This window comes from Cucumis melo, chromosome 5 (assembly GCF_025177605.1).
Source record: "Cucumis melo cultivar AY chromosome 5, USDA_Cmelo_AY_1.0, whole genome shotgun sequence".
Lineage (NCBI taxonomy): Eukaryota > Viridiplantae > Streptophyta > Magnoliopsida > Cucurbitales > Cucurbitaceae > Cucumis > Cucumis melo.
Window position 1 is genome coordinate 15,140,093 of NC_066861.1, and position 72,089 is coordinate 15,212,181.

A 72,089-nucleotide genomic window follows, 5' to 3' on the forward strand; every position below is an offset into this window, starting at 1 on the left:
AATTTTAATCTAAAATTTATGAATGAAATAAGCCGTAAAAAATCTAATTAAACTTATAACAGAGTAGGTGGATCCCTAGCAGGCACCAGAACCACAAATATCTTTACTTGTAAGAGAAATAAGATAATGAAGGGTGAGCTATAAAGCCCCATGAGTGACAACTTTTAAAACAAAACATGTTAATAAAACCTTGAGCAAATAATAAATAATCTTAGCAAATTAATTTCTTTTTCTTAAACTTAGCCTTCAACTTTTATCTTTTCTTTCTAACTATACCTTGAATTTCATATGTCTACGTAACGAATCTCTAGGCATGGAAGTTTTATCCCTTGAACAATACCTACAAGATGGAACTCTAAGCACCAGTAGCACCTATCTTGTTATAGGTATCATGAGATGGAATAATTGTAGGCGCTCATGGAGGCCCTTATCTCTTATCTAGTCTATGTGATGGAAACTCTAGGCATCTACTGGATACCCTCATCACACGACTTCTGTGCATAGGACAATCTCCCGCTTAAGGTTGCTATCAAATCAGAATATCTAGGTATATAAACTAAAATGTATTTAGAAATCTCATGCTAAGACTTTAACTCACTTAAGTTAGCATGCTCATGTAAAACTCTTGCATTAAGTAAGTCTCAAATCTAGCTTTGCTTAAATAATTTTTTTGCTCAAACACTTTAAAAACTTAGCATCCAAACACATTCTCGTAAATCTCATGTTTAGAGAAACGTTTCTCAATTTGAATGCTTTAGAAATTTAGTTCTATCATGCTTTCTCATAAACCCATTTCTAAACTTGAAACTCATGCTTTGTAAATAAATCATAAATCTAGTATTCAAATACTTAGAAATACAAATTTGTAAATCAAGCTTAAAAAATCCATTTTAAATTCGTTTTTATCATTCATAACTTTTTGCTAGATTCTCGGTCTATAGATTTGTCCTATTTCCTCTTGTCCTGAAAATCACAAGAAAACTCAAGTTAATCTTGGGTTCTAATTAAAGGAAACATTTTCAACTTCTACACATTTTTTCCTTCTCTACTAAGGAGAACTCTTTTCTTATTAACCTCAATCTCTTTTGAACTCTTGGGTGGTCTTAGCTTGCTCAAGATCGTTTCTACAAGCTTGCCCTAACTCAACACGAGCTTCCAATATTTAAAGCCTAAAACAAAAAGTCCTAACTTAGCAAATTGGCTCTTAAGCTTTTTAAACAAAGAAAAGGAAGCTACCCTCATCTATGTAAATCTAAGGATAATTTCATGTGAACAAAAGTTCATAGTTAGCTTAGGATGAAGATTAAGTTACCTAGGTTATTAATAATCAAAATAGTCAGTTTTATATAGTAAACAATGTTATAACGTAAAAGTACTGACTATTTCATGGTTCTAATCTTATGTAAACTTTTTATATAGGATGTCCCTACTTTCATGCCTCCAGATGAACGATTCATGACTGATCCAACATGTTCGTGTAGGTATCATATGAGCATGGAGGTATCCTGTGTAATGAGTTTGCATAAGACTACTGGACCATGAAATAGTAACCATTATATGTAACTATATTGACTAGTTAAGTTTCTATTTTAATTGGACGACCTAAGCAACTTAGTTTTAATCATGAGTGTATTATGAACTATTGTTTGCGAAAAATTGTTCTTTGATTTGTACAGCTGAGAGTGGCAAGATTGCTAACTCAATAAGCCTATCATTTTAAGGACAAAACTGAGTGAGGAGCTGGAAACATAATCAGACAAGATGGAATTTACTCTTTCTCGACTTTATGGTAAGTAGGATGAGTTCCTTTAAACAGTGTCTCTAGGACTTGAACAAAGAGTCCTACCATCTATATAGCACGAGAGAGGTTCCTGTTTATTGATTGGACTATAAACAAGTTATTTATTAGAGGAGCGCTGGTATTTAAGGAATAAGAAGTGACTTAGGGCAAAACAATAATTTAACCCAACTGGTGTTACAAGCACTTGTAAGAAACTACCTTGTTGTTATTGATCTATACCTGTGGATACATAAATATATCTATAGTGAGAAAAATTTAGTTGTTAGTCTTTAGTGGAGTGTACACACAGTTAACAAATAAAATGTCCAACCTTATTCTTGTACTATAAACAATTTAGACTATATGTACTCAAACTTGATTCATTTATGTTACTACATAAAATTCAAGTGGTCACACTATAGTCAAGCAGGAACCTTGTTTATTGGATTCTACGTTTATAAAGAGCAAATCTATTATTTAGCAATTTGTTGAACAATACCTCAATAACAACTTTATTGAATATATGGAACAATTTAACATTCACAAATCACGAGTTTTATGATAAATACCTAACACAACCTTTATTGGTATACTATAGACTATTTAAACTATCTACTTGAACTTGATCGACATTTATGTCCATACATATAGTTCAAATACTCATATTATAGCCAAGAAACCTTAGTTTATTGGATTATGAGTTTATAACGAGTAAATCTCTCTTATTCAAGAACAGTTCAATGAAAAAGAACTCAACGACTTAATTATTGAATAATAGGACATTTTAACATTCACAAATCATGAGTTTTAGGACATAAAAACCCAACAAGCGACTTAGACTATTCTCACTCATATAAATCAAAGGATTGCCCTCTAGAAAAATTAAAAGTACTCCATAACTCACACAGAATTGAGATCGAGTCACAAGGTTATTATATAAAATATTAACCTCTTTAAGTTAACAATATTATAATGAGATTAATTATTTCACATTTCAATCTTACACAAACTTATTATATGAAGTTTCCATAGTTGCATGTTTTCACATGAACAATTAATTTTGATCAAATCGATTTGTAACACTTGTCATATCCACAGTGTTACCAAGATAAGACATCCAATATTAACCCATATATTGTTGACTTTTTAGGTTACTGGTTGAAACATGATCCACTTATACTATGTCCACTACATACTATTTTCAAGTCTCTTGAAATAATCTTGGATTATTTTTTTCATAATGGATAATTAGTTATTGCATATAAAAACAATCAAATATTATATCGAATAACTAACTAACTATAAGACTTTTAGGACATCCCGATCTCCAGGCTTACACTAACATTGATAAGCCAACAAGTAAGACATGTTTCCTGAGGTATATAAAATAATCGATCGATTTTAAATCACGGGTATAGAGAAGAAAAGTAGAGTTTATTTCTTTCTTTTGGAAAATCTCTCACAAAATGCTTCTTTTAAATCATTTGTTATAATTCATATCGTATTGTATGATCATCTCACTTCAACCTTTACCTGATCTCATGCATTCTTCAGAATACATCATTTCATCTCATCATTCTAGTACATAATAAATCTAATTCATGTATAAGTCATATGCATTTTAAGAATTTTAAAACATAAAGGAAATCGTATGGTTCATAGTCTCAATTAGAAATATATTTAAGGATTCAACACATTTTATCAATCCTTTTCATTTGGAAATATTTTATGAGAAGAACCACTCACAGTCGCAGTTAACTCATTCTTCAGCCTAGTTTCCTTGACCAAGAGTTTCATTTGCACTTTCTCGTAATCCTTGTGGGACTCAGGCTCATTTTGGATATCAGAAATCCTTAGAAATCTGTCTAATTCTCTTAAGTGAGCTTAGGGTAAAAGCAACTTCAAACTGATCTGAATTCCTCTATTTATAGGTCTCTCTTGGTGAGTTTTTTCATGACGAAATGATTACTCTTTTCGGCGGTAAGAAGTGGCCTAATCTTAAAACGTCATGTGTCTCTGTCCAACCTTATCTTGAATTCGGATTGACCGAACGAGTCCAATCAATCGTCAACCTACTGACATTAAGGTCACATCACTACTTTTAGGTGAGGTACCCCTGACTTGCCTAGTTGCTTGTTGTGTACTTCCTTTGTGTAGTGGTCCTTCCAGCGCATAATCTTTTTTGTGAAACATATGTCCCACTATCAACAGTCCCTTCGTAGTATATCTATCGCAACTTCAAAGAATCTTGTCGATAGGAGATAAACAAAAAATAAATCGTTTAAAAATAGAAGAAATAAAATTTGAAAGAAAAGAAATCACAAAGAAGAAAGAAGAAGAAAGAGAAGTGACGCAACCTGAAATTATGAAAATATTTTGCTCGATTTCATGGACTTTTGTTTTTTGTTACACGAACCGTAAATATTTTTTTGTTTTGTTAATTTATGTAAATTAATCAAATAATAAAAAGTAAACAAAAAGGGAAAAAGATGATGTTTCACTCTTCCACGTTGTTTCAAAAGGCACTCACATCTTTTTCTTGTACATAAAAAAGTATTTAAATCATATTTTGATCTCTAAATCTAAATCTTGTATCTTGTTTTAGTTTGGTCCTTAAACTTTTTAAAATATTTATTTTAGTCGTTACACTTTTAAAAGAGCATATTTTGGTCATGTTGCCAAATAAGATAATCACTCATAGAAATCTAAGGTTTGAATTTTTAATTAGAGGTCATATGGGAAATTGATGTTCTATCGAAAAAGTCACTTTGTCATTTAATATTTTGATCATTCCATTTTGGGGAATTGAAATTTTACTTCACTTTCTCAACTGTAATTTTATTGAGATAAAAAAAATGCCTCAAATTTGAGATATTTTTAATTTATTGAAGTTTTTTTTCTTCTTTTTCTGGGAGTTGTAAATTAGGGTGAAAATATTTATTTACAATTTTGTGAAGATTATTGTATAAATGGGTCGTACTTTTTTATTCTACTAATTGTTGTTTAAATTTGGTTAAAGAGTTTAATTTGAAGAAAAAAAACAGTAAATGGTGGGAGAGAATATGGAAAAGATTTGAATTTTGGAGGAAAGAGAAAACAAAATTAGGTTTTAGGGAATGGATTTTGTTAAGTTTGGAACTAAAATGATTCTCAAAAGATTATGGATTAAAATAAAACCCTAAAAAAGCAAAAATTTTCATTTATTTGAAGTCTCCAATGGCATCCAGTATCCACAACCAAGTCTTATCTCATCATAATCTCAGAACTTCAAGTGTTTCCGGCGATCCGTCTTTTAAGTTACTGCAGTCGAAGGTGTCGCCGCGTGGAAGAAGAATCGCCGTATGAGAGGGAGAGGGAGAGGGCTGTTGCTATTGCTACTCTATTCTTATTCCTTCTTCAATTTAATTAGGGTTTTATTCAATTAAGGGCAATCTGGACATTTTGCCTCCCGTCTCTCCCAAATATCCAATCCATTTTTGATCCTATTTTTGGAGCCGCCTCACCCTAAACTCCGAATCCCCTCTGTCTCCACAAATACCATTTTTCATTTTTTTTTTTTTGTTTCTTTCTTGCTATTTAATCGAAATTTATCTTTCTAGGTTGTTTGTTTTTGTATTCCCTTGCTTTGATCCAAAGTGAACTTCCTGCCTGCTGTTGGAAATAGTGGTGAACTCCATTTTTGAGAGCTTCGCAATTTTCATCCAGAGAACTGACTCACGTTTGAGATAATCGAGACCGCCATTACAGAATGTGGAGGTCGCTTGTGGCGGTGAGAGCTTCTCTATTCAGAGCTTCTCGTAGCGTAATCCGATGTTCAGACGTGCCCTTATCCGGCTCTGCAGCTCAATTGCAACCGTCGGTTGTGGTTCCTGGATCCTGTTTCTTCAGAAACCCTAGGTATTTTTCTCAACGTTATTCAAGTTCTTTTGATTCTGAGCCGTCCATAGAGGATCTTAATTCGATTTCAGTGGTTTCGGTGAATTTTGGTGAAGGTGGTGATGCGCAGCTTGAAAGCTGTGTAGGTAATGAGGAAGTTCATGAGTTTGATGGGGAGTCTGTGGGTGCTGATGTGGGAAATAGTGATCTCTTGGGGGAAAATGTTGTAGTTTCTGATGGGATTCGGGAGGAAGTGGAGAGTTATGGGGTCAATGTGGAGCAGTTAGAAAGTGTGTTGTCTCTACTTCAGAGTACTCTTGATGGGTCCTTTGAATCAAGTCTCGAAGAAATGAGATTGACTCTTCATGAGGATTTTGTTCTGAAAGTGATTGAAACCCCACATATTCTTGGTGAGAATTTGATTCGGTTTTTCCGCTGGGCTGTGAATAGTCATCCCGAGTTTGAAGTATCTACTCCTGTTGTAGATGTTCTTGTTCGTGTAGTTTGTGCAGATCTACGGCAAAGAGCCGCTTATTCTCTGTGGGAATTAATTAAAGAAATTGGTGGACAGCAGAATAGTTTGTTGAATGCCGAGATTCTTAATCAGTTGATAGCATTTTTTTCAAAGTTGGGAAAAGGAAAAGCTGCTTTGGAAGTGCTCGACAGTTTTGAAGTTTTGGGCTGTGTTCCTAATGCTGAATCTTACTATTTTACAGTAGAAGCGCTTTGCAGGCGCTCTTCTTACGATTTGGCTTGGCCAGTTTGCGAGAAAATGCTTGATTCTGGAAGCTTGCCAGAAAGTAATAGAGTTGGTAAGATAATATCATTGTTTTGCAGAGGAAACAAGGCAAAAAACGCCCATTCAGTTTACTTACTGGCAAAGGAAAAGCATCTGAACCTACCTCAGTGTTCTATGAATATCTTGATTTATTCTCTCTGTCGGGATGATGAAACTGTCAAATTGGCTCTGGAAATGTTGAATGATTTCTCAACAGGGGAACGGAAGCGTGCCATTAAGCCGTACATGGCGGTCATCCGTAGTTTGTGCAGGATCAAAGATACCAGCAAAGCTAAGACTTTACTTCAAAAGATGATTGCTGAAGGACCACCTCCAGGAAATGCAGCTTTCAATGATGTCATTAGTGGATATTCCAAAGCTGGTGATTTAGGGGAGGCAATGGAACTTATAAAACTGATGGAGAGTAGAGGGTTAAAGCCGGATGTTTATAGTTACACTGTTGTTATTAGCGGTTATGCAAATGGTGGTCAAATGAAGGAGGCTTACGAAGTCTTGGATGAGGCAAAGAAGAAACACGCTAAGTTATGTCGTGTAACCTACCACACCCTCATCCGAAGTCACTGCAAACTTGAAGAGTACGACTCGGCCTTGAAATTACTAAGTGAGATGAAAGACTTTGGATTACAACCAAATGCAGACGAGTACAACAAGTTGATCCAATCACTTTGCTTGAAGGCTCTTGATTGGAGAACATCAGAGAGATTGTTTGAAGAAATGAAGGAAAATGGTTTGCATCTTAACGGTCATACGAAGGGTCTTATACGAGCAGTCCGGGAACTGGAAGAAGAAGAATTGACTACTGAAGAATTGAGCATTGCAACTTAGGCGCAACTGAACGGAAGGCCTCTTCCAGTCTCTCACTCGTGAGTTGTACTTATTTTTTGGTGGGTGACATTAGATGTGGTTGCTAATAATGTTTGTTGTCTTGTTCTATTCTATTTCTGGTTATGTCAAAGAAATTTTGTTTTCAGAAGGAAAACCCAACCCCACAATTCTCTCCTTAGACATGAGATAGTTCTTGAGTTTGAAGCTAATTCTAGTTCTTGAATAATCTTCTTGTAAAGAGATGAAACCTCATTATGTTGAGCAAGGAATAGTTATTGAGAATGGCCAGGTTGATAGTAGAGTTAAAGAAAAGAGTCAAATGTTGGATTGTGTGATCAGCTGTGCTTTGATAAGAACTCCTCGACTAGGGGCAGCCGGACAGGGAGAGACTTTATTCTCATTTTGAAGACTTGAATTTAATAGTCAGGTTGTTAAATTTAATTTGTTGAAGTAAATCATATTTGTTTATTGATCATGAAAAATTAGTCTATTGCTGAAAACTAATGAACTGTTGGGTCTATAAATTGGAATGTCTTGTTATGGAACAAACAGAGGTGTACGCTAAAGAAAACTAACCAAATGGAACTAAACTATGCTCATATAATACTTTTGATTGGATTTACAAAAGAAATATCTATCATATTAATGGGATTAAATCTTGAGTTTTTGCGAGTGAAAAGTGAAATGATGGAATTGACCAGAATCTATGTCTAGGATTTTGCTCGATCGAACCCACAGTACGAGTATATTGCTTGAATTTGCTTTGGGAGTGCCTTGTTGAAGGATGTGGCTGGGTCATTCCTCGACCTTATTTTTGTTGAGTTGGGAGTGGACTCCAAATTTAAATAAATATTGAAATTTTAATTTCAAAATATTGATAAAATAACAATGGATATTTTTAGAAAAATTATAAAAACAAAAAGTTAAAAACATTCAAATTGTATATAAATATATTATTACTTAAAAATTAAGCTTAAAATTAGTATTTCTATCCGTTTATTTATTTGTTATGGTACCTTCTTCTTGTAAGTGTTTCTTAAAATCCAAACTTAGGGTACTTATGGTGCATTCCTGTGAAGGAAAAAGAATAAATATAGCAATTAGATTCATTAAGTGTATAGCAACATTTTAAAAAAAGAAATTGTAGATCTAGCAAAAATTTTATCAACGATAGAAGTCTATAAAAGCTATGTAACAAATATTGGTTTATCACTGATAAAGTATAAAGTAAAATCTATCATTGTTAGATTTTGCTATATTTGTAATTTTTTAAAATGTTGTTATATATTTAGTAATTATTTTTAAAATCGCTACCTAATTACCCTTGAGAAGGAAGGAAGGAAATAAACAAATGGAATTCATATATTTTCTAGAGTTTTTTAAATATAGAAAAAGAAAAGAAAATATTTACACCATATAGAACAATTACTAACAGGCCCTAAACCCACGATTTGAAATACAAAAAATATCCTAGTTCTTATAATTTTTTTTATTCTCAACCCACAATTATCCAAACTATAGATCTAGTTTTGTCTATTTGAGATAGATAGTGATAATGATCTACCGCTTTCTTATTCCAAGCTATCAAATTTTATATCAAATTTTTTAAAGTTCTTACTTTCCATCATATGCTTGCAGATAGATGAAGATTTGGAAAAATTGGAAGTGCAAATTTAGAAACACCAAAAACACAATTGTTGGTCGAGATTTGAATCTTTTCAAATTATATATCTATCACTATCTATTTGGGTTAGATAATGGTCTATCTCTGTCTAGAATATATGTTGATAGTCTTCTATTTCTATCTGTCTAGGACATACATAGATAGATCATTATCTTCGTCTATCTAGGTAGATAGAGATAGTGGTTTATAACTGTCTATCTCGGATAAGAAAAATAATAGTCCTCTATCACTTTCTTATCCCAAACTAATATACAATAATACAAGTTTTAAAAATTTTTACTTTCCAAACTAATATGCTTGCAGATAGAAGAAGTTGAAGTTCAAGAAGATGAAAAAGTTGAAATAGAAGAAGAAGAGGAAGAAGTTGAAATACAAGAAGAAAAGAAAAAGAAGATGAAGAAGATAGAACTTTACATTGCCTATTTGAGATAAAAGCAATAAAACTCTATTATTGTCTATTCACAAAGTAACCCAACTAGGAAAACAATAATAGTTTGGAGTAGATAGTGAAATAAACGTAGAAATAAATAGTGATAAAATACAATTTCAGAGAGATAGATAGAGAATAAAATAAATAAGAAAATTTTATTCATAAACTAAATGTCAATCCTTTTGTATATATATGTATTACAATGCAAAAAAAAAAAAAATGATTACATCTTTTGACTAATTGTTCCAACTTTGCAAGTCTTATTATTGTGACCTTTACGATTACGTTTAGAACATCTTGATGAACTTTTAAACTCACCTACAAATGAAATTCTTTGTTTTCTAGATCTTCTAGCGTGATGCTTGATAATAAGAGGTAATGTTTTCATGACATCATCTTCAACACTCAAATCCAAATGAACTCCAACAGGCCGAACATGTCATGCTCTGCCCCAAAGTCACTATGCGACCAAGTAGGGACGTGACCGTCTAGACATTCCACGCAAGTCTTTCTATGAGATGACACATAGAACGCCTAGTAAGCAAAAATAAATGCAACCAATAAGCTCAAGCGCAGAATGTGAACACAAATGAAATAAGAAGACTTCATTGATATTTTAAACAAGAGAGTACATTGAGTACTTAATACAAAGTTTCTTTCAAAATAACTATATACAACTCAAAACAACATTAGACTCTTCGCATCTAGCTTCTATATGCTATACGAGCTAACAACGGCCACTACCAAAATGATGCATTTCACAAATGGCACAGTAGGCGTTCAAGGCTGCAAGTTCAACACTGGATGTTCTTCGCTACTTGGAGGGATTAAAACAAAACATTTGAAAGATCAGACATAAATGTCTACTGAGTGGGGTCTTTTATTAATTTCTTTGATAAAATAAAATTTTCCTTACTCGCATTATACTCATTTCGCCAAACCGTGCAGTATAAATAATGTACAATTCAATCAATAAGACATTGAATTTAAATCAAATCATTTTATTGTGTTAGACGATTCATAACATCTCAATTTTATCAACAACTTTCATAAATCACAATTCATATGGAAATCACTTTCTTTTCAATTCTTTCATCGTAAATCATATTGCATGGTATGCATCTCGCTTATAATAGAATCACCTCATATAATTATTATGCAGGTTTAATCACATCTTTGTACCCCTTTCCTCAGCTCAAGCGTTTACCGCACTCTTTTGCCAAGTTGCAGATATGCAGAATAATCTCAACGCATTTAGCAGTTCCATTAATTCCACTACGCATAATGCATCTTTCAATACCATATCACACAACAATTAAATGACATCCATACCAGATCACACAGTAAATGATTTACACAGCATGAATAGACATTCTATTCTAGAACACACAACAAGAATATAGCATCTTATCCTAAATCACACAGCAAGTATAAGACATCTCATTGCATTAGGTACAAAAAGATCATCCAATTTCATCATTTCAATTTTTAACAAATTTTATGTATTCCTCGAACACACATTATCTCATCACATCATTCTCGTTCATAATAACTCCAGTTCATTTATAAATCATAAACATTTTAAGAATCGAAAAACATAAGAGAAATCATGCTATTCGTGGTCTCAATCGAATTATAGTAAGGCTTTAAACATATTTTATGAATCCCTTTTATTTTGGAAAGATTTTATAAGAAGAACCACCCACAATCAAAATCAGCTAGCTTCTTGGTTATGAGCTCCTTTGCACTTCCTTGCAATGCTTTCCAAATTCAAGCTCATTTTGGATCTCTAAAAACCTTGAAAATTCTCTCAATTATTTTTTTAGTAAGCTCGGGGTAGATACAACTTCAAATGACTAGATTTTTACCTATTATAAGCCTTTTCGATGACATTTTCCATGTAGAAAAGATGACCTCTGCTCGATGGTGATAATAGGTCCAATGTGATCAGAACGCCACGTGTTCCTACCATTTCCTTATTCTAAACTTGGATTGGGCAACAAGGGTAAATCAATTGCTGACTCGCTTACGCAAGGATGACATCACTACTTCTTAGTGAAGGAAGCTTAAAATGCATAATAGTTCATCGCGTGGCCTTCTCATTGCGTGGAGCTACGTAAGTTACTTTGCACTTTTCGTCTGCTGAATAATGGTCTCATCGGATAGTCCAATCTTGCCGCATGAATCTTATCTCATGCATAAAAAAGGACTCGATCAGGGTCTCACAGAACACAACCATCGTATGTTACTGACAATGTTTCTCTATAACAAAACCTAGCTATATAAGAATAGTATTTAAATTAAGCATTTGTAGGACAACAATGGCACATACACACCGATGTTAAACATTTTAAAGTAGAAAAATAACCTTAAAAATCTTTTTTTTTTCCTTCTTCCTTATTCCCTCCTCACTATTATTTCTCCTCCCCCTCCCTCCTCCCTATTCTTTCTCCTTCCTCCTCCCTCTCTTTTCTACTTCCAAACAGGTGGTTTGCATATAGACGATGTGGCATAGGAGATGAAGCTTTTGACGTCATTCTTTTATTAGTCTTTCATTTGATCGACGACACAGGTTCTAGACGATGTGAAGATGGAAAGAAGAAGAGATGAAAATGGAAAAGGTTCTTGGACACACAAACCAAGAAATAAACGTACATATTTATATATTGCGATGTATATAAAATAAACGATGATTGATTTCTGTATTTAGACTTCTTGCTTTATGATATATATACTTATTTATATATGTTATATGTTGAACATCTGTGATTTACAAACAATGATATATATATATTTTGTATACTTTCGACCACTTTGAATTTATGATATAAATGAAATATATGATATATATTGTTATTTATATTGTACTGTCGTATGGATATCGTTCTATAGGAACTTTCCATAATGGTACAACAATCTATTTGACTACATTTATATTTCATACATTGGTTATAATAGTTTAAATCCTCTAGTACAATTTTCTAATTCTAAGGTATATTGAAAAAATAACCATGAATTTGCTGAAAAATACAAAAAGTTTGTTATGAAACCAGTTGTTTTGAGTACACCTATCAAATATACTTAGCAATATATTTCATATATTTGATTGAACATTTTCAAATAAACAATGAAATATCTTATAGTATCAAAAATCAACATGAAAAACCAAATTGAAAATAAAATCATACTAAATCTCAATTTCTCCCTCCAGATGAAAATTGAAAAAAAATTTATATTAAATGAATTTTCACTCTCCAATTGAAAATAAGAAAATATTATATTAAATGCATTTTACTTTCCATAACAAATAAATATTTCCCTCTCATCGTTAAGAAAACTTTGAAAATAGGAAAATATATATTAATAAATGTATTAAGTAATTGGTAAACCAGCTGTATTTGAGTTAGGAGTGTAAGAATATCCCGACAACCCCAATAACCCAAACTACCCAACTCATATTATAGGGGTTAGATTGGGTTAGTTTAAAATTTGGGTTGAGTTTTCTTTTTTGGGTTGGATTGGGTCTCAGGTTGGGATTTTAAAAATCTGGTTTAACTAACTCAACTCGAATTAATTATATTAATAATATATATATTTATATTAAATTTTAAGTAAATAGAAATAGACAATGAAATTAAGTTTTAGGGTAAATATTTGACTCGTTTTGTAATTCTAGATGTTTTAAAACTTTGTTAAGTATTATTGTATTAATATTTGCACTTTATGAAACTTTTGGATATGTGGATTTCTGGAGATAGTGTTATAATGATTTAAATTTAACATAAATTAGAAATAAAAAAAAATTTGCAACTCAATAAGTGTTAGGTTGGGTTGAGTTTGGTGGGAAATCCTTGTTTGGGTAATTCGAGTCGCCAAAATACCCCAATTCAACCTATATACAATCTAGTACATATCAAATATACTTGTTAATATATGTTGTTTAAATATTTTAAATTTTTCGGTATCTCTCTACACGTCTTCTAGTTTGGAACCCTCGTTTTCTTTTCTTGTTCCGAGTTTTTCTCTATCATTCTTCTCCTCCATCTTTTTATCCCTTCTCCAACACTTATTCTTTTCCATTTTTTCAACTCTTCAATCTCAAACTTTTCTTCTTCGTAAAGGTGCCTCAAAATGGCAGAACATATGTTAATGAGTATCCAATACTGTGTCTTAGTCGTAACATTCTCACATGTCCGAAAATTTTAAATCTAAGAATAATAAGAACAAAACAATCGGCACAAAAAATGGTGACAAAAAACGTGTATACTGAAAGCATATGTCCAAGTGTGTTGGTGTCCAACACCGATATATGCCTAAATCCGACAGTTCGTCGCTATCCCACATGTTAGTGTTTAATAATTTAAAAGTAATTAATATGTATTCGTTCTAGTTCAGATCTAATACCTACTTGTACTTACAAACATGACAAGAAAACTTTAATATACTAGTTCTCATAAATAATATACATATGATATCATGGTAGGAACTGTGAGATCTTAAAACGACCATCGATGAGCAAGAATGATAAATGAATTTTAAAATAAAAAGAAAATGAGAAAGAAACTATGTAATTAGGCCAAAAATAACTTAGTATCTTATTTTGCAGCGACTAGAGATTACAAGAGAACTGAGATTGCACATAACACTAATTATATTGCTTTTCTAAGGGAAGATAATATATTCATCAATCTACCGAATGTTACATTGGCATTGTGCATTTCTTTTGAGAGTGTCCCAACAAATGGCAACGACCACATTGTACAATCCTCTTTGGGCGTTTCAAGTTTTCAACTCTGAGAACTTTCTTTTTCGGCCTTCCAGGTGGGCGACGAACTTTGGGAGGGCGTATTGTGATATCAACTTTCCCAACTCCACCCTCGGCCCCCTCACCCGGTTCCTTCCAAAGACTCTTGTCAAGGATTGGGTATATCATTTGTGAATAAGTTTCACGGTAACTAGTGACAGTGAAACAAGGCTCAGCAAATAGATGGGCATTCTGCCCACAGGACATTAGAGCCGCAGCTGCATGAGCACAAGGGAGACCATATAGTTGCCAACGACGACAAGAGCACACGCGACTATGTATCTCCACAATATTTGTCCTCTCAGTTGAGACAATTTCAAACTCAACTTCATTCGCACGAAGTACTTGATAACAACGAGCATCTGCAATTGCCTCAGCAATCCGCTTTTCAGCAGAGGGTACAAGAATGGAGGTCCATCTCATTCCCATTTCACGCCGCTCGTTAAACCAAGATGCCATCTCATTACGGATATGTTCCATCATCTGCACAATGGGGAGCTCGTGACACTCGAGTGCCCAATTATACAACAACTCAGTAACCCCTAATGTAAAATGGCCATATCGCACACCTTCAAAATATGCTACTGCCCACAACTGGGGAGGGAAGTGCTGAAACCACGTTATAACTTCTTGAGAGATCTCTACCATTTCAGCAATTTTGCTGTCAAATTCAGCTGCAGTGAGAGCATAAACAGCATTCCAAAAAATATTAACCAACTTCGTGTTTTTAAACGTATCACGGAAATTTTCGCTTACATAACGCAGACAGAATCCATGAAAGGCACTAGGAAAATGCGTCTCAACTGCCTCAACGATTCCTCTTTGTCTTTCAGATAATATTGTCAATCTTGGCATGTTATCAGTATTTACCCCAAGAAGCTTCCGCAATTCTGACATAAACCACATCCAATTTTCATCGCTCTCCACATCAACAACTGCAATGGCCAATGGGAACAATGAGTCATCTGCATCAACAACCGCAGCACAGAGTAAAGCTCCCAGGTATTTTCCTTTAAGATGTGCTCTGTCAAGTTCAAGAAGCGGCCTACAGGCATTTATAAACCCATATATCGAAGCACGATAAGAAATAAACAGGCGCTGGAAGCAATTTTCTTGTCCTGTTGCAAAAACTGAAGCAATGCTTCCAGGGTTTGTTTTGCTTATTTGTTCACAGTATGCAGGAAGAAGGCGATACCCTTCTTCAAAAGTTCCATGAAGTGCAGCCATGCTACGTTCTTTACCACGCCAAGCTTGCATGTAGGATACAGCAACTCCGTGCTGATCGCGGATATCCCGAAGGATTTCCTTGGGTTTATACTGTGGATTATCTCTTACTTGTGCTGCCACAGATCTGGCAACCCATCCCACGGAGGCTTGCTGATGATGAAGATTACGAACACCTTCACAAGTATGCTCACCATGTAAGGTTCTAACTGTAAAGGTTGGAACTCCAGGGCATTTTGCTACATGCACACGCCATGGACAACCCTCCTTGGAACACTTGGCTATAAACCGACTACGATCAGATTTAACAATTCGAATATCAAAATGCATAGCTATAGCAATATCTTTCAACATTCTTCGGCATGTTTCAACATCGGGAAATTCTTGTCCAATAACAAGAGTGTGATCTACCAGACTAAGTGCAGTCTCCGACACAATTAAAGAGTGATCAGCCATTTATTCATAAGAGTATTAAAGCATCAGCATCACATGATTCTGCACGTTTGAATTCGTAGTACTGGTGTGGTTCACTGCCATCAAAAGGGGGAAAGAAAGTCATGTTAGAGGGTAGAATACCAAGTATAAACAACCGAGTAAAACAACTATCAACCTTTTTTTTTTTATTTTAATAATTCACAATAAACTATAGGACCCAGGTTAATTTTGTTAATACAAACATCCGAACTCTAATTTAAAAGTCACCTCGTGAAAATCTGAAACTTGACTCACACTGCCAACTGCCAAGGGACAAGAGTCCCCTCCCCAACCCAAGAAAGAAAGAAAGAAACCTTCCAATTTATTTCACCCATTGACCCAAAAGAAGAATTAAAAATTTCTAAATTATTGCATTTAATTAATCACAATAGTGTGTCATTTCAGCCAGCAACATAATGTAAAGAGAAAATATAGTAGGTATAAAGTAGGTTAGAAAATCGGGTAGACTAACTTGAATAATAATAAGACAGCCACCATCAGAGATACATGAATTCCTCCACTTTTGAGGCACGTTTTCAATATTCTCTATATTAGAAGCCCAAAAGTAAACGGATACATGTTTTTTCATTATGACTATGAGGGAACCCCAAATGAGCGGGGTCGAGAGCCAATTTTACGATCACAGAGAGAAAAGTAAGAGCTTTAATTAGTGACTTTATCAACACCAGTCCCTATTCTTGATACATTCTGAGGGATCCTTTGAAATGAATATAGGAGCCCGCACTGATTCATAAAAATCAATTTCTGTGAGCTGAAAAGTCGCATCAAGATCTTCATCCTTCATAAATTGCTTGAAACAAAACAAATCAATCACATTTGAAAAATCACTTACTAATAAAAGAGCCTCAAGTATGTTTGGTAGATCCAAAGTTCTAATATCTCCAAAGTGTAGAAAGATATTTCCCCTGACATGATCTTTGTTGAAGGTAAAGTTCACAAAAATTCCAATTCACCTTTATCCAAGCTTCAATGTCAGTGCCGTCACTGGTGCTTTCCATGCCTTCAAAAAAATGTCCTCCAATGCCCAATGTCTTCAAAGATTTGACACCACCAGTAATTGAGAGGTAGGTTTTTTTAAATTGAAATCCAACCTCCATATCCTTCTATAAAACGTGGAAGGCTATGAATTCTGCTTTCCTAAGATTCAAATAGTAAATAAAAATAAGAGCGCTCATTCCCCTGGCTTTAGAAAATTAATTATTGACTCAATGAAAGCTCAAACTTTTTATTGGGTTGGAAAAGATTGATGTTTTTCAGCTTGATTTTGATTTCGATGAACTATGGGTAATCCAAGACCTTTTGCAATTTTGGAATATTACTTCAAAACTAAAGGGTTGATCAATCAGTTCTTCGATGATAAAGCTTTGATTGCAATTGTCAATGGAAACTTGGCCAATTTTATTAATTCTCCAGGAAAATGGATGGCTTTTGAGGACTTTCATCTGCATTTTGAAAAATTGAATAGCAAGATATATGAAGGGTTATGGAGGTTGGATTTCAATTAAAAATCTACTCTTAGACTACTGGTGTCGTGAGACTTCTCCATCTATTAGGACATATTTTGGTGGCCTTGTGAGCATAGCAGCTGACACTCTCGATATGATCAATTGTTTGTGGCTCAAATTCATGTCCAACATAATCTTTGGGGTTTAATGGTAGCAGCAATTGAAATTAGTAATAAAAACGAAGGAAATGTTTTCCTTCATTTCAGTGACATTTAAGTCTTGAACTTAGTAATATAGTTTGATACTTTATTCGTGAGCGATTTTCAAGCCGATTGATATTTTTCGTTTAAAGCAGGTAATGGAAGATGAAGGTATAGATCTGCAATGCCCCTAGCTATGCATCTAGTAGGATTATTAGTAGAAGAGTAGTATAATTATTTGAAGGGGCATATTAGTAATTAGATAGGTTAAATTATAATAAAATGCTCCAGTTTATAGTTTGTCTAAAAATGTCCCTAAACTTTCAAAGATTTTAAAAATACCCTTAAACTTCAAAAAAGGGTTCAAAATACTACTACAATTAAGCTTTGGATGAAATCCTTTAAAGTTTTGTTTCAAAAATACCCTAAACTATTGAAAAGTTTCATAAATACCCTTAGACATAAAAAAAGTTAAAAAATACTCTCATTAATCCAAATTTTACACCAATTTTCTCAACATACAAAATAAAAACTAAAATTTAAGTTAAAACATAAAATTCCATGGAATCTCATAAAAATTTAAAATATAAATTTCTTCTTAAACCATATTAAAACAATAACTACTTAAATAAATAAAATGTATTTGACTATTAATGCACACTTAACTTTGAAAGTTTTAACTTTTGAAAATACCCTTAAACTTTCAGAAGTTTAAAAAACACTCTTAAACTTACACAAAATAAAAGGAGTTAAAAAGATACCGTTTTTGTTGTAGCACAAGCCGTTAATTGATACCGTCTTACCCCACTGCCTTTTTGCAACAGCTGTTAGTCTTGGTTTTGGCAAAATTCAAATTAGGAGCTTGTTCAGATGCCTGTGTAATTAATTCCCCTTTAAACTGAATGTCGGCTGCTGTCTTCTTCTTCGGCGCCGACGGGATGGCCGGAAATTTCTTAAGGATTTCATATGGATTTCTACCTCGAGGAAGAACTGCAAACACTGATTTCGGGACTTTCGGTATTGATGGGAAGGAAGAAGGATCGATATCTTCATCAAGAAAAACATCTCTAACTCTCAAACAATCAATAGAGTTATTAAAATCATCCCATAAGGAAGGAACTTTGGAGGGACCGGTAGGATTTAGGAATTCAAAATCTCCAAAATGAAGGTAGATATTTTTCCTTTTTAGGTCAGTAATTTCAATCGTGGACGGCACAAAACCACATAAATTCTTCTTAACTTGAATCCAGGCTTCAGTAATGTTGGTTAAGTTTAGAGTTTCAGAGGCTCTATCCGTGAGACCTCCAAAGTGATTTTCAATAACCTCAAAGGTACTTCTACACCAGTAATCTAAAGGAAGGTTTTTAATCTTGAGCCAACCGCCGTAGTCTTTTTGAACAAGTGGCCGACTGTGTTTAAGGTTATCCCATCTTTCAATTTTGAGATGAAAGTTCCTTTACGCCTGCCATTTACCTTCCTCACAGATGAAGTCTAATATTGATCCTTGGTCAATGCTAACAAGGGCATTCTCATCATAAAGAGGATTTATAACAATTTTTTATTGGAAAAAAACTTCCAACCTCTTACGAATCAGTCTCTAGTCGTCTAAGACAAATAATTTTGATATAATCCATAGATTTTCAAAATTGACCTTCACAACTCCAGTTCTTAATCAACCACTGCTTCTGTTTTGAAGGGGAAGAATGGTTGGGCACTTGAAGCTTCCTGTTTTGACTAGGAATCTGACCGATTTCATTGGATTTGGACCTTGAAGTTGGGGAGTTAGAAAGACTAGATTTTGTCATTTCAACATAACTTAATTTTCTTCTCATATTCGAAGAAGTGGATCTTGGAGATATTATCAAAATACCATCTATCGTAATACAATTTTTCGACAAAATTTTCCAACATCATATAGAATAACTTCCAACCTTGCCGTTCTTTTCCTAAGCACACTCTAATATTGAAAAGACCCCTTGAATATGGGCAGTGATTGCAACTTAGAATCCATCTAGACTTAGCTTGAAACTTCGAAATTATCAATCTTCCTCTGTCGATGTCCCAGAATTTCCTAAAATGGTTGTTCACTTATCGGCTATTACTAACCGAGTCCATCTAAGTTGGCTATCAGAAAGAAAGATGCTTATGTCGGCTTCTACATCTTCGATAAAGCAAACATCTTCCTCTTCCAAATGCAATAGTGTGACTGATCGATTTTGCAAATAACAACCTCTATGTTGTGCTTTGAGAATTAACAGAGAGATCTGCTGAGAAACCCAGCTACCGGAGAAAGGAGGAAAGGAGGGAGAAGAGAGGAGAGAGGGGAGAGAACCTACCTATTAAAGCAGCTGTTGTTTAGAGGCATTCTTTTTATCCAATGAATTAACTAAAAAATTTCCATCGGGAGCCAATGACCACGACCTCCGTTCGTTTCCATCCCTTACTTTCCTGTGTGACAACAGCCCCATAAGATTCTAAAACTCCCTCATCTCTTCATCCTTCAAGTTTTTCCGAAACAATAATGTTCAACAAGCTACTTTCTGCTATCAACTACAAATCTTCTCATTCCTCTAGTCAATCTGCCTGCTGGGATTGTGTCCTAAGGCCATCTTGTCATAATAAAATCATCTCCAAAGCACCATGGCTCCAAAATGTACTCTGCTAGAGAAATAAGATCAGACCAAATATACAATCTCTCACTATAATCAGATGGTCATATTCATTTGTGATCCAATATTCTTTTTATATACAGTCCATAAACATCAACTTTGGTCCACCCTATCTCCTTTGAACTCCATAAGGATTTAAAAGATCAAGATAAAAATTTTCACTTTTTGTTTCTTGTAGCAAAACCAAATCCGAGTTTATCTTCTTTATCAGCTTCCTAATTACCATTTTCTTCGATTGGGGAAAGGCGCTAAGCCACTAGACCGGTTGGGCCATTGATTGAAGGCATTGATATGAGATCTTTTTGTTCAAGCTAGAGGTAGAGGTTATCATATGCTAACCAACTCGTGAGCAGGATAGATACAACGACAGGGTATGAAATATAACCTACTCATAATTGCATCTTGCTTCCGACTTATGGTTAGTTGCTTTCGACCTCAACTGAGAATAAAAAGGTGTTAAATCATCCGGTGCCAGAGTGCGCTGAAACAGGAAGTTCATCTACTCATAGGCGAGACGACTTCCTCAAGGTTGAAGAAGAAGGAAAAATGTGAGGATAATGGTAGCCCTTGTCCATCTTTGAATGGGAAGTTCCAAATCGAAGAGCCCACTATAGAAACATCTAATTCTCTTTCTAATCGAGAATGATCTACCAGATACCTTTCTCATTTGTAAACCCACTCTCACATTTCTCCGCCTTTGACCCTTGGGTTGATACAATATTTGGCTCTCACATGCCCAAAAAACAACCAGGTTCCAGCACCTCAAAGGAGCCATTTGCGAGGTTCTCAAAAAAGAGATGGAGTGAAAGGAGAGAAGAGTTACACTCGGTTAAGAAAGAACAATGGAAATATGCACAACCCTCTTGTATTCCATGTAAGAACTTTCATCGCAATACCAAATCCAAGACTACCTTAGCTGCCGGAAATAAAGTTTATAGAACTCAAAAGAAAGATAAACCACAAGCTTCAATGATGCCGTGCAAGTGCTATGGGATTTCTTCTCTGAACTTTTGGATAGGATGTTATTTTTCTTCCACACATTCCTCCACAAACAACTTATGAATAGTACTGATAATGTTCTCCAAAATCTCTGAATCTTTAGCCTCTTCCCCTGCTTCAACCTCTTCTAATTCCTCACTACTTACACTTACAACTGATTCAACATCTGAATCTTGAATTCCTTGAACATCAGGACTGCCAAATTCCTCTGGAGTACCATTTCCATATTGCCCCTTGCTTATATTTTGCTCGCACTCTTGTTGTGAGTTCAATGTACCTCACAAAGCCAGCTGGTTTGAATTTGGATAAAGAGAGAACGAAACTTAGATTTAGGATTGACTAACCTGGTATTGCAACTAGGAGCTTGGACTAAAGAGCTACAAACTTCTGGAAAATCCAAATAAACTTCAGTCCAAGCATGCATTGTTGAACGAAGGCCAGGATGAATGCTGCCCCTGGGAATGCTTCTTTTGAGCCTTGATTGAACAAACTCCAAAAGACTCAAATTTTAAAAGAGCAGTCCAAGCATTGTTGAAGGACGTCCTTTTCCTGATAAAATACTTCAAGAAGAACTTTGAAGAGCAGGAATTCTTTTTAGCTTTGTTAAACCGAGTTGACGAGGAGGGAGAAAGAATTTCTTCTTTATTAACTAATCTTTTAGGTAACACAGTGATCGAAAAAGAAACGGTGGTGTCAACTTTGGATATTCCATGAGGAGAGAGACCGTTAGAAATTGGATTTAATAATAGTGATCTGGCGACGTTATTCTTTATAGGAAAAACACCCGTGAATTTTAGATTCATTAAGATTATGACGAAAACGCAAATTCCAAGCCACAAAATCCTCAACCCACACCTCAGCCACCTTAATAACAAGAAAACTTTTAAGCCAAAACAAACGGGAGAAAGCCATAGAGAGAACACCGCAACTAAGCCAATGGTCCTTCCCAAAAGAAATAGTGGAACTTGTGCCAAGGCAACACTAGGTGCAAAAAGCAACCAAATCAATGGGTATGACAGACAAACCTCCACGGGGATTTAGCATAACCACAAACAATAAATGGCCATAAACAAGGAGAGTAATATTATGCCACAATAAGCTTCCTCCACAAAGCATCTTGTTCATGTAAAAACCTCCAAATCCATTTGGCCATAAAAGCATTGTTATGGTATCTAAAATCACCTATTCCAAGGCCACCCAGAAGCTTAGAACGTTGGGTAACTTCCCAATTCACGTTAGGCATACCATCATGACCGCAAGCGCCTTCCAAGAGACTCAAGAATCAATTTCTCCGAATTGTGTCGTTGTATTTTGACATTAGACTCTTTTCATTTAATCAATAAAAAGTCTTGTTTCTTTTTAAAATGGCAAATGAAAATCTCCATGACCATTCCACTTTCCGAAAGCTTCAATGATGCTAGATAAAATCACCCCAGCACATTTGAATAAGCCCTTGTCAACAAACATAGGGTTAAGCATTAGCTTGCATAGAAATTCCTCTTCTAGCACCTTCCCCGTTTTCAATCATTATGCACAAAGAGCTGAAGAAGCGGGAGACAACCCATAAATCATTAAAAGTCATCTACAATATTCTCTCTAATTGAACCCAGAAAGATTTTGTGTAGATCCTTAATCTTTGGGCATTATACACTCTGTCTTCCTTGGTCACTTTGCTTCCTTTGTCTTCTCCAAACTTATAACCTGCCTTGTTTTCTAAGTAAGAGGTTGGCTTTGCACATTGCTCCAAGGATTTTCCTTTTCAATGGTAATCTCTTGTTTGATTTAAAACCATTGCTAACCATATGCTTGAATGACCAACCCATCTGTTGAGAAAACCCAGATAATGAAGTTTCTCCCTCCATAAGAAGGCAAGACAACACACCTCGTATGCCAACTGATCCCAAAACTCTATGTTTCATGTATTTTTGCTCTTTTGTTTCATTGTAGTTCGAGCATTAGCCTCTTATCATTCCACCAACGAAAAGATATGCCATATTTATAAAAAATACGTCTTCCAAGTTGTAGCAGCCTCTCTATGCTAAAGAATGTATCGTTTGACTTACAACCACCAACCTCCATGATATGAGTAGGGCCAAGAAGAAGAGTTGGACGAAGAAGAAAAGAGGTCCAAAAGTGAACAGAAAAGAGCTCGAGGATGCTAGAGTCGGAGGGAGTAAGAGAGAGGAGAGATCATACTTCTTCATGTTTTTTATGTTTAGTAATCAACATCATTCTCCCTAATCCCAATCTCACTATAAATTATATTGATACAAAATGTTTTCTCAAATATGCTGATTCTTTTTATGAAACAACTGGTTTCATCGAGAAAAAATGAAGGAATACAAGGGATACAAAAAACCAAAGCCCACAAAAGACTCCACTAGAGAAAGGGTTCCCAATGAACTAAGATGTTGTCTAAAGAACGATTACGAAAGGTCTTTGAAACCGAAGTTCAAAGAGCAATTAAAGAGTGATAAAACACATTAAAAGTAGAAAAAATAATATTGTCAACAAGTTGAAGATGATTGATGAAGAAAAAGTTAACTCTCGAGGATTAAAACAACAATGTTGGTATACGTAAATGGTAGGGCTTGGCATCAATGTTTACAATTGATCAACATATGTTATATCTTTTATAAATACACACAAAACGTGAAAAATACCATCTATCAACCCCAATATGAATATGAATACTATTAAAAAGATATATGACTTAGTTTAGTGGTAAAATTAACTTAACTACGAAATTAAATAATTTATATAAATTTTTGTCCTTCTGTGTTTATAAAATATCAATCAATGGATATTTTGATACCAATATCGACATCAATATATAATCCTTACTCCCATGTTAAAGCCTTTGATAAGGCCAAAAGATTAACCACGGCAATCTACCATCATAATGAAAAAGTAAAGAGTGAGGATCTCCTTGTCGTATGCCTCTTCCAAGTAGCTTGACTCTCCCTTGAGGTTGTTATACAAGCATGATTTAAGTCTCATTTTTGTTCAAACAAAACGAATACCTTCATTCGTGCAGTTGTCTTTTCTGCCCTTCCTTTTGTAAGGGATGAATATGATCCTAAAGGGAAGAATATGATGCAGCAGACATTCATGGATTTAACCAATTAGCAAGGTTCTGTAAAGCCAGTGTACGGAAAAATCCAACCCTTTGAATAGCAAGGTCAAGGCAACCGTAGCTCAAGCATGATTTAAACCCCATGTTTGATCAAAACTAAAATTTTCATTCGTGCACTTGTCTTTTCTGCCCTTCCTTTTGTAAGGGATGAATATGATGCAGGATACATCCATGGATTTAACAAATTAGCAAGGTTCTGTAAAGACAGCGTATGGAAAAATCCAACCCATTGAATAGCAAGGTTAAGGCAACAGTAGCTCAAGCATGATTTAAACCCCATTTTTGGTCAAAACTAAAACCCCAATTGGTGTGCTTGTCTTTTCTGCCCTTCATTCTGTAAGGGATGCATATGATCCTAAAGGGATGAATATGATGCAGCATACATCCATGGACTTTACCAATTACCAAGGTTCTGTAAAGCCAGTATATGGAAAAATCCAACCCCTTGAATAGCAAGGTCAAGGCAACAATAGTTCAAGGTAGGAAATACTGGTAACCGCTATACAGAGGAGGCTCTCTAGTTGAATAAACTTAAAGGGCTAATAGAGGGCACAATGCACTAATTCAGGAATAGTAAATAGCGATGCTTGATAGAACGACATTAGCATATGTAACCTTAATCCCTCTTGAATGTGTAAACAGAGGAGGCTCACAATCCCAAATCTCAATGACTTCATCCTCTTTGGTACCTTCCAATAGAATGCCACCAAGATGGTGGCATTTTGAAGATTAATTTCCATACCATACACGAATGACAAGCCCATAAATGTCAATGATTATCAAGCACTTTAGTTTCTCATCATTACATTCAGAAAAGAGGAGGGTATCATCAACAATTTGTAGATGACTGACATGAAACAGGTATTCTCCGACCCACCAGGAAGCCTCTAATACAATTTTTCTCATAGGATTTATCTAATAAAGCACTCAGAACATTATCCACAATCAGAAACAGAAAAGGTGCTTATGAATAACTTTGCCGAAGACTCGAAGCCCTCAGCGCAGCGTAAATAATCCCACTTGGTCTGCCATTAACAAAGAAAAACAGAGAAGGAGATGTTCGTAACCCATCCTTTAATCTAGTTGATCCATCATTCTCCAAACTGTTTACCGAAGAACCTCCAACAGGAAGTCCCAATCCACCATGTCATAAGCTTTCTCAAAGTCAAGCTTGACAACCCAATCTGTTCCCTTTTTCCAATGACACTCATCCACCAACTCATTAGCTATGACTTGAGGATGGAATAAAAAACTTGCCTACCCGAAACAAAGGCCAATTATTTCTGTTTCAGATGGACCTTATGGGCAAAGAGTTTACCAATCACTTTGTAGACACTTGTCACATGAATTATAGTCTGATAATTGGTCCCTCTAGTTTCTTTGGAATTAGACAGAGATAAGTCCCATTAACACATCTGTTCAGAATCTCATTCTTATAAAAATCCTCAAAAATCTTCAACCAATCTTTCTTTAAAATGGGCCAAACTTTTTTCATAAACTCGCCGAACATAACCATCTAGTCCTGGGGATCTATTATTATCAGGCTCGTCAATAGCATTTCTAATTCTTCTTTCATAAAAGGCATTTTCCAACAAACAAATATTTGAAGGAATAGGTCTCCGTTAATGGTAAAGTTTGGGTCTTCTCATTTTGTGTAAAGAGTCCTGAAAAAGCTGACAAACTCCTAAACAATTTCAATCTCCCTGATCAAGCTTCTACCTTCCCATATTTTAGATCTCCACCACTTAACTCCTTTTCCTTTTAGAGTTGGCTATGTTATGGAAGTACTAGGGAGGATGAAGCTAAAGAATTTTAATTGGATCTTTCAGCAAAATTTTATGAGATCAAGCCTTCTAACAGATCCTAAAGCACGTTGAAAGAAAATCAACACAAACCTCTCAAGTGAATGTTAACATTTCAAGATTCCACATCTTAAGAGGGAGGTATAAAAATTTAACCCAACCCCAATAGGAAGTGACAACTTTGAGTTCAAAAAAGTCTTTTTCACTCCATGCCATGAATTTCAGCTGACATGGACCCGCATTCTGCCGAGTGTCAATCAACTTGATGATAGAAGAGCTTAGCTTGGTCAATATATACACAACTCAAAACAACTTTTGAAAAACTTTTTGTTACTCCCTTGAATTGAGACCTAAGAAGCATGGACATGGACACAACATGATGCAACGCAAAAATACGCCCATTTCAAGAAAACTAGAACAAGGACACATTGGAGCTGCACTTTTTTATAATTATTTTTTTAGGATACATATAAATTTAACATAAATACTAAATGCACTCCACTTAAAAAAACATAAAATGTCAAGTTAATTAACCATTGTAGAAGATAAAACATTTAGGTTTCTAACTTTTTCTTCTTTTTTTTTTTTGTTAAGAGACAATTCATTGATGAATGAAATTACAAAGGGAAGGGGGAGAGAACCCAGACGAAAGAATTACAGGGGAGACATTTTCAATTGGTCAAAAGAGAGACAAAACTATAAGAATTGAAATGCTTAGACAGTTTACACCATGAGATAGCCATGTTGAACACATGGTCAAGGAAAACATCAATGTGTTGGGTTTCAACGTTGAAAACGCAATTGTTGCGCTCAAGCCAAATAGACCATAAAATAGCTCTGACAAGCTGCTTCCATAGAAGGGCTTTTCTACCCTTTAAGGGATGGTTGAAAAAAAGGGATGGGAAGTGAGAAATATTACTCCGAAATAGCTTCTGTTTATGTTTCTTTTTTTAAACTTTGGTTAAGAAAATGGGCTTTTCTTTTTTATCTTAGTTCCACATATAATTGATTTGGCCTTTAAATTTAGGTCCAACTTAAAAAGTTGGACCATTTTCACTTCAAAAAGATTTACGGTCATGTCCAAGAACTGTCCCAAACATGTCCCCACATGACTGAAATAAAAAATAAAAAGATAAAATAGGCAAAAGGAAATTTACATGTCGAGCACATGTCCAGAGCGTGACCGACATGGACACTCCCCTAAAATGGAGTGTTTGTGCTTTACATCTGGCTTCTCTTCCGTTTTGTAATTTCATACGTTAATGTTGAAAAATCAAAGATAAAAGAAGATTTGTACAAATCATCAAATAAGAACTCTCTAAAGACCACAATGGATGAGTCCCTAAAAGTTTCATCAATGAGCATCATGAGAATGGAGCCATTAATGAAGGTGGATGGACCAGTTGCCAGTATCAAGCACAAAAAGGGGGATCAGTCAAGGATGAAAGGAAGACATTAGTAAGAAAATGAGGGAGAATTATAGTAGTCAATTGATGCAAAGTTGGCTATCGATGATAGGAAAGAAGACCAAGATCTTTTGTTCTTAAAAGAGTACCACGAGTCTACAATTTCTTCCATTTAAAACTAGCCTGGATATTTCGGCTCTATCCTCATCTCTTATTTGATAAGTTGAGCAAAGAAAGAGTAGTAATAACAACAACAACAACAACAACAACAACCACAAATATATACACAAACCCCACTCCTATATGTTAGGGGTTTTTTTTTCTTTGCAGATTTGATGTAGTGAAAAGGGCTCCAAAAGCAGAGGGTCAACTGAAAAGACATCACCCCAACCTCCAGATAAGGGATTATTAGGAATGCCCTTGGTTAAGAGTTAATGAGGACAGTAGAGAGAACACAACAGCAGCAACAACAGCAGCAACAACAACAACAACAACAAAAAAGAAAAAAAAAAAAAAAAAGACCAGAACTATTTCAACTTTCTGTTTGTAGCATTAAGAAGCACAAATAGGAAAATTTGATAAACGGCCAGCCTATGCACAAACAGCTCTCATTTAAGCAAATAAACAAATTCCTAAATGATTATGCAAAAATTCTCCATTAAAGGGTCCATGGAGATGTTTAAAATGCTCTAGTTTAATTTTTCAGACATTCAAACAGATCCCAAAATGCAGAACTCCCATAATGAAGTAGATACAACTTACCCAAAAGCTAAGTAGTTGATTTGCACGCAGCATCCAACACCTTCCACAAAACACAACAGTAGTTCAATTTCTTCTAATGTCGGAATGCCTTTTTTAGGATAACAACACTATAAAAACAAAATAAAGAATTATTTTAGAGAAAAATTAACAGTCCAAGTCGAAAAGATTTGCAAAAAAGAAAGAAAAAAGTACAAAAACGATGCCCTCAAAACAGAGATCGGACCAACAAAAAATTGGGTTAATCGAGGGAGAGAATACATACGATAAAGAAATTAATGTAGGCTGGTATAAAAGAAATTTAAAATAAGAGAGAAGAAGAGAGATACCTGGGAAGGAGGAGGTGGAGGAAGAGGAACGAGGTGAAGGCGGTGGCGGTGGCGGTGGCGGCGGCGGCGGCGATGAGGCGACGGCGAGATAAGAGTATAGAGAGAGAGGAGGCGTAGTAGGAGAGTACAGTGGGAAGAAGGGTATGGTGTTAATTAGTTAGGCAATTGGGGGTATATGCGTGATTTCAGATATAGTAAAGTCAAGGGAACTGTGACACCTTACATTTTATTTAGCACAATAATTTTATAAACAAACCACTTAGTTTAGTTTCGAGTAATTTACATGTATTATTTTTACATACTTAATTTAGTTTCGCAAATCCCTGAGGCCATCCTCTTGTAGTTAACTGGTTGGTAAAAAATATATTTATTTATAAAAATGGCAAAAACGGAAAAGATTGAATAAAATTTTGTTGCAAAAAGGACTTAAATGCCCCTTACTCTAGTAAAAATCATACCTTCTAAAATACAATCATTGTGAAGATAGAAATACATCATAATTAAGTCGTGCATCCCAAAACAAACGTCAAATTAAAAGTTTTTTATTTTTTCCCAAAAAAAAACCCAAAACAATACCAGTACTTCGTCAACGTCGACTAGAAACCATTGAAAAATATAGCAATACTTCGTCTCTTTGTCATTTACAGTTTTCTACAAAATCATGATTTCAAATCATTCTTTACTATTCTGTCTACGATGTAATGGAAACCTTTTCTCACTAATTTCTGCAAAATAACACAAATAATGCTCCAATCCTTGACATCACACCCAGTGATTTCGTTCATCCTCACAACTTACTCACAGATAAGAAACAATAATGCTTTTACAAATCTCTTTTTCACAATGCGATGGAGATTTAAAATTAAGTAGTCATTTTTTTGAAGTTGTTTAATTATGTATTCTTGTTGTTCCCGAAAGATATTACATTATTATATAGAGGGAATACAATTTATAAATAAATATTCATTTAAAATATGTTAAGGAATATTAACATGTTTTCCACTACTTTATAGAAAGACCCATTTGTAATGTTAATTTCATCGATGTAACAAAAAACAAAAATATTTACGGCTTGTGTAACAGAAAACAAAAGCCCATCAAGCTAGTACAATATTTTCATAATTTTCAGATTTGCCCTTAAATATTATGAACGATTCGTCACTTCTCTCTCTTTTTCTCCTTTGCAATTTATTTATCTTCTCTTCCTAGATTTCTTCTTCTCTTCTAGATTTTCTTTCTTATATTTTTAAAGGATTCATTCTTCTATTTAAATCTCATATTTCATCTTCACCGTTTTTGACAAGTTTTTTTTAAGCTACTTGAACTTCCTCATATTCAAGAATATAAAGATCGTTTAAATATCATTTTAACACGATTTAAACGATCGTTTGCCATTGTCAACATGATCGTTTACCATGATCAACACGATCGTTTAAATTTGAAACTATTTTCCCATCGTATAAAGAAACTACACGATCGTGTTAATATGATCTAAACAATCGCTTACCATAGTCAACACGGTCATTTAGCATAGTCAACACGATCGTTTAGATTTGAAACCCTTTTTTCATTGTTTAAAAAGAACTACATGATCGTGTGGATATTATCTAAACAATCCCTTACCATAGTCAACATGATCGTATAGATTTGAAGCTTTTTTCTTATCATTTAAAAAAAACTACACAATCATGTGGACATGATCTACGATCACCTACCATAGTCAATACGACCATTTAGCATGGTCAACACAATCATTAAAAGTGAAACTTTTTTTTTCCATTGTTAAAAAGAACTACATGATCGTGTATAATGACCTAAACGATCGTATACAATTTGTTTAGATAGTAATACACGATCATTTAGAAGAAGATTACTTATGCACACCTAAGGTTGATTAATCGTATGTTGACTAGGGCATTTTTGGCATTTTCCATTGTTGATATGTAGGCTTTTCTCATTTTTAGAATTTTTTTTATACAATGTAAGTATTTTACCTATTTGTTATATATTTTAAAAACTTTCAATCTGTAACAGAATTAATCAATATTTATAAGGGGATTTTGCAAAAATAGCAAAAAGTTTTATGATAATAGAGCTCATATCACTACATTTTCTAAATTGCAAATTTAAAAGCGAATAGCCCTCTGATAATCGTCTGATATATCTAATTACTTGTCGTATTTGTCATATTTGCAATATGCAAAAAAGAGGTGTTATGGGCTGTTTTTTTCTAAATTTTTTTGTCATCTGATGCAATTTTCCTATTTATAAAGGATTATCTATTTAATAAATTCAAATAAATTTTAAGGATATCAAAAAAGAGAAGAGTGAAGGAAGAACAAGGATGAGTGAAAGGTTAAGGGCGACTAGAATAACTGGTTCGAAGAAACCAGCAACAAAAGAACCAATATCTCTAATAAGTGAGGACGAGGCATGCATTTCATCACTTTCGTCAAAAGTGACAAAAAAAATTAATGTAATTGTTTGATAATCTTACTTAAAGAAAAAATAGTTAGAACTAAATGGAAAAAAAATAATCAAGAAGATTACAGGGCATCACTAAAAGTGCAAAAGAATAAATATGCATAACAAATAGTATGCACCACGTAAAACAGAATTCAAATACTGCTAAATCAAAATTCAAATAAATTGTATTTTTTGAAGAGCTAGACACCATTGAGTCAACAATAACACATAAATCATTTTGAGGGAATTTTGATAAAACCAACATAAGCCATGAGACATCCTTATCTTTAATAATTCGAATAAAATTAGAACTATTACAGTTAAGCTAGTAAATTGTCAAATGAGACACAACAAGATTGGAAGAGGAACAAATCTCACCTTGAATACGATCAACAAATTATTGGAATGAATAATTGGATGAGACGTAAACCTCAACAAAATGGTAATCGTTATATTGTGAACTTTCATTCCATTTACCAAAAAATAAAAAATAAAAACAGTCTTATTTGTTGTAGAGCCATAGTAAAGAAGAAAAATTTGAAAAGGTAAATAGAATCATCGATAGTAAAAATGGAGAAAAATAAAATTTTGCTACTAGTTTTAACTTTAGTTAAGAAATATGTTGATTTCCAAACTATTCAAAACGTTTAGACGAATGGAAAAAAATTCTTATGATATTGTAGATAAATGAAACTCAATGTAATAAAGCGGATTTAAACAACGAAATAACAACAAAATATTTATTGCTTTGTAAAGTTGATTAATGAAATATTTTGATATTTTTGAAAAACAATTAAATAAAAATTTATTAAAGATAAATATAATTAATTTAAAATAATAAAAAGGAATAAGATATTTTGAAAATTTTAGTAAACTTGTATGTTTTCAAAATCTCAAATTTAAAATAGATATTATGAATTAGTTAAATATATATTTTCGAAATTTTAGAAAATAAATGTATAAACATTTATTTGAAATAACTAATTTGAGATATTATAGATAGAGCTTCCACTTAGATTTGGATCAATATTCTACGTCAAATAAATCTCAGATTCGGTTAGGATCTAACAGAGTACCCAAGTTTGCGAAAATTTGCGATTTCATCCAATTTTCCTATAAATTATGGTTATCTTATATATAGAAAATAGGACGAAAATATTGAAATTTAGAAATGGGAAAATCTTCCTTGAACCCATGTGAAATGTGTTAAAAGCCCACTTATTCAATGAACCCACACAAATGACTCGCAATAAATTGTGATTTGAACCGAGAATCTCGACATTGATCGTTCAGTTCAACAAGACTCATTTCTTCTTATATAGATTGTGATCCACGATTAAACAATTGTATGCTTTCTTCTTCCTTTTCATTGATTATTCGTTCAATTCATGTTCAACTCTCATCTCTTCCTTCTTTGTGTGTGTTTCTTCCTCTTTTGTTCCTTATTTATTCTTTGTTTATTTCTCTTTTGCCAAACAATAATCATCCACCGATTACACTTTACTAGTGGCTAACGCAAGGTTATTTCTAAAAATATATATCAATCTTTGACAATGATCACGTGTATTGATTTCTTACAAAAGTAAGCATTTAATGCCACGAATTCATAGATCATCCTGAAGGGAGATTCTCGTAGTGAAAGCAAGATATTATTTTGCTACATTTTGGGTTGAAAAGCAGTAATACAAAGGAAAAAAACAATGATTAAGCATAGAAAAACGTAGGGAGAAGAGCATAGGAAGAAAACAATGGTTAAGCATAGAAAAAAGTAGGGAGAAGAGCATTACCTTTGAAGACCTTTCTTCAAATCTTCTCCAAATCTTGAATTATAACACCAATTCTTCTTCATGAATAATACAATACCAAAAGAGTCTTTTCCACTATTCTCTTGGCAAGATCGGTTATGAGAGGACTTTTTAATGTTAGGGAATTGGTGTCGTGCTCAAGTTGAGAGAGAATTCTAATTTTTGAAAAAGTGCTTCAAAGGTATATTGAATGGAATGGAAAGTTTAGTTTAAACCATAGTTCTCTTATAACAACCTATGCTAAAAAGCTACATAAGATAGAATTTAAAGAACTTGGACATTACAAGCTTATTGTCACGTCCCGTAAAACAATACCAAATCACCCAAAATTTGCACTGCTATGTTTCCATAGCTCCTTCAGGATAGGCACGGAGGAGCCCCAATGTTGTCCCAAGACAGCCCGCGAGTGGTCACACCACATGCCCATGACACTAGCATGTGCCTCTCGAGGACAGCTCATAGGCCCCGCATGCGTGCCATATCGAATGCTTAGGATAGCCCAGGTGCACATCCCTCATGTGCATGGCCCCATGGTATGCCTAGATGCTCATTGGTACGACCATTAGTGCCCAGCACAGCCCATGCGCACGGGTACATGTGCATGGCCAGGCGACCAGCCCTGTATGCAAGCGGACAGGGTATGCTCGCTCTGACGTCGCCCACGCTTGCCTAGACAAGGCACACACACCATGGACAAGCCGTAGATGCACGATGTACGCGCGCCCCTGAAGCACGGTGCGTGGCCCATGCTCACGCCCAACGGCCACACTGCACGTAGCATCGTGCACGCAACCCACACACGCGATTGGCACGCGACCATGTGTACCTAAGGCCCAGACGATCTTAGACGCTTCTAGAACTTTTGATGATGGATGGAAAGGTTCGAGAAGACTTCAGAAGGCCCACGAACACTCGAGATGGGGTTGGAATGTGTGCGATGGCCTGGATGGCACATGTCAATACATGCCCAATCTAGCACCCTTCAGACACGTCCAGAAGCTTCCATGACGGTCCAGAAGGATGCAATGACGGTCGGAAGTGTCATGGTAGGTCTAAAATATTCTAGAGTTTATTGTAAGGGGCCAAACCGCCTTGGATGTTCTAGATAGTCCTCAACCGACCTTCTAAGCCCCTAGGTCGGTTGGGGAGGTTATAAATAGGAGTAAGGGGGCTCGTTTGTAATCAACCTTGGTACTTGACATGTCTTAGCCAACCAAGGCAACCTTGCCTCATCCTTTGCAAATGGCAATACCCTGGCAAAGGACTAAACCCATTGTAATCCATTTGTATTTGAGCATTCTTGGAATAAAGGGAATGATTCCAAGGAAGTGCTAAGCCTAGCTCCCTCATTCTCCCAAACTCTCTATTGCTCATCAAGCATCTCAAATACTTCTGTTGCACATTCATCGTTAATGTTTGTTGCACTAACCTCCTAGAAAGGCTTCCTTGGCTAACACAAGCGTATTATTTAGCCAAGTGCCGCACGTTGAGTTAGTTGAAAAATCTAACCAAGTGACATTACGGCTTAAAGGAATGAATACTAAGTCATTTAATATCCTTGGTTACATCAAATTCCCCTTGGATAAATGAAAAAACTTATCCCCAAGTTTAGGCTAAAAGAATGAGTTGTTCTAGTTTATACTATCATGGTAGGTCAACCACGTTAAAGATAGAAATGATATGAAGGTCTTCTGAAAGCTTAAATTTGTAGGCATTATCTTCATATTTCTTTAGGACATGGAAATGGCCTAGCTTCCTTGGTTAAAACTTGTATGTGCATACAGAGAATTGATTCTTATTGATATAGATTATCACTGCTAACATGAGTTCAACTTAATTGGCACCTGTATGTACCCGAGGATAAAAGGTCCTGGGTTCAATTCCCCCCACCCCTAGTTGTATTACAATACTTTTGTGTAATTGTCTAGTCACTTCTTTGTGCAATTCATCTATCATTTCAACCATGCATAGATTCAACTTTCAAGGAAAGTTCAATAAAAGAAGGTAAATTTAGATCAATAATTAATCTAGAAAGCTTAGTGTATACTATCTCAAATGGTGACTTCCATATAGATTGATTTTTCATATGGTTGTAAGCAAACTCTACTTGGGATAAACTAAGGTCCTATCGTTTGTGTTTGTTTTGTTCAATGCAACGTATAAGAGTTCCAAGGATCCTATTTGTGACCTCGATGTTGCGTATCAGTTTGGGGATGACTCGTTATTCTAAATTTCAACCTCGTGTTTATTTCATCCATAGTATTTTTAAAATTAGCTTTAAAATTTCATGTCTCTGTTTGAAACTATAGACCAAAGAAACACTATATAAGAAAATAATTTCCTTAAAATATAGATTAGCAATGTGTATTGTTGAGTTGTATGTCCTAAAACTCGTGGTAAGTAAATGTTAAACATATTCTATTGTTCAAAAAGTTATTATTGAGGTATTGTTCAATTAAAAGTTATAAAATATTTGATTCTCTTTATGACCCTGAATCCAATAAAGTAAGTCTTTTCTCATACTTTATGAACACTTAGTGACATAAAAGTGGATCAAGTTTGAGTTTATAGTCCAAATGGTCTATAGTAAAGGAATGAGGTTTGACACCTTATTTTGAGAACAAAATGGATACGTCCCTACTTGTTTGAATATGTGCATTGAGTTTTGAGCTATCGTGGATATGAAATTCATGATCTAAGTATGCGACTAGACTAGGCGGATAAGCTAGGGTCATGTGATAAAAGGGGTTGACGCCTACTTATGCATTGCTTATGTCTAAGGATTTGTCAGCCTCCAGTGCCTTATCACACACACACTCACATTTTTTATATGTATATTATAGAGAAATTCAGTGACAAAATTGTTTCTCTACACTCTCTTCACTGCCTGTTTAAAGAGATCCAGTTCATTATTCTTTCGAGTGACAACAACTAATACCTCATTCTTTCTTTCAAATAGAACGATGTATTGAGTATAAAACCTAACTAAACAAGATAAATGCTACCAACATCCAGATTCTCTACTTAACAAACTATGCCTTTGCATTTTATCATGATTACAGAGAACCAATATTATGAAAAGATAAAGAGATGGGTGAGTGAAAGGAGTAACATTTTGCATTCATAAAGAAAATTTTAGGCCTTTTGGCCATGGGGTTCAAATTACAAATACAAATTAAATAGAAAATAAATTACAAGTGAAAGATACAAGAACTAAGTAGAGCCTTTGAACATAATTTCTTATGCTTATTAGCTACATTTTTTCCTATTACAACTGAGGGAGAAATGAGATTTGGATTCCTCTCAACTCTCTTCTAAGCTCTCACCTAAAATAAAGAAGAAAGGTAAGGGATGAAGTTGAGCTTGATCTCTAGAATTTTGCACACTTTTGTTTGGAGGAGGTAGCCTTTGTTGAAATTTTTATTCTAAAATTCGTAGTTTATAATTTAAAACCATATTCTATTCAATAAAATAGTTATTAAGGACTTATTAGTGAAAAGGAATACTATAATATTGAATCCAATAAACTTAGATCCCGAGTATATCTTGTGTAAACTTGAACTATATGTATAGACATAAATTGGATCAAGTTGAAGTTTATAGCTTAAACGGTGTACAGTATATGAATAAGGTTGAGCACCTTATTCTGGGGACACTATGGATGTGGCTCGCTTTGTAGTTAGTATAGACAAAGTGATCCTGAATTGTTCATGTAGAGACATAGAAGTGGGGGCATCCTGAAGGGATAAGAGCTTTACGCAACAAAATATTTAACAGACCTTACTCAATTTAATAGAGATTCTAAAAATACCATTACATTGGCAAAAAAAATACATAAGCATGCTATATAAGAATACAGAGAAGAGGAAGAACACTTACATCGTTGACAACTCTTGATCTACCAATCACCAATTTTGGGCACCACTATTTGGAAACCATCCTATGCTTTAAGAATGAGATTTTGGCTTATGGGAACCAAAATTGGATTGTGAGGCTCATTACTTCAATTGAGATAATGAGAAATCATTTTGCCTTTTTAGTTGGAGTTGGAACTTTAGATGGTTCGCGAATGCACTCCTTCAAATTGAAAGGATAAGGACCGAGAGAATATGCAGAGTAGAATACACAAAGTTCACAAAAATCCTCTATTTTTTTGTTGTATGTATAACTCCCTCTTATTCATGGAAGTTGAAGAGAATCTAGGAACGCATGAAAACCACCCACGTTCCCTACTAATTTAATAAATAAATAAATAATTAATTAATTAATTAAATCATATTTAATTAATATTTCATTTAAATCATATTTAAATGAATATATCTCACATAACCTATAGTTTTAATATAATTAAATAAAATTAAACTAAACTATTAATTAACTCTCCAATTAATTAATTGCTAAATTAAATATCTCATATTTAGTTTAATCCAAATTTGAATCATATTCAAATATAAATTTCTCTCATAACCTATAGTCTTAATGTATATCATATACATATTAAATTTGAACATATAGTTTTAATATGAATATAATTCAAATTAAATTAATATTTGAACTTATTTAAATATTTTATTCTCATTTTGAATCATATCCAAAATTAAATTTATATGATAAAGTTTAATTAAAATATAAATTTTATATTATAGTGTATCACCTTACATCATATTAATTCCCAAAGTAGATTTAAACATTTCAAATTACAACCAATATAAATAAATCTCATTACCCTTTACAAGCTAGGAAGGGGACCTAATAGACCTACAGATCGAAAGCTACAATGATATGAGATTAATTGAATAAACTCAGTAACCACATTAATTAATATTCGTTAACTGGCGTACACTCCACGACTCAACTAAACTCTTTTTACTGTAGATATATTTTTGTGTCCACAGATATAGACCAATAACAGTTAGTTAGTCCTTCACAAGTGTTCGTAACATCAGTTGGATCAAATTACCGTTTTACCCTTAGGTTACTTCTAGTTCTTAAATACCAGTGCTCCACTAATGAACATGTTTATGGTCCAACCAATAAACATAAACCCCTCTAGTGCCATTGAGAGGTAGGACCCTTTGTTCAAGTTTCGAAGACACAATTTAAGGGAACACTTATCTACTTACCCTAAAGTCGGGAAGGAGTATATTCCATCTTGTGTGATTATGTTCCCAGTTGTCTACTCGGTCTTGTCCCCAAAATGATAAGCATATTGAGTCGACAATCTAGCCACTCTCATCTGTACAAATCAAAGGACAATCCCTTGAGAACAGGAGTTCATAATACACTCAGGATTAAGACTAAGTTACTTAGGTCATCCTAATGAAATAGAAACCTAACTAGTTAACAAAGCTAGTGATTACTATTTCATGGTTCGATCGTATGCAAACTCATTGCATAGAATACCCTCGCTCGTATGTCATCTACACGAACGTGTTGAATCATTGCACTTGTATCAAATACAAAGTGAGTCGTATCCATAATATTACTAGGATAAGGTACCCAACTTATCCCTATACTATAGACCCTTTAAGTTGATCTAGAACAATGATCCCTGTAGGTGATACACTGTTCAAGACTCATCAAACAACTTAGAATGTTAGTTTACTGAATTTAGGTTATTAAGACAAAACTAATAATATAATCAATAACACTTATTGAAATTATAATAATAACACTTTATTAATAACGGTCAATGGATTGCATTTACTATCTAGGAGTTTTAAGACATAAAAATCCAACACATCCTATGTAAAGAATTTACATAAGATTTGTTAAAACCGAGACATCCTTCTATTATTTGCTCATTCACATATTAGTAAGGTGAATAAAAATTGAAATTGGTTTTAATTAATTTTGGATTTTAGTATTCAAAAGAAATAAAGAAAATAAGGAAAAAGGAAATTATTGAAAAGAAAAAAAAAAGATAAAGAAAAAGGAAACAATCGGTGGGTTTTATTGCTAACTTATTTTTTAATAATTTTTGTGAAGGAAGCTTGAGCCAATTATGTTGTTAATTGGGTGTTATTTGACAGAGAAGACAGAACAGGTTCTTTCCACGTGAAATTAGACACCTCTAATTTTTTTTAGTGTCCCAGTGTGTCCTCATTAAATTAGAATCTCTATTTGATATGGTTGGAAAGCTTATTAAATTTTCTATTATGAAGAGGATGAGAGTCAATTATGATTGGAAATGTGTTAAATGCATGGACAAGTTGAGGGGTTACAGAGTGGGCGATTTTAGAATTGTTTTGTTTCGAGGTGTTTCTGAGATTATCGACTAGGAATTTTGTTTACATGTCTTCAGGCCAAGAAGAATTAAAACAAGCTTACAGACCGAAGATCTAGCTCAAGGTTGTAAGTGACAAAACCAGTTTTGAAAATATTTTTCATAACTGTTATTTATGATTAAATACTTTGCACGTTTATTTACAAAGCTATGGAGTTATTTGAATTCCAGGACTATTTTCAAGTATAAGTTTTGAGACTAGATTTCTTAATGAAAATTTATACTAGCACGTGAATATTGAATCTTTGAAAAATATTTGAACCACAGTGTTTCAAGCAGTTTTATTTTAAGAACTACGGTTTTTCTCGAATGAGCTGAGTAAATTTTGAGCTTTATGCAAGATAAAGATAAGTAGGCATGTATTAATATTTAGATGATTTATAAAAATTTTCACTGACTACATGACTGAGATCTTGAGCCTGAGGCTAGAGGATAGCATGTACACTGGTTATTTTCCATTGTTGACGTTGAGTATACTCCGTGACAATGATGCTGTCGTGAGTTCTAGGTGAGCCCTACTATGACAAAGACGATAAGAGTGCTGGGCGAGCCCCACTACATCGTAGAGTTAATAAACGTTGGTTATACTGGGTGTATTCTATATAACATAATGATGTCATGTTAGTTATAAATGCCTTGCTAGATTTTATAAATGTATATATTGAACATTTGAAGAAGTTATTCTCATAAAATATTTATTGTTAACGTTTTGCTTACATATTTATTTATTTGATGCCAATTTATCACGTGCTCAGATTTGTACAATAATGATTTTATAACCAATCACTCATGAGGCTTAATAGCTTACCTTTAAAATGTTTTCTCAACTTTTTAGGTAGAGGTCGAGCTTTCGATGCCTGAAACTTTACTACAGTCTGCTACTAGTTTCACATTTACTTCCAGTACGTAAGCGTAGTTGTAGTCTGTATAGCTAGATATATGTCTAAGGTTGTTGAACTTTAAGTTAGGCATACTCATCAGTTTACTTTGTACATTTGTATGTTCTGAGTTTTAAATATTTTATCCAGATAAATGTTTCAAAGTGAGTGAGTCAGGATATCGATACTCATGTGTGCTTGTGCGTCTATTACCATTCTGTTGTGTTTTGTGCATATATAGCATTTCATGTATGAAAATAGCTAGTCTATCAGGTCTAATAGTTCAACAGGGTCAATGAGTATTGTTAGAGGATAGCAATGTCATTTGACTTCACGTCGTCTTTTGGGACTAAGCTAGTAGGTAGTTCGAGAGAAGGCGTGACAAGACTGGAACCATGAAATAATCACTTTTAAGTTGTAACACCATTTTCTACTTAAAACTGGCGATTTTGTTTATTGATTACCTAGGTAACTTAATCTTAATCCTTAGCTAACTTTGAACTCCTATTCACACGAGATTATCCTTAGATCTTCATAAGAGAAGACAACTAATTAATGTTGCCCAGATAAGCCTCTCATTTCAGAGGTAAGATCGAGTGAATAGTTGGGGACATAAAATACAAGACAAAATTCACTCATGACCGTTTAGAGTAAGTAGATAGGTTGTTCCCTCATGTATTAAATCCAGGTTTTGAACAAGGGGTCCCATCCTTTCATTGGCCTGAGAGGGATTCAGTTTATAAGTTGGATCTTAAGCCAATTAGTCATTAGAGGACCAATGGGACTTAAAGAACAAGATGTAATCATCGGGATACATTGACTTAGTCGAGATTACGAACAACTTATGAATGATTAACTTACTAATTATGGTTATATCAGATGGACACCTATATATATATATATATATATATATATATATATATATATATAGTGAGGGAAGTGCAACTACGAGACTTTAGTGGAATGATCTATTAGTTAACGAATGTTGATTAGCTCGATCTAAATGAGTTTAGCTAGTTGATCTCAAATAGTCAGAGCCCATGATCTATAAATCCATTAGATTCCCCTGCTAGCTCATGTGGAATAAACTAAAATAGTATATTGGATTAGTTCAAATTGTTCAAATTAGTAAATAAGAGAAAGATCGACAAGTATATATGATATAACTATCGATTATCATTTAAGAGATAAAGCTTTATTTTTAACTGTGATTTGAATATAAAAATACGAATGTGGATTCATATGTGGAAGCTTGAAAATGATGGAAATGATGAGAGATGTAAAAAGTCAAAATCTTGACTTTTGACTTTGAAAAGTCAAACTTAGATCAGTGTTATATTCAAAGTAAAAAAGTCAAAATGTCAAATTATCGTTTGAAAAAGTCAAAGCTTAACTTGAACTAATATGTAAAAAGACCATTTTGCCCCTTGACTAAAGTAAGTGGAAAAATCCAACATTTTATTGGATAACCCACTAACTCTTAGTGGGATAAGTGGTTGCATATGGTGTTGACACCAAACCTACCAATGCCCACTAAGACCCACTAAGAGATAGTGGACTGTGAGGTGTTGAGCTTTGGTGAATAAATTACATAGAATTTGTTTATAGGAGGGCAATGTCAAAGGTTGAAAACTTTTGGCCTTTTGTGTTTTTACTTTCTAAAAAATATTCACCAAAATTATATTCTCAAAATTGTGACAATTAAACGCAAAGCATTATCTCTTAAATATTCACCAAAATTATATTCTTGAGAGGGTAACTTTATACATTAAGTTGAATATGTAGTGACTTGCAAAGTAGTAAAAGAAGCAGTATGGGTAAAAAAATTCTTGATAAATCTGGAAGTTGTTCCAAATATACATCTGCCAATCACTTTATATTGTGACAATAGTGGTACAGTTGCAAATTCAAGAGAACCTAAAAGCCATAAATGGGAAAAGCATCAGAACGCAAGTACCATCTTATTAGGGAAATTGCACATCGTGGTGACATTATAGTGCCCCATACACCTTCTGAGCAAAACATTGCTAATCCTTTTACAAAAGTCCTCACGACTAAAGTATTTATGGGTCACCTACAAAGTTTAGGTCTACGGTGTTTATAAACTAGGACAAGTGGGAGACTTATTGGGCATGTGCCCTAGTTTATTGTATGCATTATGTTTGTTGTACTCATATGTATTGTTCTCTCTCATGATTAAATTCAACGTTATTTTATCCCACTAGGAGTTTTAGTTCAAGTGGGAGTCTGTTGGAATTTATGTCCTAAAACTCGTAGTTTGTAATCATATCCTATTCAATATTATTGAGAAATTAATAATGAAATTGAGTACTATAAACTTAAATCTTCAATAAACTAAGGTCTTGAGGCTATTTTGAGTAAACTTGAACTTTATATAGAGACATAAACGTGGATCGAGTTCGAGTATATAGCCTAAATAGTATATAGTATACAAATAAGTTTGGGCACCTTATTTTGAGGACACTATGGATGTGATCCGCTTTGTAGTTAGCACAAACGATGTGATCTTGAATCGTTCATATAGAGACATGAAATTGAGGGCCTCTTATGTAAAGAATTTACATAGGACTGAACCATGAAATAGTCACTTTTACATTATAACGTCGTTTACTGTTTAAAACTAATTATTTCGATTATTGATGACATAGATAACTTAATCTTAATCTTTAGTTAATTATGAATTCATGTTCGCACAAGATTATCCTTAGATCTGCATAGGTGAGGACAACTCATCAACGTAAACCCAATATCTCTCATTTCAGGGGTAAAACTGGGTGAATAACTAGGGACATAAAATACAAGACGAAGTTCACTCTTATCCACTTTAGGGCTAGTAGATAGGTTGTTCTCTTAAGGCCAAGTCTTGAATAAAGGGTCCCACCCTCTCATTATCCCAAGAAGGATTTGGTTTATAGGTTGGACCTAAAAGCAATTGTTCAATAGTGAATTAATAGGACCTAAGGAGCAAGATGTAGTCTTGAGGGTGGAACGGTATTTTGATCCAATCGAGTGTAGTTCTGATTACCCAATAATCTTTACACGATCTTCACCAGAGCACCACTAGTAATAACCTAAGTTAAAACTCCACCTAAATCCTATTTTTTTTTAGTTTAGGGTTGCATGTTAACTAGGAACATATAAGGTAAATTTCTGATTCTATTTTCGCTGCACATGTCTAATTTCCATCAGGAGGTTCTTCAATTGACGGTTTACGAAAAAACTTGGTACCTAGAAGTCGAAGTCAATTCGTGAGCCTAATTAACCTAGTTTTATAAGTATGGGTAAGGGATGTAAGGTAATAATACTAGTTTATCGCCTAGACATCGTAGGTTAAAATCTAACATAAAATATATACTCGGATATATCACATAGACTTAGATATATTTAATTACTCGAAATATATGACTAAGTAAAAGTATACCCTAAACTATTTTGAACATTTAGTTGGATATAAGTATTGTACTTTAGCTTTAGCGTTCCAAAGAGTTAACACCGTGAGATTCATTCTTGGCTTTGTATCACCTAAGGAGCAGCCTTCCTTCAAAGAGTGTTTACATGGGTCCATAACAAGGTCAATAAGGAAAGTAGTTCTAGTAAGTGGGTGAAGGGTGTGTGTTAACACGTCCTATGGTCTCTTCCATTAGTTTGCTTTTTGAGATTCCTATAATACCCATGCTAATCTGCCCTGGAGCAACAATCCCTTCGATTATGGTACTATAGGAGTCAAAACACCACCAACTTCTCAAGTGGATAGGGTCTCCTAGTTCCCTCATTATCATTGTTTGTCCTTCAAAGGCTTATTGATACCGTTCTGTGAGATTTGAAAATGGAGGGTCACACTTATGAGAATTACTAAGTGTTAGTGTATTCCTGACTGAAGTAGTGATAACTAAATGATATAGGAATAAGGGTTATTCTAGTGTTAGCATTTAGTTAAGATTGTATTGGTTTAATGGAGGGTTAATCGACTGTCCTTTAGTAGCAACTATTCAAAACCACTGAAATATCGTTGCATATAGACTAATGATGGGTACATTATTACTTTTACTAAAGTTTATTGAATTTATAGAGATCTAGAGCATTTCACTAATAGGATTTGTTTATATTTTTAGCATGTTTAGCTCGATATTCCATATATTAGTTTCTGATAAGTTAAACGGAAATAAACATAAAAATTAAAATCAAATTCAATACTAGTAGTAGATGATTTTGAAATGTTCTTAAAAGAGGAAAGTCCGCACAGTCCTATATTAAATTAATCCGAAAATGTTCATGATAAAGATAGTAGAGAAGATTGCCAAATCAAGAGGAAAAGTGTAAAGGACAGTAAATGTGATTTACTTGTTTTAGAAACGTATTTAGTGGAGAATGATAATTCTACCTGAATACTAAATTCAGGGATCACTTATCATGTATGTACTTCTTCACTAGGAGTCAGTTCCTGACAATAGCTTGAGGCTGGTGAAATGAATCTAAGAATTGGGTCTGGAGAAATTATCTTGATTTTGGCAGTAGGAGATATAAATTATTCTTAAATATGGAATGGTACATTTATTAGATCACAACATTGATTCCACAATCAAGTTCTAAATCTAGAGAATAGTGGATAGGAGCTTAGTGGTCCTTGCTGTGTTTGTGATTAATAACATCAAGAAATCGAGGAGAATTCGAGCTACAAAAGGTTAGTGTTCTTAAACTTTGCTTTTTGAGACTTTGACTGAACATGTTTAATCCTTAAGTTGGTGTAATTATGATGATATTTAATCCTATTGCTTTCGTTGTTGGTTTGTCTACTCTTTCACCATTTATATTGATACTGAATTCGTTCATTATGTATCCTAAAAAATTAGTTTTAGGCACTAAGAAGTCACACTTCTTTTTATTGATGTATAATTCATTCGTGGACAATGTTTAGAATAAAGTGTGAAAATGGGAGAGATGTTCCTCTAGAGATTTTTTTTTTTGAAAAGGTTCCTCAAGGGAGTTACTATAAGTAAGTTTGCCATCCAAATACACCAATATGAACTTATTATGAATAGGGTGAAGGATTTGTGTTAATAATCTCATGAATGTGCTAGGTGCATCAGAGAGACCAAATGTCATTACTAATAACTTAAATAGACCCTCATTTGTAGAGGTGTCCACGGAGCGGGACAGGGCCGGGGATACCATTCCCCGTCCTCGTCCCCACCCCTATCCCATTCCCCATATCCACCAATTTTTCCATGGGGAACGGGGTGGGGATTCTCTGCGAGGATTGTGCGGGGATTAGGTTCCTTGCAGGGAAATATTTTCCATTTTTCTTTTAAGTTCAATCTCATTTTTCAATCCATATTTACTTGAAATGTATATACATTTTCAAGGTTGTTTTATTTTCGATAAAATATTATTAATTTTTTTTATTTAAAACAATTAAAAGCTTAAATTCTCATTGTTTATATAAATAAAAATTCAACAATTAGAAGATACATTTAAGAATTCATTCATAAAATTAAAAAAATCCATACAAAAAATCAAAGATCAATCCATAATTATTCTAACAAAACCTTCAATTACATCATATTTTTTAAGAGACAACAACATATTTTTTAAAGAAAAGTTTACAAATCACAAGTCAATGCACAACATATACATATACTTTTTAAGAAAAGTTCACAACATAGAAATGCAATTAGGGAAAAAAAATAAAGAAATGGAATAAAGAAAAGGAAGGAAATGAAGAATATGAAAATAGGTTTTTTTTTTACTCTTTTACATATTATTAAATAAGTAAATAAATAAATATTTATATTTATATTTAAAAATATATATTTATTAATAATTAATTATATTTTTAATCGAGGTGGGGCGGGGGATCGGGCTGGGGCTGGGGTCGGGGTCGGGGAATGTATTCCCCGTCCCCGGCCCCATGTTGCCAACGGGGAAAAAATTTCCCCACTCCCTCCCCTATTCCTCATGTATTTGGGAATTCCCAACCCCGTTTGGGACGAGTTCCTATTGGGCTCCGACCCCTGGGTTAAATGGACATTTCTACTTATTTGTCTTAAAAGTCGTTTTTAGAGTCATCCCTAGATCAGATTCATAGGTGGTCGTAACTACTCTTTAAGTCTATCTCAGGAGTTAAAAGCACAAGAACGGTGCACATACATAAACTTTATCTAATGTGACATTTCTCCAACAACTCATTGGATTTGGTCTTGTAAAATTTCATATTCCCTAGGCTCATCCTATAATGCAAAAGATTGGAAAGTATAAAGTTGGGAATGTGGTTAATATGGTATTCAATGTCTCTTAATGGTGGTAGGATAGTATAAGTTCCTAAGAGTTTTGGGAATTCTTCAAAACATCGTTGGATCTCAATCTTGCCAATCACATGACTATTATTTAGCAAAGGATCCTTTACTACAATTGCAAAAATTTTAGTATCTTCTTTATTAATAATAAGTCCACTATTTAGAATAGAGAAAAGTTGCTTTTTGGAACTAGATTTTACCTTAGCCTTTTTGTTTTATCTAAGTGGTAATTACTAGGAAGAAGCTTCAATTTCCTACCCATCCAATTAAATTGGTAAGTATTTTCTCTACCTCTATGTATTGCTTGGACATCATATTGCCATGGTAACTTAATAAAACATTACAAACATCGATATCGATATCATCACAAAATGTTTGATCTTTATTAAAGATTTCCAATGGGGAGAGAAATGGTCCAAGTATAACTTATTCAAGTCTTGCCACCTTTTTCTTTATCCAACTAACTTTGTAGGGTTGTAGGTGTGGATCAAGTTTGAAATGGAGAGCTTGTATGAGCTTGGAAGATACAACATTTTCATTATTCTCACAGTCAATTACTAAGTTGCACATTTTTTCATAAATAGTGCACATTTTTTGGAATAAGAAGTGTGAGGCCTAGTTCCAAAAGAGGAGTCTTGTTGAGAAGAACTTGATAAAATGATTACTTTGGTTAAGTTCGAAGCGTTTTGTAGAAGAATGTTTCGTTTTAAGGAAAGACAACGCAAGGTGAAAGTTTGTGGTAGTGAAGTAGGTGTTTTTTTAAAAATAGAAGATAGGTGTTCTGATGAGGTAATGCAAAGAAAAGTTAGGGAAAATGATTTGAAGTTTCTAGTCTGTTATGAGAAGAAGAAGGTGAGGAAGAAGTTTTGCTTCCCGAGACGATAAGGTTAGCATCTTAAGGAAATGTCTAACTCGAGTTAATAGCTAGCTACGCATCGAGTTTAGATTGGTTGCTTGACTCGACAAGCAGCAAGATGACACATGTAAAGTTATAAGCCAGAACTAGTGGGCAAAGAAAATTTTGGTGGTGTTTGACCGAACAAAAGGATTAGAATAAATAAGGCCCAAGGGATCAAAGAAAAGGTGGTTGTTCTAAGAAGGAGGAGTGGTTGTTCTGAGAAGTTGCTGACGAAGAGTAAGAGTAAGCTGTGTTTGCTGAAGAAGCTAGAAAAGAAGGGAAAGTGAGCTAGATGCTCTGGAAAGAAGAAAGTCAAGTATTTCGTGAGTGACCTTCTTAAGTAAAATAAGTGTTTTGTGAGTGATTTTTCGTAAACTAAGTGTTCTTGTGTAAATGACTTTCGTAAAGGTAAAGAACTATTTTGTGAATGATTTTCTTAAAGAAATGTATTTGAAAAATATTCCTTTTGAATATGTGGTTATGCATATCGCATCAAGTATATCTATGTATTGTTGTGTTGATATTGATGTTGCTGTTTGAAAAAGAGAAAACTATTGATTTCTATGTGATGATTATGGTGCTTATATGCGTGTAAACCATTACTCCTATTCCTATCAAGTGAGCAGCTATTATGTGGTGCACATGTAAAGGTACCGTGTGGATGAAATCTTGCCGTCTGATGCTTCTTTTGATATGCATCCCTTAAAAAGTGGAATCCTTTCACGTTGTTCCCTTGACACTTCTGACTACCGATCGACGTCCTCCGGACATAATTCAGCTCGTTTATCTTCTTCCTGTTCTCAACATAGTGTATCTTGCTTCCTACATGATAACTTCAAAAATTCAGCTCAACCTTTCTATCAACACTGGCATAACCACGGCACTGCCAAGCATACAACAACTTAACAAAGACCTCATAAAAGTGCATGATACAAGAGTTGTCATTTCAAGGTATTGGATCACACAATCGAACATAGCTTACCCATGATAAATCATGCGACCGAAATTAGCTCACGCACGTTAGAATCATGTGGCCGGAGTTAGCTCACATAGTTAAGGTCATGTAGTCAAATCAACTCTCACATAATTGAAGAGTCATATGGCACGGTTTAGCTCTCGCATGTCTAGTAATTATTATGGTGGCAAGTTGAACACGGTACCACACTTAGTAGAGTAGCTAGCATGGGAGGTCTACGCCTAAACTACTTAAATCAAGGATTTCATAAACCAGTTTAAAATCTTATTTTCATCGGCTTTCTAGAGACTTCTTGCTTTAAACTCAGCTTTCACTTCCTTCCCCAAGAAACTCATACTTTAAACTTCCCTTGGTTTTCCAAGAAACTTATCTACCGATAGCACTTGTATTAGTCCATCCCAAAAAAACCTTAACTCTTGTTCTTTTCCCTAGGAACTCACTACTCTAATACCACCTATCACACCCTGCCCAAAATGCCACTTCATGGGACTAAATGGGGAGCGTATTGCCTAAACGCCTAGCAAGTGGAACAACTTATTATTCTATCCTTTCGCAAAGTTTTTGCCTCAAACTTAGACTTTCTCATTGCAGTAGAAATTTACAACTTTTGGACTTTATTCCCTCGCCTAATACTTTTACATAATACAACTCAACTTTAACTCTTAGTCGATAAACTCAAACAACAATATTAATGCAGTTGAATAATATAACATCTTCTCTTTATTAACTTAACATTTTTATAGAGTTCAAACTTTACAAACTAAATTCCTTTCTTGTAAAACGTAAAATCTAAGGCTAACTTCTGATCCACCTTTCTTCGTCCACCACCTAACACTGCTCCTTGTGATGGGATTTTCAAGAGTATAAGAACTCCATTTTCATCCTTCTCCTTGATCCCCCAGCAACCCAACTCAAGGACAACCTTCAGGGCATCCTTTCCCTAGCCTAGTTCTTCTGCTCTTTTACTCTCTGAATTTGGCCTTACTAACCTAGGTGCAACTCTCACCTTCTCTTCTAAACTGAGTGGTAGCCCTCTACGTTAAAGAAGCGATGTGCTTACCTACTGACTCCTTTAATGTGAGCTAGGATGACACGGCTCGCACGTCGCACAAGTTTCCATAACCACCCTTCTCCCCTTCGTCCATTCCTTACTTGGCTTCAAAAGCTAACAACCTGGAGGAGGGAAAACTTGAAACATCAGTCAATAACTTAAGGAGTGATGAGTTTAGAAAATAACTTTTTTGTGGAATACAACAACTCAAACATAATAATAATATCAAGGCAAAACACAAGCATAATATAAATAGTTCAATCCATCAATTTGTGAACACAACTTTTATCGCAACAACACGACCACGGCCAACACAATAAATTTCCACACTATTCAAGTCATCATCCAATCACTACTCATCACTGGGACCTGGGATTCTCCCCTCGCCTGAACCTGGGATTTACTTCAACTAGTGTCCTATAAGTTACCTCAGATTTCCACCAGCGTCGCGTAACATTCAATATTTTTTTCTTAGATCTGGGATTCACTTTCACTAGCATCTTATCGCTTAGATTTGGGATTCTCTTCAATCGATGTCACACAATAGACCTAAGATTCACTTTTACTAACATCTCGTACATCATTTCTCGCCTATATCTGAGATTCACATTCACCAGTATTTGGTACCAAGAACACATCTCAACTCGCTCAAACTTGGGATTCTCTGCTCGCCCAAACCTGGGATTTACTTCAACCAGCGTCCTGCTAGTTACCTGGGATTTCTACCAGCATCTCGCGATAGATATCAGAACCACACATCACACGACCAACAACACAACAAACGTTAGTTTAACAGCTCGAAAGGATATAACAACACAATACCATTCAAATCACATGATTACAAAAGGGTACAGTAACACAAATACTCAAAAGATACTTCTTTGGGACATAAAAAACATAATACAATATCGTTCATGAAAATTATTCCCAATGATATACATTTTACATATGGAAACCACCATCGAAATACGGTTTTACGAGTGAGAATCACCACAACAATCATTTGTTATGAAAAACCACTCACAAACAAACATTTGTTCTTAAGGATCACTTACAAACAAACAACCAACCTCTAGTCTTTATTTTCTGCTTTCAGTTTTCTCTTTTCGCCAAGTGGTTCCCTCAACCAACCGTTCAACTCTCGAAACTCCTTTTTGACAAATTATCATAATGGTAACATTTTGTGCCCTCTTTCTTTCAGCCCTTGGGTCTTATTTATAGTGACCTTTCACGTCTATTGGTCATTTTTGTGCCTTACACGTGTCAACCTTTCATTTTGTCGTACTATGCAATCAACCTAAACTTTACATGCAAGTCCAATGTCAGTTACGAATATACACTTTTCTTGAGATGTCAACCTTATCTTCTTGGAAAATTAAACTTCCATTCGTCTAATCTTCTTCTCGAAAAGCCATAGAACATTAACTTCGTCTTAGTGGTTCGTTGAATCACCCTATACAAACGTCCATCTTTTTAACAGAATGTCTACCTTATTGCGATCATACATAGGTGTAGGTATCTCTCCCCACATCACCACATCTAACGCCTAGTTCTCAGCATTTATTCTTGCTTCTCCCCTGCCAACTAAACCTCTTCGCGTTGCTTACTTTAATGTGATAGTACTTAAGCTCACATGCTTCTCCTCGCATCATCTTTTGTCCAATCACATTCTTTCTCACAGAACGCTTCTTTCTTACATGTAGTACAAAATAACCTCCCTCAATGGAGTCCTTCTTCTACAAAACTTCCTTTTTAAATCACGATTCACAGAAACATTGCAAGAAATGCAACGAGGAGGAAAGGTGGTGAAGGGAAGAGTTAAAGAAACAAGGCGAGAAAGAGAAAGAACAATCCTACTCCTTTATCGCCTTAACCAAGTTTGAGAGGGTCGCAAGGAAGGCTTAAGAAAAAAAGGAGAAGCTACCATCTAGCCTTCTCAAAATCAAAGTTGTTACGTAAGGCATGAAGGCCATAGTGCAAGGAAAAAAAAAGAAGTAAAGTTGAGGGAGTAGGAAGAGCTCCTCAACAAAATTGACCAAGTACTCCTCTCTACGGAGAAGGGCAAGGTAAGGAAGACTTCCAATGAGGAGTTAGTTGCTGAATTCGAGAGGGAGTTACAAATTTAAGCCCTCTAGAGGTTGATGAGGTGGTAAAACCTTCAAATAAAAAGAGGAAGATGATGATTAAGAGGAGCGTTTTGAAGGAAAAATTTGCCAAAAGGCGAGAAGAAAAAAAGAAGAAGAAGGGTCCTTAAAGGAAATAAGGGTCCTTAAAGGAAATAACTTTGGAGGAAGATGAAGACCAAGAAGGCGAAGAGACCGAGCCCCTCTTCATCAAGACAGTCAGCAAATACTTCAAGATAAAAAGGGCTCTACCCTTTTAGAGGTGTTCTACCATCATTTTTTTATCTTTCCTATAAGCTTAGAGACTTTTTTTTTGCTTCACAGTACTTACTCGGATAGTTCTTGTCCTCAAATATGCCTCGAAAGGTCTGCCAATCTAGTGACCTGGTGTCACTAGGTCTCACTAGGATGGACTTCCACCATTCTTTTGTCTCCTTCTAAAGCAGAAAAGTGGCTAATCTAACATTCCTCTCTTTAGGACGATCCATTACATCAAAACACTTTTCTAGCATGCTTAACCATTCCTCGATATTCGTTAGATCTATTAAACCCTAAAAAACTGGGGCACCTAAAGCCTTAAGTTGCTCGATGCCAAACTTCTTCTTTAGGTCATTAGGCACTAAGCCCACTGGCTGAAAAAACTAACGGGCAGATCTAGTAAACCGGTCTCTTTCTGGCTCAACTTAAGCCCTAGGGATAATGGTTTCCCCTTCAAACTGACACTAGGTTAGGATTCTGTGTTCCTCCCTGTTACTGCCTACGTCATCTGCTAGCATGCAGAGGCAATAACTCCTATAACATATCAAACTACTGAACATGTTATAGATGCCTCTAATTCAATGCATGATGTTTTAACTATAAGACTCTAACTTTTCCTTATCTTACTTCTCTTATTCTTAGCTCATTCTCTTGACTCCTGTAGGTTTAACTTAACTCTCTTAGGTTCCACCTAAGACTCATGTTAGGACTCTACTCTTCTAGTTCTACTTCAACCTAACTCTTAGTTAGTCATCCATGAACTAACTCAACTTTTACTTATTACTCACAAGTTTTCCTTGGAGTTAACTACCTGAACTACACTCTTTCTCGTTCCCTTATAGCGTAATGCTCTGGTAGCAAGTTGTCACCCCCCCATCTTGAAGCATTTCCTCATTAGGCCCAAGACGTGGCATGAAGCCAATCGACATCATTCTTCTTCTAACGACATTTGTCAATCCTACTTAACCTGACTCTTATCTATCTCTTTTAAATAACTTAGACTTTCAAAGTACGAAAAGAAAATGTCTAACTTGAAATATCTAAATTAAAAACTTTTCAAAATCTCTTCAGGTTTACCCAACCAACGGACAACCTATTCAACAGTCTTATATTAACAAAATTAAATCCTGAGTTCCAACTATGGCAACACCAAAACACAACGCAAATCAAAACTCTTATACTTGTTTATTACAGGCAACGACAACTAATTCCTATATTAGCTTAATTACACTTTATCATGCATGCATGGAATGAGTCATACAAAAATCTAGTCAAACTTCTAAAAGCTAGGCGGAGCTTTAACAGGCATTGAAACCACAATCACTACCTGTAAGGGAAATAAAACATTTAAATGGTGAGGTATAAAATCCCATGAGTGATAGCTTCTAAAACAAAACATGATAATGAAAACTTTAAGCAAAATATACATAAACTTAGTAAAGCAACTTTTATTCAAACTTAGCTTTCAGCTTTCTTTTTTTTTTTTTTTTTTGCCATACCTCGAACTCCTTGTATCTATGGGACAAAACCCTAGGCATGGAAACCCTATCCCGTTATACGGTACCTGTGAGACGAAGCTCTAGGTGCTAATAGTATCCTATCTCTCTATAGCTATCATATGATGGAAAATCTAAGCATCTGCGCTGAAACTTTATTCATAATTCTTATGCTGAAACTTTAACTTACTTAAGTTAGCATACTTATGAAAAACTCTTGCATTAAGCAAATCTCAAATCTAGCTTTGCTTAAATAATCTCTTTGCTCAAATACTTGCAGAAACTCAACATTCAACCAAATTCTCATAAATATCATGTTTTAAGAAATATTTCTCAATTTGAATGCTTCAGAAATTTAACTCAATCATGTTTTCTCGTAACTCGTGCTTTGTAAATTGTAACGTCCCAACTCTTTATACTAAGCTGAGGTCGTTACTAAAAAGAAACAATGACAAGAGACACTTTTTGAAACGAGGGAAGAATAAATTTTCATTAAAAACGGAATATTAAAACACTGAAACATAAACGCGGAAGCAAAACTGAGTCCCCATATGGCATGTCACGGATCCTTCTCTGTCGCTCGCCAGCTTTCCTCTACCTTTACCTTCGCCTGAAATGTTAAACATAGAAAGAGTGAGTATAAACATATACTCAGTAAGGGACCTACTACTAGTCCCGCTAGGTGTCTGTTAACTTCCCATTAGAGTCCTGAAAATGGTACCCAATCTCTGGCACGTTCCCGAACACGTACAACATGCGCTCCCGTAGGAACGAAAATCTGGTCTTCGGTGTCCCGAGGGAGCACCTAGGACATGCTGGTCTGTAGTGAACCCGAGGGTAACACTAAGACAATCGGGATGCGAGGACCCCGTCGAATCACTCGAATCATATCTATATCCATGCTAGACTGGCGTCCCGTCGGACCACACAGTCCTAAATAGGTAGTGATCCCGAAGGACACCCATGCAGGTACGACTCTAATAGACAAAGTTAACAGAACACCCTATCCATAGCATGTAGCATAACATCATAACATGGCATGAGTATTAATCTTAACGTCCTTAATCATGTGATTAATATACCATGCATTAACAATCATCAACATCAATCTACCAGTCATTAACATAACATCAGTCATCATCATCAATCATCAACATAATAATCTCAGTCATCATCATCAACATCAATACAATGACAGTCATTATCAGTAGCATCAAGTTATGCATTTTAGCTACCATCAATGCATAATCATAATTACATGCGGTCTCTTAAATTCAGTTCGAAGGTCTAGTAGGAGAATCTCTTACCTGGAGATTTTAGCCAAACAAAGGTACTCCCTAGTTGACAGTAAAATTCTCCAATTAACTTGATCCTAATCATAAAAGGAACACTTAGTATCTTAATTAATGAAATTTGCAATTGGCTAACATCCAAAAATCCTCCCAAATTAATTAACTTTCTAAAAATTGGGGTTGAAACCAATTCAACCTTGATTGGGAAAAATCCAAGATTTGGATCTTAAAAAGTTTAGCCAATTGAACCTTTTACAGAAAACCCAAATAGATCCAAAATTAAATTAATAAAATATTAATTTAATTTTATTGGCTTACCAAGGTTAATCAGATGGAGATTGAAAAATCCTCTTATCCTTGATGAAAAATTCATCACTTTAAATCCTCAAGCTTCCAAAGAGACCAATCTTAACTTCAACTAATGAGGCGGCTGCGACAACGGAGGGTTATCTTAGAGAAGAAGATGAAGAACCTTTTTTTTTCCTTTATTTCCATCTTAAGCATTCTTATGCTATTTATAGACCCAAATAATAACAATAATAATAATTATTATTATTATTATTTCCTTTTCCTTTTCCTTTTAGGATATATATAAATAATACCAAAAAAATATACATATATCTTTATTCCCATTATCTTTCCTAAATAAATGCCTTAATCTTAGGCATTTATAACCATTAATAATAATAATAATAATACTTCTTTATTATTATTATTTTTCTCTCACCAAAATCTACAATAAACATATATATTTATTTAAACCATCATTTTCTCTTTTAAATAAATATATATCTTTTTCGTCCAATCAAATCAACCATCTCTCTCCTTATGGATTATCTTCTTTTCCAAACAAATATAATTATATTCCAACATATAATTAACTTCACTTTTCCAAATTATTAATTAAATATATATATATATATATATATATTCATATATATATACTCAATTAAATCCAATTCCACCAAAACCAACTTTTCCCTCCAAAATCTCAAATTAACTTTAAGTCCTCAATTCTTTTAATCAATCAAATCTTTTCTAATAAATCACTTATAACTTCCAACATGAATTATCTTAACCCAACCATAACAACTTTACTCCAGAATCAATATTTATCTTTCTGCAGAATAATTAATTATCATCCACAATAATTAATTATTATTTACTTTTCTTCCAAAATAATTAATTATCTTCCACAATAATTAATTATTATTTACCTTTCTTCCAAAATAATTAATTATCTTCCACAATAATTAATTATTATTTATCTTTCTCCAAAAATAATTATTAATTATCTTCCACAATAATTAATTATTATTTATCTTTCTCCAAAATAATTATTAATTATCTTCCACAATAATTAATTATTATTTATCTTTCTTCAAAATAATTATCCTTTTACAAATAATTATATTTTCCCAAAATATAATTATTTTACTTTTTCTCCCTTACCAAATATCTTTTCTCCAAAATACAATTACCTTTTCCTTAAATAATTATATTTTAACAAATATAATTATCTTTTCCTTTAACATAATAATTATATATATATAACTTTCAACATGAATTATCTTAACCCAACCATAGCAACTCCACTCCATAATCAAGAAGATTTATCTTTCTACAAAATAATTAATTATTTCCCACAATAATTAATTATTATTTATCTTCCTCCAAAATAATTAATTATCTTCTACAATAATTAATTATTATTTATCTTTCTCCAAAATAATTAATTATCTTCCACAATAATTAATTATTATTTATCTTCTCCAAAGTAATTAATTATCCTTTTACAAATAATTATATTTTCCCAAAATATAATTATTTTACTTTTTCTCCTTTAATAAATATCCTTTCTCCAAAATACAACTATATTTTCCTTAAATAATTATATTTCAACAAATATAATTATCTTTTCCTTTAACATAATAATTATATATATATATATTTCCACGTATACATATAATTACCAAATCTCCAACAAACTTTCCACCCTACGGTTTAATTAAATAACGTCCATAATTATTTAATTAAATTCAACTTCAACAATACTAAAAATCCACAACTTTACTTAATCCTCTTAACCTACCATTTAATAAAAACTCAACAAACACCACGTGTCAAAACCTCTAATTAATTAAATATTCATCCAAGAAATATTTAATTAATTTTAATTCCCACATAAATCAAATAATTCTCATTAAATGGATTCAAAATAACGCCCAATAAATTAAATCTAGATAAACAAAATTAAGATAACTGACTCCAAAATTATCTAAATTTTTGGGGCGTTACATAAATAATTTCATAATTCTAGCATATTCAAATGCTTAAACTAAAAGCATGCTTTAAAACATAAATTATTAAATCAAGCTTAGAAATTCATTTTTGTCACTCACAACTTTAGGCAAGATTCTTGGTCTATCGATTTTCCTATTTTCTCTTTTCCTAAAAATAACAAGAAAATATCAAGTAAATCTTAGGTTCCAACTAGCCAAAGCTTCTTCAACTTCTTACCTTTTCCTTTTCTACTTAAGAAAGCTCTCGTCTTACTGACCTTGATCTCTTTGAACTCTTTGTACGGTCTTAGCTTGCTCAAGATAGATTCTTCAAGTTTTTCCTAGCTCCACACAAGCTCCCAGCATATTTAGAGCCTAACACAATAAGCCTTGACTTAGCAAACTTACTCTTACGCTTCTTAAACAAGGAAGAACAAACTTGAACTTACTTAGATCTAAACCTTAGGCTTCAACTCTTCCTTTTTAGCCCAAACTCACCAAAGACAATAACTTCGTGAATGCCTCTTGATTGAACCCCCAACTGAAGCTTGGCGCCAAACTTCCCTCTTGTTTGACTTCACTCGTGCAAGGAAACTTAACTTCTCTTTACTTCTTCTTACTACTTTACTCTTGAAGTCAAAATGGTGAGAAGTGAGATCAGCGAGAATCTGTTGTCTTTAAAACACTAATTGCAATCGAAAAATGCTAAACTCTTGCACGATAAAATTTTTCAAAAATCTAACCATTGTGCGTTCTTTTAATGATCTCGGTTGAGATTGTCCCAAGATCCTTCGAGATCTTCACTCTTCTCGACAGGACACATCTGAAACATGCTCGAGAACCCTAATATTTCCCTTTTCTGCATCAAGTCCCTGCCAAACACGACCCTGAGATGGCCTGAGACCTATCTTTAAAATCTTTCTATTTTTCATCTTAGTTTGCCACAGTCTTGAGATGGTCTGAGACACAACTCCAAAACGTTTATGTCTTTTAACTAAGTCTACAAGCACCAAGAAGCTCCTGTCTTAGCATCAGGACTTTGCTCTCTGTTTTTCATCTCGCTCGGGATTACTCAAGGCTTCCCAAGATTCTTACTTTTATCTTTTCTCTACATTTTCTCTTAGTTGAACAAGATCGAATCTGAACACTTCTGCCTCGAGATCTTTTGGGCAAAACTCTTAGCCTCTTCTCAACTTCTTAGTAAGCAAATGGGATAGAAGATACGGGTATTAAATCATGCATATCAACTTTCTAACTAGTGAGGCCTTTCGAGGTGTCAAACAACTATGTAGATTTTGATTACGTACTCAAAATAATGTAGACTCAAGAAGGGACATAAATAGGTCACTAATCTAGCTATATTAATATTCCATTTCCAAAACAAGGCAACCACATGTAGATTCAAATCTCATCGTGGACAATCAACATAGAAAACACACAAAAGGGAACTCAAAATTTTTCAAAGCTCATAATGTGATTTTAATTAGATATTTTGCAGTAATTTATGGTTTCTATTTGATTAACATGTGATTAATACATCATTTTGTGATTTTATTAAAACTATCAATTATGTGAAAATAATATAAGGTAATTATATGCCAAATAGAAGTCAATCAGATAACAAATTAATTGACAAAAACAAAGAGTATTTTCATGTGGTAATCAAATGAAAATCAAATGGTTATCAGAAATTACTATCTATTATATTAAGAATTAGAGATGATGAATTCTCTTATTATTTTCTAGTAAGCATGCATGAACGTTTGGTACTTAAGAAGCCCATTTTCTTCAAGTCAAACCTTGAGAATTATGATTTGGCATCTGTTGTTAACAAAAGAAATAAATTGACGTCACATGAAGTTAAGTATACAAATAAATATACATACAATCTATATCAAATGGAAGTCAAACAATAATCAAACAACTATCAAATAACAAATAAATATACTATAGCATTTACAGTCAATATCAAATAGCAATTAGATATGTCAAATAATAAAAGCTAATCAGATGGTAATTAGAAAACAATCAAACAATATGAAAAGTTACTATGACAAAAAAAATTATTATGATAATTAAAAGGTAACCAAATGACTATCTTAAAAGGCCAACTAAAATGGAAAAAAAAAAGTAGAAGGTAATTAAATGCCAATCAAGAGGAAACCAAAATGACTATTTTAAAAGGCAAACTAAAATTGAAAAAAAAAATAGAAAGTATTTTTCTCAAATTGGATTGGGTGCTCTATTTTGCTTTTTTTTTTTTTTTTCAAAAAATCAAACCTTTGGACCATGAACCTAATTTTTTAAAATGATTTTTGACAATCTTGCAATTGCCCCTTATATTTTTATAAAAATATAGATTTACATTTTATCTATAAAAGATGAAATTTCATTTTATTTAAAAATAATAATAATTGACAAAAAATTTTAAAATAAAATAAAAATATATATATACTACATAAATCAAATCTAAAATGTAAAAGAGATATGAAAATAAATTAAGAACATAATAAAACTCTAAATCTTATCAAAGAAAAAAATCACATAAACCACGTTAAAAAAAACTACTATCTAAATCTAATCTATCTAAAATGAAAATAGATATTAGCATTCACATGCTCACTTTAAGAGAAATATCAAAACATTTAATCATACTTTGCTTTTAAGTTTACTAGCTTAAATCTCAACTTAGCGTAACTTATATTTAGCTACTAGAACACTTTAACTCAATGCCACTCTTGCATCATGCTTGCTTAAACATATCTTTAACTTAGATTTTTCATAGTTCAACATTCAAATAATTTGCTCAAAAGTCTCATGTTTAGAGAAACATGTTAAACTCTAATGCTCTTAAACTTAGATCATGTATACTTATTTATAAATCTCATCAAACTCTTTCTAAACTTGAAACTCATACTTTGTAAGGCATTTGTAATTCAAATATATATTCAAATACTTTAACTCAAAGCATGCTATAAATATAACATAATAAAACAAGTTTAAAAATTTATTTGAAATTCTTTTTTTTTTTTGTCACTCACAACTTTTGGCTAGTTCCTTGGTCTATAGATTTGCACTATTTCTTCTTTGACCTAAAAATAGCAAGAAAACTCAAGTCAAACCTTGGTTCCTACTAAAGTAATTACCTTGAACATCTTCTCTTTTTCTTTACAAAACAAGACTAGCATTCTCTCTAGCTAACCTTGTTTCTCTTGAACTCTTGATGGCCTTAGCTTGCTCAAGATCACCACTTCTACGAGCTTTCTCTAGCTCAAAATGAGCTTTTGGATTCAAACCTTCAGTTCTAACTCTTCTGATTTAGCTCAACTCATCGAAACTCTTACCAAGAAACTATAGCTAAAGCTCGGTCGGAGAACCTTCTCGCTTTGGCTCCAACTCTCCCAAAATTTCAACTTCTCTCAAACTTTGCTCTCTAATTTTCCCTTAAAGCGAAATGGTGTAAAATGAGATAAATGAGGGTCTACTGCACTTGCAATAAAATTTGTGTTCGAACAACGGTAACCCTCGCCATCGGGTGTCCTTTAATGATCTCAACCGAGAACAACTCGAGTCCTTCCGAGATTTGCACTCTTCTCGGCCAGATATGTCCGAAATCTTGTACGAGAACCCTAGGATTTCCTTTTTTTCCTTCCAGCCTCGGCCAAACACAACCCTAAAATGGCCAAAGAACACATCTTCAAACCTTTCTATCTTTCATCTTGACTGGCAAGTATCGAGATACTCATGCCTTAGCTCCAAGATTTACTCTTTGTTTTCCATCTTGTTCGAGATTACTCAAGGCTGCCTGAGGTTCCTTACTTTAAAGCTCTCTGCTTTTCTCTCGACCGAATAGGATTGAGTCTTACCACCTCTATCCCGAGATTCCTCTTTTGGGTGCTTGTTTTGTTTTTATGAACTCAAGGATTCTTTCTTAAGATGCTTGACTTAGCCCGAGACTCTTGGGCAAACTCTTAGCATTTTTCAATACTTAGCAAGAAAATGGGATAGAAGATATGGGTTTTACAGGATCACAAGACCATTTGTGTTCTTTAGGATCACAAGATTGATATGACTGAGGATATCTAGTAATGGAAATTTAACAGTTCACCTAGCAGGACCAATAATTGATCCCTTACTGGGTATATTCTTCTACTCACTATTTTTTTTTATGTTTAATGCAAAGATAGAGAAATGGAAAGTTGGAGAGCGACAAGAAGGGCCCATGACATGTCATATGGGGACTCCACGATTTTTTGCTTCTGCTTTTCGTTACATGTTCTTTCATGATTTAAATGTTAACATTTTCTGTTTTTGAACTCGAGGATTATTTTTATGTTTATTCTTTAAAAATTAGATAGGGCCCAAACTAGAATATATTTTTATAGTATTTTCACTGTTTTGTAAAATTTGATCCTTGAACAGTTGTTTGGAAAATTGTTTTTATAAAGAACTTGTTTTTTCTCTTTTCAAGAAATTATAAAATTGTTATTTATTTTAAAGTAATACCTTCTGTTTAGTTTGAAAAGTTTGGTCCTTACATTCGAGTAATTTAGAGATCAGTAAAGTGGCTAAGAAGAGAGTGATTGACTATTTTATGTTTTCGTAGTTTTTTTACTTTTTAATTTTTGTAAATCCCACCAACGAGTGTGTTTTTAATGATTATTGTTTTTACATTCTTTTGTATTTGTTTTTTCTTTTCCAAACATTTGTAAATATACAATAATTCATCTATGTATGATTTTGAAATAAATATAACATGTTATTTATTTATTTTCAGTAGCATAGTTCTTTCTTTGGCGTTTTTTTAAAAATAGAACAAAGTGCTAAAATATTTAAACCATATAGAATAATTTTGAAAAAGAAAAAAGTTCAAGATGACACAATGTGAAATAACAAAAATGCCCCTCGATCACACATGCGTGAAAAAATGATTATAAACGATTTTGTACTCGGTCAAAATGATCTTACACCCTTGCACCAAGTCTAAACAATCTTGTACCCTCGTACCTAGTCTAAATGGTCTTATACATAGTCTAAACAATGTTGTACCAAATCTAAACGATCTTATACCCTTGTACCCAGTCTAAATGATCTTTTACCCTTATACCCAACCTAAACGATGTGCACCCTTATACCTAGTATAAACGATCTTGTATCGAATCTAAACAATCTTGCTACATGATATTGTACCTCTGTACTCAGTCTAAACAATCTTGTACTGTTGTACCCAATCTAAACAATCTTGTACCCTTGTACCCTTGTACCCAATCTAAACAATCTTATACCTACTCTAAATGATTTAATAGTGATGGTAGTCTATCTTTGTCTACTTGGGATAGACAATTAATCGTTTAGATATTGGTATACGGTTGTTTAGATCTTTGCACCAAGAAGAAAAAACGAAGATGAGAGATGAAAAAGATGAAAGAAATTCTGGAAGCTAGAGGAAATGAATAAATCACAAACAAAAAGAAGTGGGAATATGAAGAAGGATAAGTAATAATATGAAGAGAAGAAGAATAAATTGCAAAGAAGAAGAAAAGGAAGTGAAGTGAAGAATGATTCCACAATATTCAAAAACAGCAAAGGACAAACATGGAACTTATAATGGTGATTTCATGGGCTTTAATTATTTGTTACACATTTGTGGGTTTTGTTAAATTTATGTAAATTAACTTTTTTTTTAAATATAAAAAATGAGTATCATTAAATTGAAAATTTTTATTTTAACTTATACATTATTTACTTTTTATTTTCAACGTTATAAATACGTGCAACCAACGTAGTAGTTCAATCTAGTAAGTAAAAATGGTAAATTACAGAATGATACATTTATTTTTATTTTCGACTAAACTATAAAAACAAATGAAATAAGAAAGCATATACTTGATGTTATGTCCAATCTTTCTATACAATTTTTAAAATTTGGTTAAAAAACTAAGGTAGTTGCATAAATGACAAATTGATAATTTGTTAAACTAAGTCCCATAGCTCATGTGTTTATTTGATTTTACAAAAATGGTAAAATCTTAAAAGATATATATATATATACAATAATGTCAATCCTTTTTAGTAAAAGATTGAGCCGAATTTAGTTTAATTGAAAGTTAATTAAAAGAAGGAAGAGTAATTATTGGATTACAAAGTATCCATGGCCTCAAATTCAGATTTGATCTCCTTCCATACTTCACAAGCAGCAGCTCCCTTTGAAATACATGAATGGCAAAATGTCCTTGATAAGTTAAAAATATATGATTGTCATTTGATTAAATGCTATCATTGTTAATTATAAAATTTGTTGTCTGATTACTATTTGATCTTGATCATTTATCAAATTATTATCGTATATTGATTTTCTTATTTGGTTGTTGTTTGATACTAATTGTTATCTAATTATCAATGATATCGATTGTTATCTAATGGTTGTCTAATTACTCTAATATTGGCTGTCAATGATACTAATTGTTATATGATTATTGTCTTATTACTATATGACATTAATTTCGACTATTGTCTAAATGTTGTCTAATTAGTATTTTAATACCAATTGTCGGTGATACCAAATTACTATTTGATACTAATTGTTAGTGATATCAATTGTTGTTTGAATACTACCTGATATTGATTGTTGTTCAATTGTTATGTGATTATTATTTGATATTGATTGTAAATATGATTGATAATGATGCAGATCGTTAGATGATTAATATCTATTGCCATCTAATTTTTATATGAATTGGTTCTTAAATATACTAAATACATTGTTGTTATTGAATTATTATTTGATAATAATTATTATCCACTAGAAGAAATATGACCTTTAATGTCGGTTGTAAAAAATGAAAATGGATGTTTAATGTCGGTTTTTAAAATACGGATGTTTAATGTCGGTTTTAAACTGACATCAAAGAGGAAGGATTAATGTCGGTTTAAAACCGACATTAAAGCTATGTTTATTTATTTATTTTATAAATTAATATCTTCCTTTAGGTTTAGTATTTTGATGCTTTTTTCTTTAACCCATTTGCAGCCGCCTCCATCCCCCTTCCTCCCTCTCACTCATCTCCCCATCTTGCATCTACTCTTTCTCCATCTTCATCTCCTTTTCTTCCATCTTTTCCATCTCTTCGATCTCCATTGGTTCCAACTCTTCTCTCTTCGCCTCTGAGATCCTCCCTCATATAGTTTCATCCGACAGTGACTCTCGTAATCTCAAGCGCATCTTACATATGCTCACTAGCTACGATGTTTTTGAGGAATATCTCAGCAACATTTACCTAGTCGCAAACGTTTAGATTCACCGTCATTCTCCCTCTGTCAAAAATGGCGAAAATGGTGAAAACCCCCCTTCACCATCATTATCAGCAGAGACAAAACCAGTTTTAGACGAAACCGAAATTGAAGTTGATGGGAAGAGAGAAGAAGAAGAAGAGAAAGCGACGGATGAAGGCATCGGACCCGACGACGAAAACAACGGCGCATTGGTGGGTCCAGAGGAGGAGGACCAGTCAAAGGAGTGAGAAACTCCGTCGCTGGATCCGGAACCAGAGAGAAAAACACAAATAGAAACATCTGTTCTACCAAATTGCTTGTTGTTAATGATGTACGAGCCAAAGCTATCAATGGAGGTATAGTGTGGTAGCAATTTGTATTTTCCCAGGAAAAAAAAGGTATTTTGCCATTGTAGGTTTTTGCATAATTCTGCCCTTTTGCAATCACATGTTTTTCTTTTTGCCCCTCAAATTTATTATATTGGAAAATTGGTTTTAAACATTTATATGATCATCAACTTTACCTCAATTTTGTTAGAAAAAAGAACAGTTCATGTGCTATGTAGTTCTTAAATTTATTTCAAAATAATGCTAAAATTTGATACTGGAAAGTGGATGTAATAATAATTTCTAGGATAGAATTAAATTTTAGAATTTAAATGAAATGGAGTACAACACAAATCTTAGTTGGAAAGAGATTCTAATCTTGGTTTGTGAAAATCAGTAATTAAATAGCAATGTATTTCTTCGTACAAAAGTTCTCAATATGGCATTAGCTTGCTCATTTGGAACGTAATTTTCTATATTTAGATTTTGCTTTGGTTCTTCATTATAGCTAAATAAAAAGGCTATTATTGAAAAATTAGGCTTTCTTACAAAATTGAGTTGGGTTTTTTTATCCATTTGAACTTGGGTTTAGGAAAATTAGGAGGAAACCTACTTACTGATCTCTTCATTTTTCTCAAAATAGTGAACAAATTCATTTACTCACTTACCCATTTGAAATTTCTTAAGAAACACACATACACACATGAATTCTCTTCCAAGTTTGAACTGGGTTTTAATCAAAACAGAAAAAACCCCACTTACTTGTTTGATTTCCTTCAAAATTTGTCTTAGATGATTGATAAAAACAGGGGGGAAAATACCCCACTTGCACACTCAAAATTTCTTCAAAACCCCACTAACCCACTTGAATATTCTTCAAAGTAGAAGAATCTGCAGCTTCATCGGTGTGGTCATAATCTTCCATGGAAACTCCGACAAAGGTCTAGTAATGAGGTGAAAAAAGTCTATGTTTTCCCTGAGATTTCTTGTGTTCATCATGATCGCTTTTAGAGCTCTAGGTGATTTGACTGGGATTAAGAAGCACTTTTGCAGAAAGATAAGTAATTTTTGTGGCTAACTTTTGCTTTGGGTGATTTGATTGGGTGATAGTAATGTGATAAGTGTTTGAAGTAACATGCTGTTCTATTCAACCATTTGTGCTCTGTGGATGTGATCCTTCTCTTTATTACTTTTCTAAATAAGCAGGATTTCTTTCATAATCTAGTGTTTGTTTAGATTTTGAGTTGTCTGCAGGTGACTTGTCTACTCCATTTCAAGTACAAGTCAAAACGTTTCTGATTTCCCATTTGTCTCTCTTTTTAGTTTTATTTACTTTGTATCGTTTGAAATTTTGGGGGGTTTTTTGCTCAAGGGATTGTTTTAGCTAACTGCATATTGTATTTAACTCTTTGTCAGATTCAGAGTAGTTGAAATGTGAAGTACAGTAGAATTTTTCCCCTCTTTATATTTGTAGTATGAGCAAACAAATTTAACCGATCGATTGAATGTGGGCTGGGGTGAGGTGGGTCTGTGGGAGATTACTGAAATAGTTTAAATTAGTTTGAGCAAGCTATTAGAAGTTTTATTTGGTGAACCCTTGTATACTTTAATTCTTGGTTGAGTTTTACTATAATGTGATATTTTTTTTTGTATCCATACTTGGTTCATGTTCTTTTTTTCATTATCAAAATCATTGTCCATTATGGTGCTTGTGAGATCTTATTATTTAAGGAAAGATTACTTAATAGGTTTTGTAAAATATAGGGAAATTTATATGGTTCAGTTTGATTTAGCAACCTAGTTGTGGTTGTATGCAATAGTGATTGTCATTTCAAGTTTGTACTAGAAATTTTTTCTTTTTATAGCATGACAAACATGAATGGACTGGTAGCAATTGGCTTCTGTTTTTGGTTGGTTAGGTAACTTTTGTTTTCTCAATGTAAATAACATGTTTCTTCAAATTGGTGGAAATTGTAGAGTGCAATGGCGTATGTTTTCGATTCAACCTTTGATTGCAAAAATATTGATGCTGCAAAAGAGGTATGCTAATTCAGTGTTCTTGTTGAGAGAAATAATGTGTTCTTAGAGTCCACAATTAATTTTCTTGTCGTAGACTTTTGGTATTTATTAATCTCCATGTTGCTTTTAATAGAGAAATTCACACCCCTAGTGTTACACTTGAAGTTCACGGGCGCTTTAAGATTTTGTAGATTTTTGAATCATCCTTGATGTTTAAGATTAATCTATCAATAAGTTTAGATGGCAATATTCCACAGGGACCATGCATACTTGGGCATGCACAAGTATTGGTTTCTGTATTTTGTGCATTTTATTAATTCTACATTCAAATCCAATGCTAATTCTAAATATACATAGGTTTGTGTCTATTTCATCCTGGTGTGTAAAGCATGCAAGTAAGAAAGTTAAATTGTGCTAAATTTTTTACTTAGTGGATTTTATGCTATGAAGGATGTCGCAGACTATGTGGATGATTTTAAGGTTGCTTGCCTGAAAAACGACTTTTTGAGGCATTTTGATGTTTTTAATCCTTTTCTTCGGTCCCCATTACTACTTCAATAGGCTAAAAAATTTCATATTTTCTTTGTTTTTGATTGGTTGGTACTTGGTTATTGTGGATTACAGAGCCTGAGTTATGTTTGTCAATTATTTTTCTTTTTCCGTTAATAAACAGATGTATATATCATTTTTTTTAAATGTGAAAGACTGAGCTATCATTGATATGGCAGATATACGGGGCCCTTCGCATGTTTGTGAAAATGCATTTAATGTGGAATTCCAAAATACTTATAGACGGCGGAGACAATGAAATTGTGGCAACATCTCTGCTTGGGGCCAACGTCTTATACTATCATTGTTTTTCAGTATCTATGTAAGCTGAATTGTAACGCCCAACAATTCGATATCTCTTTTGGGTTTTGTCCATTGTCATTAATGTTAAGTGGGGTTATGGAAATTTTAGATTTATTGGAAGAACCTTACCATTTGGATTTTCTTGAGTAATTAAAGTTGGGAATCCTCATTTGTTTAGGATAATAAGAATCATTTTTCCATTTATTTATTTATCTTATTATTTTAATTTTATTTTGTTGGAAATAATTAGGGAAGCCCATATTAAACTAAAATTGGTTGTTTTGGTGAGATTTGGAGAGAGAGAGAGAGGGGTTGTTTTGGGTTTTTAAAAGGAAAGAAAAGAGTCATTTTTTATATAAAAGGGCCTTGGGACTCGTGCGTAAAGAGGGAGAGAAAGAAAAAAAAAAAAAAAAAGAATTTTTTTGGAAACCCTAGCCGCCGCACGCCGCCGCCGCGTACCCGAGCCGCAAGGCCCTCCTCCTTCTGTTCGTCAGCTCAGCCGGATCGTTGCAGCCGCCAGCCGTCGCGTGAAGCCTCGTTCTGCTGCGTCGTCGAGCAGCTCAGCCGAGTCGTTCGCAGCCGCCAGCCGTCGCATGAAGCCGCGTTCTGCTGCGTCGTCGAGCAGCTCAGCCGGATCGTGCGCAGCCGCCAGCCATCGCGTGAAGCCGCGTCCTGCCGAGTCGCCGAGCAGCAGCAGTTGACGATCGTCAGCCGCGCGCCTCCAGCCGTCGAAGCCGAACCCACGTTTCGGCCGACGCCCGAACCCGAAACCGATCCGCGCCCCGCTCGCCCGAAACCGACCCGCGCCCGCTCGCCCGAAACCGAACCCGCTCCACGCTCGCGCACGCCCGCTCCGAGTCGTAAGCCGAGCCCGCGCGCGCCCATCCCACGCCACGAGCCGCGCCGGTCTGCACCACAAGCCGCGCCGCGCCGCGCTTCTGCGTAGCCGAGCCGCGTCTCCCTCCTGCTGCAAGCCGAGCCGCACGCGTAATCCCTGTGCCGAGCCGAGCCGCGCCTGCGCCAAGCCGAGCCGGTCCCTGTCCTCTTCCAGCCGAGCCGCCAGGACTAATTTGGCTCCTTCCACCTAATTTTTGGTAATTAAATCAATTATTTTGGCATTATCCAGTAAGATTCAATATTTTGGGCACTAGTTAATTTAATTTGGAATTAAATTAGATCATTTTTCCTTAAGGGACGTCTTGGACCAAGTAACTGCTGCAGCGGGGGATTTCTTCAGTAGGGGCTTGAGCACTGCAATCTCCTTCTAGGGTAAGTCATTTCGAATGAGTTTTGAACCGTTAATCGTGGGCGACCTAATTACGAATTTTGGCATATTAAACAGTTAGGACCTCGTCGCTTGGAAAGCGTACTGCCTCGCGGTTAGGACTCGTCAAGTAAATCTCCAGGTAAGAGATTCTACTACTAGCTCCATGCTTAGAAATATGAGATGATGTATACTCCAATTTTGCATGTTGAGGATTGGACGGTACGATGCCTAAAATCAATGTTAGTATGATGTAAATGACGGTATGGTTATACTATAGCCTGTTATGTGTGGCGAGAGCTGTTATAGCTATACGACGAATGTCGAGACGGAGAGGGCAGAGATGATTTATATGATATGTTATATGCTGATGCCATGTGTATGTATACTGCACTTAGGGTACCTGTTAGCTTGATCTGTTAGAGTCGTACCTGCATGGGTGTCCTTCGGGATCACCACCTATTGAGGACTGTGTGGTCCGACGGGACGCCAGTCTAGCATGGATATAGATATGACTCGAGTGACTCGACGGGGTCCTCGCCTCCCGACTGTCCTAGGTGTCCCCCGGGGCACCGAAGACCAGAGTTACGTTCCTACGGGAGCGCATGATTGCACGTGTTCGGGAACGTGCCAGAGATTGGGTACCAGTTATCAGGACTCTAACAGGAAGTTAACAGACACCTAGTGGGACTAGTAGTGGGTCCCTTACTGAGTATTTTTATACTCACTCTCTTCGTTTTATGTTTTCAGGTAGAGGACGGGGCAAGGGCAAGGGCAAGCTGGCGAGCGACCCGAAGTGAGACCATGGAGGGCCATAGGGACTACCGCTTCCGCTTATTCTTATTTCAGATTTTCGCATTTGAATTTGAGTACTTTTCATCACCTACCATCTTTTATGTAGATAGGGCCCGAGTAGGATTTCAGAACGCTTTTACATTTTTGCATGACTACCTTGTTTAAATTTTATAAATAAAATTTCTTAAACCGTATGCGTTTTGAATTTTTTTTTTTATGACTTAAACCACTTGTTCTATATTTGGTAATGACTTCGATTCAGTATAAGGAGTTGGGTCGTTACAGTTGGTATCAGAGCACAGTGTTTTAGGTTCTGTAGACTGACCTACGATGTAAGTCATTTTTTTTGTTTTGGTTTTACTTCACCCTATGGCTATACGGTCCTTCGGCACTCGCCAGGTATGTCTAAAGCCTTGCTAATGTTAAGATTACAATTTTGCCTGAATAGTCTAAGACCTAGATATAGGGTGTTAAGTTCTTGTGGTGAAAAGTTTGTTGGTGAATTTTAGGGAGAATGCCGCCACGTAGGGGTGCACGCCGAGGAGGTGGTAGGGGAGGCAGAGGAGCCGGTCGTGGCCAGCCGGAGGCGCCACCTGTTGCACCGGCAGTCGACCCAAACGCACCGGTCACCCAGGCGGATCTCGCCGCGATGGAGCAGCGTTATCAGGACATGCTGCAAGCTGCTTTGGCGCCTTTCCTTGCCGCCCAGCAGAACCAGGCCGCCCCTGCTCAGGCCCAGGCCGCCCCTGTTCAGGCTCAGGCCGTCGCTCCTCCAGCCCCTGAGGAAGCTCAACCAGTACGAGTTCAACTGTCGGCCGAGGCGAAACACTTACGGGATTTCAGGAAGTATAATCCCAAGACCTTTGACGGATCCATGGACAACCCCACAAAGGCCCAAATGTGGTTGACGTCCATAGAGACTATTTTCCGGTACATGAAGTGCCCAGAAGACCAGAAGGTGCAGTGTGCAGTCTTCTTCTTGGAGGACAGGGGCACCGCCTGGTGGGAGACCGCTGAGAGAATGCTGGGGGGCGATGTCAGCAAAATAACTTGGGAGCAGTTCAAGGAGAACTTCTATGCTAAGTTCTTCTCTGCCAATGTGAAGCACGCCAAGCTGCAAGAGTTCCTAAACTTGGAGCAAGGCGACATGACGGTGGAGCAGTACGACGCCGAGTTCGATATGCTGTCCCGCTTTGCTCCCGATATGGTAAGGGATGAGGCTGCCAGGACGGAGAAATTCGTTAGAGGACTCAGGCTAGACCTTCAGGGCATTGTCAGAGCCCTCCGCCCAGCCACGCATGCTGATGCACTACGTATAGCACTGGATTTGAGCCTGCCTGAGAGAGCCGATCCGTCTAAGGCTGCCGGCAGAGGGTCAGCCTTGGGACAGAAGAGAAAGGTGGAGACGCAGCCTGACGTAGCACCGCAGCGAACACTGAGGTCAGGAGGTGTCTTCCAGAGACACCGACGGGAGCTTGCAGCAGTCGGGAGGACTCTGAGAGAGCTACCCGCTTGTACTACCTGCGGGAGAGTCCACGGAGGTCGTTGCTTAGCTGGAAGTGGAGTCTGCTTCAGATGTAGACAGCCGGGGCACACTGCTGATGTGTGTCCTCGGAAACCCTTTGAGACGACACCGCCCCAGCCTTCTGCGTCCCAGCAGGGGAGAGTTTTCGCCACCACCCGGCAGGAGGCCGAGCAAGCTGGCACAGTGGTGACAGGTACGCTCCCAATTTTGGGGCATTATGCTTTTGTGCTATTTGACTCTGGGTCATCCCACTCGTTTATATCCTCCGTTTTCGTTCAGCATGTGGGTTTGGAGGTAGAGCCTTTGGGTAGTGTTTTGTCGGTTTCTACTCCATCTGGGGAGGTCCTGTTGTCCAAAGAACAAATAAAGGCATGTCGGGTAGAGATAGCAAATCGTATGTTAGACGTGACCTTACTAGTGTTAGACATGCAGGACTTTGACGTGATACTAGGCATGGATTGGCTGTCAGCCAACCATGCAAATATAGACTGTTTTGGCAAGGAAGTTGTCTTTAACCCTCCCTCCGAGGCTAGCTTCAAGTTCAGGGGGGCAGGCATGGTATGTATACCCAAGGTCATCTCAGCCATGAAGGCTAGTAAACTACTCAGCCAGGGAACTTGGGGCATCTTGGCAAGCGTAGTGGATATTAGAGAACCAGAAGTTTCCCTATCGTCTGAACCAGTGGTGAGGGAGTACCCCGACGTTTTCCCAGACGAACTCCCAGGACTTCCGCCTCCCAGAGAGGTAGACTTCGCCATCGAGTTAGAGCCGGGCACTGCCCCTATCTCGAGGGCCCCTTACAGAATGGCTCCAGCCGAGCTAAAGGAGTTGAAGGTCCAGTTACAGGAGTTGTTGGACAAAGGCTTCATCCGGCCCAGTGTGTCGCCTTGGGGAGCCCCAGTATTGTTCGTGAAGAAGAAGGATGGGTCGATGCGCCTTTGTATTGACTACCGAGAGCTGAACAAGGTGACGGTCAAAAACCGCTACCCCTTGCCCAGGATTGATGACCTGTTCGATCAGTTGCAGGGAGCCACTGTCTTTTCCAAGATCGACCTGCGATCAGGCTATCACCAGTTGAGGATTAGGGACGGTGACATTCCCAAGACGGCCTTTCGATCGAGGTACGGACATTACGAATTCGTTGTGATGTCTTTCGGCTTGACTAACGCTCCTGCAGTGTTCGTGGATTTGATGAACAGGGTGTTTAAGGACTTTCTAGACTCGTTCGTCATAGTCTTCATTGACGACA

At 34.9% G+C, this 72,089-nt stretch overlaps 2 protein-coding genes and 1 long non-coding RNA gene across 9 annotated transcripts; 2 read left to right on the forward strand and 1 right to left on the reverse strand.

Moving 5' to 3' along the window:
• The first annotated feature begins 4,936 nt into the window (after positions 1-4,936).
• Positions 4,937-7,735, forward strand: LOC103485811 (pentatricopeptide repeat-containing protein At3g02650, mitochondrial). Its single transcript, XM_051085469.1, has one exon. It carries the CDS (start codon positions 5,529-5,531, stop codon positions 7,278-7,280), a length of 1,752 nt encoding a protein of 583 aa, XP_050941426.1. The 5' UTR covers positions 4,937-5,528; the 3' UTR covers positions 7,281-7,735.
• A 6,211-nt stretch (positions 7,736-13,946) lies between these two features.
• On the reverse strand, positions 13,947-28,971 carry LOC103485812 (uncharacterized). 7 transcript variants are annotated; one of them, XM_017044039.2, is made up of 4 exons: positions 28,663-28,857; positions 28,337-28,376; positions 16,750-17,054; positions 13,947-15,952 (listed from the first exon to the last, which is right to left on the reverse strand). In XM_017044039.2, exon 4 carries the CDS (start codon positions 15,876-15,878, stop codon positions 14,094-14,096), a length of 1,785 nt encoding a protein of 594 aa, XP_016899528.1. In that variant the 5' UTR covers positions 15,879-15,952; positions 16,750-17,054; positions 28,337-28,376; positions 28,663-28,857; the 3' UTR covers positions 13,947-14,093. The 7 variants fall into 7 exon arrangements, with proteins under 7 accessions (XP_016899528.1, XP_050940368.1, XP_016899527.1 ...); XM_051084411.1 differs by having other exon boundaries at positions 16,871-17,054; positions 28,337-28,443; XM_017044038.2 differs by having other exon boundaries at positions 28,337-28,443.
• A 39,406-nt stretch (positions 28,972-68,377) lies between these two features.
• Positions 68,378-69,576, forward strand: LOC127149378 (uncharacterized). The gene is made up of 3 exons (XR_007820909.1): positions 68,378-68,525; positions 68,599-68,662; positions 69,271-69,576. It is a non-coding gene; the product is annotated as an uncharacterized LOC127149378 (long non-coding RNA).
• Positions 69,577-72,089: the final 2,513 nt, after the last annotated feature.

Bases quoted from the DNA above. Each gene is read 5' to 3' on its own strand.
- LOC103485811 (XM_051085469.1), top strand. From the start codon at position 5,529: ATGTGGAGGTCGCTTGTGGCGGTGAGAGCTTCTCTATTCAGAGCTTCT.
- LOC103485812 (XM_008443518.3), bottom strand. From the start codon at position 15,878: ATGGCTGATCACTCTTTAATTGTGTCGGAGACTGCACTTAGTCTGGTA.